Consider the following 59389-nt stretch of genomic DNA (forward strand, 5'->3'; position numbering starts at 1 on the left):
GTGGCAGTGGCAGTGGCAGTCGCTGTGGCACATCGTCTACTATGTACTTCTTGTGGTGGCGGTGGTGGTGGTTGTGGTGGTTTCGTTTTTTCGTTGTTTTTCTGCCCATCCATCCATACATTTTTAGCGTTATCAATGCAAAATAATCTTTCAATCAGCCCTATGCAATGACGTCGCATTGTGTTCTGTGTCGTCTACTAAGGCTCAACGAAGCGTAACGGCAGTTCGTGTTCGTGTCGAAGGAGTCGCAGCCGGAATTGGAGTTGGAGTTGATGTCTGAGTAGGAGTACGGGTAACTGAATGACGGAGGCAGACTAAAGGGAACTAGACTCTCAGGGCAATCGGGTGACAGCATGCCATTGCAACGCCAGGAAGCAACAAATGATAGAACTCTCTAACTGGGCAAATCTTTAACTCTACTTTAACTCTAACATATATTCGACAATCCTACACTATTTACCTATTCAAAAGAGGTTATTCGGGAGGTTATTGTTATGGTTAATGGTGGAATAGAAATATGATTCAAATTTGTATTGAGTCTTCATTCATTCAATTAATTCACCTTCCTGCCTCATGGCTTTCTGTCTAGATTTTAGTTCCTACAACTAGACATAGTTGGCTTTCTATTGTGATAAGACAAGATATCACTCAAAAGAAGTCATCAATTGAGATGATAATTCATCAATTTCAGTGCCTAAACTTCTCTATATTAATTTCTTAATAAAGTCACATCTGACACTCAACTTGTTAGCTTTTCTCTGCGTTTTTCGATTCGATTTCTATCTATGTACATTTGAAGTAAGTTTTTAATGCAATTTATATAATGCTAGGTAATGTGTTATATTCGTTCCCATGCAAATCATTTGACTTTGACTCAGTGTAAGCAGACAAAACTCTTTTACTTTTCTCATTTCAAGTTGGAGTTGGAGTTTGCCTTCATGGGCAAACCAAAAATGAAGACAAAAGAGAAGAGTGGAAGCGAAACTACAAGGGAAACCCAAGAGCCGAGGGCCGAGGGCCGACCTGGACCCCGGAATCATTTAAGCATTGCGGTGTGAAATTTCACACCGATTGCAATAAAAAATTCAAAGCGGCCCAACAATAAAACAACAGCAGCAACAACTATCTGAAAACATTGAAACAAAATCAATCAAACGTAGGAACCGCGTCGGGAGTCGCGGAGTAGGTTGCGCATGCGCCAGAGACAACGCCGGATGTGGATGTGTGTGTGTGCGGATAGGTTTGGGTTTGAGTTTGAGTTTGAGTTTGGGTATTTGGGTCTGAATTTGAGTTTGAGTTCAGTTGGTAGCCCCTATAGTAGCTGGCATCGTTAATGGTGTCACTAAGTACACCACAACTGACGCTTGGCACCACACACCACACCACACACCGCACCGGACGTGCTCTCTGGATGTGTCTGATCATCGAATGGAACCAATAAAAGATCGCCTTCATTGTCTCTCATTCAGTTTATTTGCGGGTCGCGCGTCTGTGCTCAGCCTGCACCCGATACTCAACCATTTTCATTTTCATTTCCATTTCCATTCAATTTGCATATGGTTGAATGGTCTTTGTGTGGGGGAGGGAAGCCTCCGGTCTGCTCTGTCTTTCTGTCTGCTGCCCGTTGTCCGTGTTGTCCAAACCAACAAGCAAAACAATTCAATTGTCTGCCTGGTTGCGTTTCGCTTACTCTTATTGTTGTTACACTCGTTTTTATTGTTGTTGTTGTCGTCATATCACACATAGCACATTAACGCGACCAAAGTCAAATTCCATTCAATGGAATGAAAATCGAATTGTTGTCAGGCTACTGGTCATTCTTCTCGGAGAATGGAACCGAAACGTTTAATATATATCGGAAGCCCAAAAATCTATGGCCTTAATTGAAAATTTCCGCAAGAGTTAACGTAATTAATATACTTACTTCATATTGGTAAATCATCATTATAACCAATATTAGATAAATATTAGATAATGTTGAAAATATATTAATAAAATTAATGAAATTTCTCTCCTCGATAATTTTTATGAGTACGAAAAATCCATCAATTTTTTCAGGGAAATAATATTTCGTCATAGAAGAAAGCTAAATAAGGTGCATATTTAAGGGAAACAGCAAATCAGGTCAATAAATTATATAACTACCATGGAAACTAAGTATATAGATATCTATATGTGTTTATGTAGAGATAAAAGATCGTAATGAATGAAGATTCCATTGGAATATATCTATAACTCATAAACAAGATCAGAATTACAGTGAAATATCAAAGAAGCTAACTTCAGCTGTACCGAAGTTTATATACCCTTGCAGTATTTTTACATGTTTCAAACTCTTTTTCAGTATCATCAATTCATCAATGCACAGGAGAAAACCTTCCAAATATCATTTCCATTTCCATTTCTTTTTCTTCTTCTTCCTCATGCTGCATGCTGCGATTGGCACGCATACATATACAGTTTTCGTAGCGTTGCGTCTGTGTGTGTATGTTCTGTGGATTTTAAGGAATGACGTAGTAGAGCCGATTTATATTGACCGTAACTTGTGTTATATTCATCCGATCTGATTGAAATTTCGGGATCTGATGTTTTATATCTAAAACTATCATATAAGTAAATTCCATAGAGATACTCCAATTTCTTCATCTATGTTTCTTCCGTAACTATATGATATAGTGGTCGGATCCTGACAATTTTCATACTTTATCTGCTCCGGACTATAAGTATATCAAGTTTCATCCCGATAGCTCTTAAGATGGCGGAGTGAAGTAGATTTGCACGGACAGACGGACATGGCTATATCGACTCAGCTTTTCATGCTGATCAAGAATATATATGGGGGTCGGAAACGTCTCCTTCTGTGCATTACAAACATCTGACCAAAAAGTGTCAAATTTGTAAACTATTTTTAAGCTATTTCATAGTTGAAGAAAGTCAAGTCTTGGTCAAGTCTTCGTCTTCTTTGCATGTTTCGATCATTTACATTCAAAGATTGTTTTCTTTGTCGTCAATTACGGATGCGTTTCATTAAAAGTATCTAAAAAAAAATAGTTCGCTTGAAATCATTCGTTAATATTTCGTTCAAATATGTGTAAATGTCTATCTTGGCAAGTATTTTTCCAAGTTCTTATCCGATTCTATCCTCCCCAATTTACCATTACCAATTTCATGACCATTCGCTTATTTCCTTTGCGGCTGTTAAAATGCGGGCTCGGACCGCAAGCGAAGCCAATGTTAATTGTAAAGCACTCTTCATTTAATACTTCTATATATGTATATGTATGTATGTATCTTTTGTTGTGTGTGTGTGTTGTTTTTTTTTTTTCATTTTTTGTTTTTATTTTCCAATGAAACATTTTTATGTTAATTCGAAAAATTGTTTTACAACCAATTAACTTAGCCAATGCACCAAAAAGATCAACGGACAAGATCGTCGCATCAGATCGCCTAGAGGGTGAGGGTGACGGCGAGGTGATGGTAGGAGCTAGGGCAAAACGTGAGGGTGAAAGAGAGATCGCATGCCGGTTGAAATTTTCGAATTTCATTACACAAGAATTGGCCAGCGGGCAGGCAGGTGTGTGTATCTTAGGGGCGACTTTTACCTCTAGGTCTTCCCTCATTCCTGTTGCTGCGGGTCAGAGTTCTACTTGAGTTCGCTCTAAATCAATCAAGCGCAACAAACACCAAAAACCATTTCAATTAAAAGAAAAAGAAAAAAAAATAAACTCCTTGGGGTTGGCGCGCGCGGCAGCTACAGGTGCGCCAGGACAAATGGGACAGACCTGAACCTGAACCTGAACCTGACCCCCATCTGCGGTTGTGTCATGTAATTAGGAAGTTTCCGTTGATCGGTCGCATCGATCCGATCCGGGTGCATTCGATCGATGACATTCAAATGATGAAGTCATTGCAGCTGTTTTGATAGGGTAGCTGCTACCCGTGACACGGCTAAGTGGCCTAGCATGATACTACATAAAAAAATGTTATTAGAAAGAGAGAAAATGGGAAAAACTTTCCCAGGCCTGAGCAGGGCAAGATCTTCATTAGTTTGTTTTGTGTGTTTTTGTGGCTAAAGTTATCTGGCCAAGCCAATCGGAGTTGACGTTTATTTTAAAAGCTGCATCCACACATCCTTTGCCATCATTATGATGATGATGTTGATGATCATGTTGATCTCTCTTGTCCCTTGTGCCCGCCAAAGAAAGAGAGTGAGAAAGAGAGAATTATGATTCCGCCATCTTTCTCGTTTTGATATACGAGACTTCTGCACTCCATCTATCTAATCTCAAACCGAGCATCGAAGTCACGTTGCTTCTGGCTTGCCATTTTCAAGGCGGTGTCTCGCTCTCGTCGTCGTCGTCGTTGTTGTCGTTGTCGACCACGCATCTGGAATCTATGGAAACTAAGCCAAGTTAATTGCCTTGCGTCAACGTATAGGTGAATTATTATATAGAAGCCATAAAAACCAACAACATCAGCCAGCCAACAAACTATGGCAACTCTCTGCCTTCTGCTCTCTGCCTTCTGGCTCTGACTTTGCCACTGCCTTTGCGTCTGATCGCCGCAATGATAATTGTCAGCCAGCAAAAATCAGAGCTCGTTAAAAGTATATATATGTATATAGGTTTGGATATGGGTATGGGTATGGGTAGGGGTATACACAAGAGTTTGAACCAATCAAAAGACGCGCCGCTCCAAACGCTGTAGACAACAAAAAATTATTAAAAAGCATCAAAAGGCAAGACACAAGAAACAGAGAGAAGCACTGAGAAAGACTGAGCAAGCGAGATAGAAAAAGAATTTGAGATACTTATATAAAAATGGGTAACGCATTAAAAAAACGGTGAAAATGTGCGACTTTTTTGTTTTTTTTTGTTGGTTTATATATATATTTTTCGGTTCAACATATTGAAAGTTCATTGTACGAGAACGGATGATGTTGAAGTCGTCATTAAAATTTTGATCTATGACCCATTGTTCTAGAAAAGCCCAAAAAAAAAAAAAAAAACCGAAAAAGAAACAGAACAGAGGTGAGGAAGTTCGCCTTAAAAGTCTTCTAAAAGAGAAAGACTTTTTAAAAAACTTTCTTGGCATAAATAAATAGTCGACAAATTAGTCCATTAAAACCATTTATCCAATATATATATATAAGTTTGAATAAAGAATTATAGTTTACAATTCGAAAGCCAACAGAAAGACTGACAAGTCGACTTTAGTCTCTTGAGGATGGAAATAGATATGGAATAGATAGATATTTATATAAACATTTCGATATTGATCTACATCTAAAAGAGTTAATAAAACTCTGATATAGGCCAAGTATCAAGTATTAAGTGCATTGCAGTTTAGTACTCTCTCTCTCTCTCTCTCTCTCTCTCTCTCTCTCTCTCTCTAAACAATATATATAGTTATGTTAGATCTATAATGAATTTCAACTATCTTAGTGTGTGTATTGTGTTTTTGTTGCTGTTGTTCCCATCGGTGGATTTGCTGGTGGATTAGCAATCCATCAGCATGACTCGTTCGGTTTTGCTTCTTTGTTGTTTGGCTGGTAGTTAGGCCAAGTTAAAGTGAAGTTTTATTACGGCTTTTCTCCCTAAGCGGAGCCATTAAATCAAACCACTCAAGCACATCAACACCCAGGCCATGCGGCTTATTAAGTTGAATCATAATGATATCTATATATGTATGTACCTATATACCTATAAAGAGAGTGTATATAGAGTAGAGTATACTGTTGCAACAGGGGACCCCTAGACCTAGACCTAGACCCCATCCCAGGTCTGTTGGTTGTGGTTGGGGTTTATCAATTATTTTGTAGATAGATTTAGCTCAAACTTCATTTCCTTTCTCTCCGGCTACACCAACAGCTCCAGCTCCAGCTCCAACTCCAGCTCCAACTCCATGCATATTTATATTTTTACCCATATTTTACACGTTCATAATTTTTTTACATTGTTCTATCACGCGAATCGCCGTCGTTCGTTGCGATTCGGAGTACCTTGATGTATGGCCTATAGCGTATAAACTTGGCTTCGAACTTCACCATCGCCATCCATTCCATGTAATACATACTCCATTGCTTTTCAGTCATTATGCCTCCCCCTCTCTCTCTCTCTCTCTCTCTTTCTCTTTGAGTACCCCTGTTTCTCTCTCTTCGCAGGGCATAAATCAGTTGCAAAAAAAGAAACAGAAAAATATGACTTCGACGAAGTGTAAGAAGTAGCTAACTATACCACCTACCTACCTTTCTTCTGCTCTTGCCTTGTAGTGACTTAGAGTCAGTCCCAGCTGAGACGTCGCATGTGTAGCATTTTGAATTATTAGCAATGAATATGGCGGTATTCCATATTCTCTCTCTCTCTCTCTCTCACTCACTCTGTCTTCGACTCTTGTTCTTGTTTGTTTCGGTTCTTTGATTGCTTTTGCCACTTCCACAGCTAGCGCCACAAACGATAGATAGATAGATATATTGTTCCAAGTATATACATATATGGTAGACCTATGAATCGTCGTCAACGCCAAGTTTTCTATATACTTGTTGGTTTGTTCTTATGCTTTTTTTCCATCGTCTAAAGTGTGTGGTAAGTAGAAGGCAGAACCTTCTGTTGAAGTTACAGATTATGAATGATGGGGCAATGATGACAAAACGACTTGCGGATGATCTCTTAGGGGGCAAAATTTTAGGCAAGGCAATAAGATGATCAACATCATCATTTGATATAATAATTTAATTTAATTTAAAAACATACCACATAGAATATTGAATAAATGAACTCAAGGTTATATTTTTAGTCCATTTACTAACTCATTTTCAAACCAATACTAAAAGGGCTAAAGTAGGATTAAGGCTAATTCATAATGTAATGACTTAAAAGGGATTAACTCTTCGTATAGTGAATCATTAATCTAACTGTAGAATAAATTTACAAGCTTTTTCAATCGAAAGTTATTTGCTGTGTTTTTTTTTTCCAAGTGTATTTGTAATGTAAAAAACCGCCACCAAACAAGTCACACTTGACCATGGCCAAAAACACACTCTCTCTCACATACACATTAAATATACTGGTGTGTGTTTGGGTAATATGCCTATATAAAATGCTAATTTATAACTAAAACCGATCTATTAACTTGAATGTCAAAATAAACGCGACCAACCCTAGAACTTAAGGACATTGAGGGGTCACATTGGGCTACTTCGGGGCTCGATATGCCACCATTGGGTGTCATTTGATTAGCATAATGCAACTATAAACGTGCCATAGTCGGACTTACTTACATACAATACGTTTTGTTTTCGCTCTCTCTCTCTACCTCTATCTCTGTCTCTGTCTCTCCTGCTTTAGTGGCTTTTGTATTTGTATTTTACCAATAGTGCGACTCGGACTCGCCTCAGTTGACTGAATTATACCAACATATACATATACATACATACATACCTATATATGCTGATATGTATATGTATGGTGTATAGCATTTTGGGCCAGGTGAAATTTGGAATGGAAATTCGAATGGAAATGGCCGCGAGAACTGTAATTTGAATATTTATTACATTATTACGTTTGCGTTTTTTGCATTTCTTTTCACATCCCCCCACCGAGTTGTGTTTTTTATATTGAGCCGTGTAATTAAGGGCAAAAGGCAAGACCTAACTGACCCCCGACTACCGACTCCCCTCCACGACAACACCACGACTCTTCGTCGTCACTGCCAGTTGACTCTACAACGGCTTGATGCCTTCTTATCGGTTTGCCTGCATCTTATGCTTGGCTCGGCTCAATTGAGGCTCAGAGGCTCAGTTTCTTTAGCACCATTTCTAGGTAAATTTATTGGAGTGAGTTCGCTCTCAACTCACCTCCGCCGGCTACGTGATCACCCATATAAGTGTAATAATTTTTATTAAGTTCAGCTCCCTATACCTCACTCCCTCCCTGCCCCTACCCACCCCTTCGACCATCTCGTACTCATCTTATGACATATGCGTGCATTGGCGACATATCTTGGATCTTTACGCAGAATTCTTCGATAGTTGTGAACGAATAAAAGCTTTGGCAATATAACAGAAAGAAAACATCGAGCACACAAGACCAACAACAAAAGGGGCACGTGTCGGCATTTTACAATCCTATCCTACCCTAAAACTCACTTCAATCTATTCATCCATGTACCGGGTATCTATCGATTTTGTGGGTTAACGCTATAATTGTGATGAGATCAACGTGCGGACCATAAAGATCAGTGTTTGCTACTTCTTCGCTTGATTTTTTAATGGAAAAATATATACTCCACACACACTCTAACCTCCTGGGTCTATGATTCAATTCACAAAAACAAATTGAACAATTCTACATGTAAAAGTTAAGCTGGCAGAAACTAGTCTAGGACTTATTAAATAGCGGAATGATATTCTGCAATGGTTTTTCGAATCATTTTTCTGACGATAATTGAGCTAAGTAGAATTGTTTCCTATTCAATGTCGAATTCCACATTCTACCTGCCCACTCCACGGAGATAATCCAGCTTTATGGATCGGAGCCTTCTATTCTGGAGGCAAACTTTCCTCTAACCTTTTTGATTTCCTTTTCGTTGATCGCATCCTAAACAATCAGTTTTTGCCTTTAGTTTTCATAATTTGGGACACCAATTGGATCGACTTTTTGATCGTAAACTCTATGTTGAACCGATTGTTTGTTTCATTTGAGATTTGATAACTTCAGCCTAAAATAATACATTTTTTAGGAAATTATCTAAATTAATTGGTATTCTATCATGTTTCATTAGTTTATTTCATCACTTACTGATATCTTTGAGAAAAAATTATACTCGACTGAGTTCGAGTAACCGATTGAATGATTCAGGAAAATCATGTAATGAAAATAATGTTAAAGTTATAATTAATTGTTAGTCAAATGTCATTTGTATAGCATATGGCACTATGACCTTATATGGAAAGTAAACCAACTCGATGACCACTTTCACATTATAATCCGACCAAATAGCGAGCATAAAAACAATGGCCAAACACATGCACGCACTGACATATGAATAATTTTAATAAATGAATTGCATGTTAACAATAAAAGTTAAGAGCTCTGGCCAAGAAGAAAGGAGCAAGCAGCAAAACAAATGAAAGAGACGGACAGAAAATGCGGTGGAATGAAAATGAAAAGCAGCTGAAAACTTGTGAAAATGACGGCAGGGAGTTCCTTCTAGTATGTGTGTGTGTGTTTGTATGAGGTCCCTGGTTCCGTTTAGTTTTCAGTTTCGGGTATCAGGTTAAAGCTGCCGCCAGCCAACAACAACATATAGAATAACCGCGTATAGTTGGTAATAATAATGAACGAAACGAATGAAACGTTTTTTGGCTTTTGCCTGTTTGCTGGCGCCTGCCCGAATAAGAAATACAACAACAACAACATTGAAAACCTAAAACACAAAAGTAGATTAATATCTCCCTCGAGTCCTTTTAGTTAAGTTTACCAAATATATATACATACATACATACATACATATATCATAAATGTATGTATCTATGTATGTGTGTGCTTCTATATGTGGCAAGAGCTGCATATGTTGAAGGACAGTTGAAACGAACAACAAAAACAATAATGCAAATGTTCTATATAATTCCAGAATTTTGTCGATGATTACTCTATATGCATACAAACAAGTTATCGTCAAGTTATCGATAACAAATATTCCGCAATCAAATGTAGTCCATCAATAAGACATTAGTCTTGTTTGTTTCTTATCGTACATTGATTGATTTTTTATCAACTTTCATTAGATCATTTCTAAATTTAAAATCGTTTTATTAAGATTTTAACAATTTTCTAAAAAGACACAAAACGGAAAATCAGAAACTGATATCTTAAAAAACATAAGAAATATCTTTTGTATTGATTTTTTGAACACAGCCCACTATGTGAGTCTTAATATTAATTCAATTCCAATTTCTATTCATTTTGATGGTTGCCACTGTATACAGTGAGTGCCAAAATGTTGCCTTATATTATTTCTATAAAGAACCAACAACAAATGAAAAGTTAACGAATGAGTTTTCACATGCAATGTGTGTTGGCTCTTCGTCTTTCGTCATATATTGGCTCCCATATATATATACACACACACAAACACACACACCTCTATATATGTATGTGTGTACCCATTATAGTTTGTATTTCTTGTGGAAAAAAGAAGGAAAAATAGAAATACACCAAGCATAGTTGACTTTATTCGTATTCGTTTTAAATGAAAATTAATTTATGCAAATCGATAAGCCAGTCACACACACCCACAGAATTAGGGGTTAGGGGGGAGAGTGTTAGTATATAATGTCCCCTAGCAGTCACTAGGTGGCTTTTCAACTTCGATCAACCCCTTGAATAGCAGGCAACTGTTTCTTTCTCTCTCTGTCTCTCTCACTGTCTCTCCACCCACTAACCATTATTTTTTGGTTAGTCACTGGTCAGGCAAATGGTTAATTGAAGTCATTTTTCTAGCCCTTGTTGTCCCAAGGACTATAACACCACCAAATTGGTCATGTTGCTTACCTTTTTACGAGTATTTACGGTGTTTTTTATTTTTTCCTCTTTGCCTTATTGAAAGGTGATAACAGCCCTTGGTCAGACAGGGGCCAGAAGGGTGGTCGGTGTTCAGTGTCCTTTGGTCGGGGGCGGTCAGAAAGTGTTAAATGGGGTTAAGTTAAGCCATAAATGTTTGTCCAATTGTGTCCATGTACGCACGGAAAGCGTTAATGATAAATGGAAATGAAATAGACATTACATTAGATGGCTCTGTGGTTACACAAAAAAAAACTCAATGCTCAAAGGAATCAATCAAATAATCATGGGCTATGATGAAAAGTTGAAAATGTTATCAAAGTTTCAGATGAGTTTCTTTTAAGTCTCTTTGAGACTTTCGAATTGATTTCAATCCCAATCATTTACTGAAGTCTATCTGCAAAATGGCTGAGTTTTTGTATATTATAGACACTTTAGTTAGGTTCAAAGCATTTCGTTTCATCATAACAAAATCAAAGTAATCGGGGAATTTTCCTCAAGTAGGCCTTGATATCCAAATGTATCCGCTCTGAAATGATGTGCCGAATTCCAGCCCTAGCAATTTCAGTTCGATACAGACACTGAAAGCGTAAACAACAGTCTAAACAACAAAAACTAAGAATAACTTCCGTTTTTTATATAATTTTAGACACACAAAATGTTTAAAATTTTAGGTAAATTTTGCGCAACTTTCTATTATTGGGTAAGTAGAAAAAAAACGTTCTTAATTTATTATTATATTTATTATTATTTAGATCGTCAATTTTGTAAACATTTTCAATGTTGGTTTCGGCGGCGAAAGTATGTGGACTCTGCCCAAAGTTGAGGAGCCGATTCTAGTAAAGGAAGACAATTTGGTAGACGAACAGGTGACCACGGATGATAGCGTCATTGATTCCGAATCCGTGACCCCTGAACTTAGCTCAATTAATTTGGCTAATGCAAAATCGATGAGTGATCCAAAGGAATGCCCAATATGCCTTAAAAAATCCGCTGTACCCGTTCCAAAAGGACGTAAAATGAACAATGCCTGTTAGAAGATCAAATGGTAAATTTGTGATACGAAAAATCAAAATGAATCACTCGATGATTTGTCTTTTTGTGTTTCAGTATTTGATATCTGGAAACTATCTTGGATATCTTGGTTAATTTCTTAAAGAAATTGTTATTTGTCTAAATCGTAAAATAAAATGTGATTCATAGTGAACTCTTTTCCGTTTGTCCAATCTGTTGCTTCATTTTTCTTTCTTTTTTTCATATCGAAAGTTCTCACAGTAAGTAGCAATTCTATGGAATTGTATAACCATCACTAAAACTAAAATAAAACGAACGAACAGACAAAAAAAATTAGCTCCAACCGCCATATTGCGCGCCATATTAGTAAATCTTTGTCTCTTTCTCTCCGTCAGTCGGACGGACGGTCGTATCTTATGTGTTTTCATATTTTGTAATAAACTTGTATACAGATTTTAATTAACTTCACACGTTATATATGCAATACTACCAGATCCCCCTCCCCCCGTCTCCACAACGCCACACACTAACTCCCCATCTCTCTCCCCCCCCCCCCCCATAGTCCGACAAAACATGACCCTTTTTTTTTTTTACCACTTAACTGATCCATATGAACGGTGCTTTTTCAGGGGAGTGGGGGGTTGGGGGGTCTATATATAGCCATCCCTTTTTAACACACACACACACACTTTTATACGCACAACCATTCATATTTTAACGAGTTTAATTTGAAAAACCTTTAAAGGTAATTAACGTATATTTTTGGCAGTTTTATGGCATGTTTTCTTCTGTCATTGCATTTGCTTGAGTAATAAGACAAAAAGACTAACAACAACAGCAACAAAAGGTAATAACAAGTCAAGAAAGAGACACATGATGAATCAGGTATATAAGTATATACCTGCATACGTATACATAAGTATGGTTGACAAATGGGAGGGAATTCGCGGGGGGTCTGTACATTTAGTATGGCGAAGCAGGCAAGTATTATGGCCAAGAGCCGGAGAGTATTTAAAAAATTACTTAATTGTTGTGATAAAAACCTGGCAACAACAAAGCAGCCGTACCTCTCTCCCCCTTCACCCACCAATATCACTAACACACACACACACACACAACGGCAGAGAGCAAATTGAAGTGATCAGGTTTTTATAATAAGATAAAACCACTAAATAAGTTCATAAACTAAGGGCTGACAATCCTTTCTTCCCAGCACTTCTCGAATATTCTCAGCAGCTAATTTTCAGTTGAAAATAAAAACTATATTCGTCGATATAGGTTGAGTGATCTCCATCTATCATTATAGTTACTTGTCAGTCTAAACAAGTAGTCGGCACGGACCATTCCCTGGACTAGGGCCTAGCTCAGCCGCAGCGCTGCCGTCTCACTTACACTTTATGTGATAGTGTTTCTGCTTGGGCTTTGAGGTGAAGGTCTGAGATTGGATACTGTCAAGGAAGCTTAAATATCATTTTTAATAGCTTGTTTTGGCCTATTTGCAAACTTTTGGTATAATACTCGGCAATATCCGACCACTTTGGAGTTCCGTAACACATAACTGACTGGAACATCGCACTGAATAATTATAATTTGTTTTCAATAGAGGGAAAGTTTAAAAAGGGATATAGAATCCTGGCAAAGGTATTTAATTTTTTTAAGGGAAACCCCTACATGTCTCTTAAAATTAACTTTTGTGTCTAAAATAACAATATTTTTGCTTTGATTGATTGAAATACACATTGCGAATCTGTAACTTTGTCAAATTATAACCGATTTTTAAAAGGAGATAGCTAATTTGAATGCTTTTAAGTTTAATTTTGAAACGGATTGTAATTCACGCTAATTATTTTAAGCAAAACACAAATTTTATTAAACTCTAATTTAGTCAATTTTTTGACTATTCCTAAAACTTATGTCTTAATTTTCAAGTTGGAACAATGTCTTTCGATCTACATTAAAATGTCCATAACTCATTTTTTTTGCCTTTTTCATAAAAAAAAAACTATGATTCTTGTAAAAAATCGAGCTGAAATCAACTTTTTCAGACGAAGAAATTTTGAGTTCTATTTAAATTCTATTTAATTAAACTGAGGTATAACTTTTTAAAATCGGTTAAAATACAGTCTGATAATGGCAGAATATGTTCAAAGAATTCTAGCAAAATCAATATCATCCTTTCAAATAGTTTTTGATCGATTTTCATTTATGTTTTAAGTTTTACAGTGGAAGACCCCAAAAACTTATTTGTATGTTTTATCGATTGAAATTCGATAACTTAGATGTTTTCGAAATCTTTAAAAACTCGACTTAATAATCACAATCGATCGATTGTCTCTGTCTTTGGAAAAGTAAAATATAATTAATTCTTGTTATTTTCAAGTATGAAGATGAAATAAAAACTGAATTGAGTTTTGAATTTAGTTTCCATACCCAGAATTATGCGGGATGCATTCATATTCACTTAGTCATTCGTCGTCATCATCATCAGCATCAGCATCGACGACTCAATGACTTGAAAGAGCTTCGCTTAATTGATATTTTGTGATCTGTATTTTGTTCGTCTGTGTGTGTAGTTTAGCCTCTCTCGGTTCAATTTCTGGTTTTGGTTTTTTTTTAATCAGGAAGTTTTTAATTGCGTCGTATAGCCACCATCCACCTCCCCCACAGCCATTCCTCACCCCACCCCTTTCGCCCCACCAGCCATCACAACATTTACTTAATTGAATTATTTCGAAGCAAAGGCAGCCCAAAAAAAACAACAAAGAAGAAATCGTCGTCAAGAAATCAAACGATTTCTTGTTTTTGTTAATTTTTAATTTGACTTGCTCAAATTGGTTAATAAAAGAAAACAAAAAAAATACATATATATATATAAGTATATGTATATATATATATATATATTTATATTGTAGGTATATACTTTCTGTTCTTTTGTTTGATTTCCCCTTTTTGCACCCTTTTTATACCCCTTACCTGTTGGTTCAACGGGTATATTAGCTGAGATTTCAAAGTTCTACATTCTTTATTCTTTCATCTTGATCATCTTAATCCTGTTTCCCTCTTAAGACTAGAAAACTACAACTCTCTTGTAATGAGATTAACTTATCATGGGTATCTTTGAATCGGCTACTTTATGCTCTGATTTGACTATAAGGTATTTTTTTCCTTTTTTTTTTGTTCGCTTAACTGTTTCGATTTATTTTCCCCATTTTTTGTTGCTTTGCATTATTAAAAGAGTAAACAGGCGACTTGCCTCTGACCCACCGCTAGCCACCCACTCCAAAAGCACCGCAAATTTATTTTTTTTTTCTTCTTACCCCCGTCTTCTCTATAATTTTTTGTTGTAATTTTTAAACAAGGCAACAGCAGGCAGCTGCCTCACGCAAAAATTATTATAATTTCCTTTTGGCTTTCACCCATTTTTTTTCTTCTCTAGCTCTCTCTCTCCCTCTCTCTCTTTCTCTCTGGGTAATCGCCTTCGATATGCCTCCGACTTCGACGGAAACGGAAACGTAGCCAGAAAATGCGACGCCCTGTAGGCCGGCCCCAACCCTTTGACTATCCACAATACCCACCCAACTCCCAACTGCCAACTCCATCTTCCATCTTAACCCGATACCAAGTTGGGTAAGCCCAACCAATACGCCCAACCATTGGCTGTTGTTATTTTTCTGGTGTAACAATAAAATTTTTGTATCCTTTTTTTTTCTTCTGTTGGACTCTGTGTTATTATTTTTTTTTTTGTACTCCTTGTGTTGTTCAACAAAATCAAAGGCTGCAATATACCGCCCAACCATGTCCTCCTAGTCCTTGTCGTCGTCTGTTGCTGTAGTTAAAAAGAGGAGAAAAAAAACACGTTGGGTGAGTGGGGGATGGGGAGAGAAAGGAAACGAAACGAAACGAAAAGAAAGGAAACCAAATGAAAGAAAGAAACCCGCGGCCACAACCAATACCGTCCAACAATTGTTGTTGCTGGTGTTTCATTTGTTCATAAACTTCCAATAACTATACCCTGCAATCTCTAGATGGCAACAATTCGAGCACCACTTCGACTGGTCAAGCCTTTGATCACACTTAGTCAACACTAAACATTTAGCGCGGGACATTTACAACACTTCCTCCAATATCTACTCAATGGATTTGGGCTTTATATATACTTGATCATCTTGATTTCTTTAAGACTACAGAACAATATCTAGTATACGCTGAGGATAAGTCATGGACTTGTCATAATGTAATCGTTGATATATACTTACTTATATTAGAGGATATTTTCATGTCGATTTCTTTTAAAGAATTTTCTTTTTCCCTTTCCCTTTGTCGGTTTTTTGTGTTTTTTTTTTTTCCTCTTGTTCTTCTTTTCGTTTTGCTTACTCCTTATTAATTTTGGTGCAATTTTTCGCCCCTTTCACTGGCGCCTCATACCCCCAATACCCCCCATCCATGCGTCCCTATCATGTGGTAGACGGTTGGGCTTTATCATAATTCATTTGGCGTTGTTGTTATTTTGATACCCTATCCATAGTGAACCCTTAAGCTAAAGTGATGCAAAAGCAACAATTATATTCTCTAATCTCGATTATAATCAAGAACTACTTTTGAATCTTTAGAAATTTGAAGTATCAAATAAAATTGAAATGAATATAATTTTCTGATTATGTGAGAGCATAGAAAGTGCGGTACTTTAAAAGTTTCACCTTTCCCAGTGGCTTCTTGGGAAAGGCGGTTCGGCATTAATTTCTATATTGAATCCTTTTTTTTTTTCTTTCTCGTTTTTCTTTTTGCTTTTTTTTTTTTATTATTTTATAGACTGTCTTCAGACGGTTGCGTGCTGGGCCAGGGCGACGGCTGGCGGCAGTTTCCTTTTGCACATTTAAATTGGGGATCTATTCAACTTACTAACCAATTTTCATCATCCAAAAACCATGAAACAAAACACAACACAAAAACAAGAGAAGAAAAAGAAAGAAAATGTTGTCACGGAAGTTGACATTAAACAAAAATTCAACCGAAAACACACTCACAACAAAGAAAACAACAAAAAACCAAATAAATAAAATTAAATAAAAGTGTGGAAAAGTGTGTGAGGCCAGCAACTGCGGTAGCCACCGCACTAACAGTGGCAATCCCAGAAAAGACATTCACCATACTCAAGAGTGTGGCCAAGAGATACTTGTAGCTATCCCCCCACCCCGCCCTCTTTACCTTCACCTGCCCCACTGTCTCCTGTGTGTGTGTGTGCCGTCACAACCTTTTAATTGTGGTAAAAATGGAGTAATGATGGACTGACTCTTCACGTCGGCTCGACTTTTGGTCTTTCGGAAGTTGGCATTTTTACTTAGTATTATGTACTATTATTGTCTTATTATTTTAGTTGCTCGAGCGGCCTTAAACAAACTGAAAGTTCGGCTCAACTTGAAGACGACAAGTGGGTGGTGTGGGGGGTTACCGAAGTGAAAGAAAGATAGAAAAATATACATATATATATATGAGAGAAGAGAAATGGGGAGGGGGGAAAAACCTTTCTACACAACCACATCCGGCGTTTCATTTTCGGAAGTGTGTGAATAGAGCTCCCACACGTGAGTTTGAAGATTGAGCGACTGAAGGAGATGGAGCTGGAGCTGGAACTGGAACTGGAGATGGAGATGGAGAAAGACACGGCAAGAGCGCGAGAAAGTTCACTGGGTCATCTACAGGCAGTACGAGAAAGGTGACTGCAATAAAAACCAAAAAATTCTTTTAAAAAACTTAAAAAATATATAAAATATAATTATTTAAGAATGCAACTTAAAATGTCAATCAATATTGCTAGAATCCAGTCTTAAGAAGGTTTAGTTCTCACAAAGTTCTCTGATAAAAGAAGTACCAGAGAAGTACTTAAATTTACTCAAGTAGATTGAACTAGTTTGAAATATTCCAAATATTATAAAGATCGCAATGTTGTTCTTTTAGGTTGATTACCTCAAAGAGTTTTTCAAAATGAATTCTTAGCCCCAAGAACTTTTTCAAGGTATTAAATCCATTTGAAATTTAATCATGTTTTGTAAACTTTAGTCACTTATTTATTTAGCTAAAGCTAAGTAAGACCATTATTAATTCTATTTTTGTTGTTTTCTAACCATGTATCTAAGCAAATGTGAATGACATTTCAACAGGGAATGTAAAATAGAAGAATTTTGCGCCTTAAAGTATGCAATATTCTCAAAAAGTATTCATTTAGTTTCACGAATTAATAACATTGCCCGGTAATTTGAAAATTCTTCTATATTTGCTTAAAAATATGTTTTCCTTGATTATTTATGGACGATTGGAATGTAAAATGAGCGAATTTTGCGCCTTAAAGTATGCAATATTCTCAAAAAGTATTCATTTAGTTTCACGAATTGATAACATTACCCGGTAATTTGAAAATTCTTCTTTATTTATTTAAAAATATGTTTTCCTAGATTGCTTATGACTTACCTTAGAGGTTGAAGTTCTCCCATTTCAGAGCCCCAAATCCGCGACTGCATTTACCAATTTCAAAGTTTAATATGAACTAATGTAGGTAAATCGGTTGATAGGTTGGCTCTGCCCTCTCTTAAATATGATTTATCTGAAAATCAATTAATCAAACCAAATCAACTATATATAATGCACATTAGTTTATATTCTTAACTACCTCTGATTAATGCATATTAAAATTAATTTCTTCTTTCAATTTCTACCATTCTGACTTCTAACTTTCGGTCTTTTTTCGAGTTTTTTCCTGTTGTTTATTAAAATTCGCATGTCGTCGAATTTGACATACGCCTGTCAGACCCTGGAAATTACATTTTTTTCTTGTTTTTTTTTTTTTTTGGCAGTTGTATTTTGTTAGCCCTAATAATAGGTAATACAACACATTTTTATTCGCGCTCTTGCATAACTTTTTTTCTTCTGTATTTCCTCCTGGGTTTATTTTTTTTTTTTTTTTGTGTTGAGGGTCGCGCTGGCTGTCCACAGAGGAATATTGTGTGAGGGAGTGGGGGTGGGGTGGTGGGGTTCAATGGGTGGAGGTTAGCTAGTATAGCTTAGTCCATCAATCATCAGTCACATTTTCAGTGGCAGCGGCGCAGTCGTCGTCGCAGTCGCAGTCACAGTCGACGTTGCGCACTCAACGTAACATTCAAATCAATCAAAATTCAAGCCAAGACGACGACGACTTCTAACTGCGAATTCCACCCGAACTCGGCTCGATTTTTTTTTTATGCAAAACAAAAGAAAAACCCGTAAATATAATTTTTCATCGAATATGGGTGTATACATACATATATACCTACAAATATGCATGTCTGTATGAGTATATGTACATATATGTGATGAAGTTGTTCGGCATAATGAATAATGTGCAGAGTTGGTGACCTGAGTAGTGGTGGCACTGGTGGTGGTGGTATGCCCTAGCAGAGACGGTGGTGGGGGAGGTAATGTTCATATGGCGTGCACCCGAGAACAGAAAATAACAAAAATTCAATCCATATGGCACACAAATACAGATATAAAACTTATCGTCATTCAGCCAATAGAATATGTTGAATCCCATGTGATCAAAGCAATCGGGTTTTTTAGGCAAATCCATCAGAGTTGGCCTTGACATCGAACTTTTTGGCCTAAAAATCAACGTACCAAATGCCGACACGAGTATTATTCAGTTTGTTTTTAGGACTTCAACCAGAAACATTATATAAAGAATTAAATTTTTATAAATTTTTAGTATTAGTACTGCAAACCTGAAAAAAGTAAAAAAAACAAATAACATTTTGTAAATTCTTGATAAAAATTTTTCCGTAAGTCGATGGTCAAAAGTAAATTCGGTAAATTCGGGTTAACAAAAAATCCTTATTCCAGAAACAATCCCTTCTCCACGAGATCCTGCACGAAGTCTGAAGTCGGAAATATCATGTCGCCGTCAAAGATTCTTGGCACACGTCAACTCCTTGGCACGATGGCCAATACCATGATGACTGGACCCTGCCTCCGATACTGCCAACTATCGGCCACACACCGGCTAGTCCATGCCTCACGGGCTTTCGCCGCCACCCGGGATGGCATCGAGAAGTTGGAAGTGCCAGCGACCACGCCCATGTCTTTTGGGCGTGCTCAGTGTTTGCCCTTAAAACGAAGCGAACAGGAGCATCGAAGGTTGGGAAACGCGCAAAATACGGAGAATGTAAAAAGGTTGCAGACCGAGAAGTGTCAGCACCCAAAGATTGCCCGTCTACCATTCAAACGGCCAACTAAAACGGCCCGTTCTTTTCCGGATCGCCGTTATAACTCTGTGCAGGACTTACTGAAGACCATGAGTCAACCGCATCAGTTGGCCAGCAAGTTGGTGAGCTTGTCCCAGGAATTATCATCCGAAAAGGAAAAGAATAAAAGGCTTCTGGAGAACTATCACGATCTGCTGGAGAAAGTAACGCTGGAGGATAGATAAAACAAAATGAAAAAAAAAAGATTTTGCCATGGAAATTTTACATTTTGGCTTACAGCAGGATATTGCTTAAATTTATTCTAAATTTTTTACTTATGTCACGTTTTTGACAATATACTGACTGGTAATGTGATTCTCGTCTATTTGTACGGCTTTTTCTTTTTCTTCTACGGGTTCAAGAGCGTAAATGTGCATTCTGCATTCAATTGCATCGCAGGTGTTTAGTCTCGAAGATTTATGGCAGGACAACTTGAAATTACAAGGAATACGAATAGATTTACCCCGAGTCAACAACTCTCAAAAGCTTGAGTAATTACGAGGAGTCTTCTAAGTTTTCCATTACAAATTTTAGGGTGTTTAGATGAATTTGAGCTTTGCATGTTGGTATTACCAACTCGAAAAGATGTCCTAATATTCGGTCAGGACCTAGTATTAGTAGGTTAGGTCCTTTCGTTTCTAAGGTGAACTCACTCATTTGTTGTAGGCGTCCTGAGAATTCATATTATTCATAGCGATAAACAACAAAGATTTTATTTACTAGTTTTTGTCTAAAAATACCAAGATGATCGCATATAAATTATAATTGAAAATATCCATACACTTGTCTGCCTGGATGGCTGTGTGCAATCTGCTGATAAAAAAACACAAAAAAAAAAACAAAAGTATCTATGTATATGACGATGACAGCAGCCGCCTCAGAGAAAGACCAGAGGGGAACGGAGACAGAGAAAGAGTGTGTGTGAAAGAGAGAGAAATGCTGATGATGACTTGATTTGAAATTTGAAATGATATTTTAAGAATCATATGCCCCGCCGCTAGCTCCTGTATGCCTCTCCGTATGGATGCCATGCCATACGACGAGTGTGTACACTGAGATACTTGTCCAAGTGCCTCGATTTGCACATTCCCGGCACTCCGCATCGCTCCTCCGGTTCGCTCCTCTTATCGCCTGTTTGCCTCGTGGGCATGTTAAATGTCATTTAATAGTTGACAGTTGCACTTGCTGTTGCTGTTGTGATTATTGCAGTTTATTTGGTTGTTGTTTTGTCCATCTCCTCCTCCTCAGCCTCCTCGTTTACGTTTTGTTGTTGTGGTTTTTTTTGTTTTTTTGCATTTACGAAAAAATGTATGTGTAGGTGGTTATAAATTTATGTGGTTCGTCGTTCATGTGCTCAGCGCGTATAAATTCTTTTGAATTTGGATTCGTTTTCCTTTAATAAAAGTAAATTTTATTGCTTACACTAAAATTTGTGCAATGATGCAGATCATTTGCTATATATACAGATATATGCCAGCATATATATGTCTATCTATTGGAAAGCATCCTGTTTTCTATTCAATATCCATATATGTATAGATCTATTGAGGTTAGCAGAGTTTTTTTTCCCAGTTTCTTTTACATACGTTCGTATATTATAATATATGCCACCTTAAAGCGATCTTTGACTTGGAAAGTTTCGCTTTTGGCAAATCATAAATGCGACCATCAAAAATGGCGCCCTGCCGGTGGTCATGGATCACAGAGCACCACTGCGATGACTTCCCCCCCAAAAAAACTCAAAAAAATAATAACAAAACCTAACCAAATTTCACATAGATTGAAGCCAAGAGTAACGACTTAAAAATACTCTAAAAATGCAATCAAAAACTATAACAAAAGAACCTAATACAAAGATATAAATGTCTATTGAGGGCTTACACTATTGAAATTGGCCCTTCAGGTGAGAGATTCCATTTCCTCTCTTGCCCTTGGATCAACTAGTAGGTATATACTCTTCTTACTCTAGGGTATAAAAAAAAAAACCAAAAATTTAAATACTGTCTAGGTACAGTTGACTCGGATAAGCTGACTCAGTCAGTCAGCGAAGCGTAGGGCCTTCCCTTGCCTGCCCCGCCATCGCACCAAACTAAAACTCCACCTCCACCTCCATCTCCACCATCCCTCCTCACCCACAATTCCCCGCCTTCCACTATGAATTAAATAAACGCTGAGTCTTGAGTTCAAAAGTCTTATCTATAGGTGCTGCTCAAGTGGCTGCTCAAATTCCACCTGCTTGCTGGTCTTTTTTGTGTTTTTTTTTTTTTTGTTTTTTTAGCCATTTTGGAATTTCGTTTTCTGGACGAATGCGTCTAATATGAGCTAACACAAAAACAAAAAAAATAAAACATAACTAAAGGAAAAATGGTAATAGAAAATAGAAATAAAAGAATTACAAATTTTATGCTCATTTTGAGGTTTTCTAGCTAATTAGCTTGGACCATGGGAAAACATATGCCCAAAAAATCTGCTCCGAATCGAACAAATCTCACATGATCATAGCAAGCGGGTTTTTTGGGCAAATCCATCAGAGTTGGCCTTGACATCGAATCTTTTCCCCAAAAAATCAACGTACCAAATGCCGACTCAAGCATTATTCAGTTTGTTTTTACGACTTCAGGCAGTAACATATAAAAGTCTTACATTTTGTAAACTCTTCAAATAAAAAGTTTTCCGTAAGTGACTGGGTCGATAGAAAAAGGTAAATTCAGGATAACAAACAATTATTTCAGAACTACTTCCAAGGATATTTTATTCTCGGAACTGAACTGGGACACTCTTCTCCGCGAGATCCTCCACGAAGTCTGAAGTCGGGCAAGATGTCAACCTCAAAGTTTCTTGGCACACGTCAACTCCTGGGCTCGATGACCAGGAACTCGTCGTCGAAGAAATTATCAGCCGCTTACCGTGTCGTCGATGCCAAACGGGTCTCCGCCGCCACCCGAAATGGCGTCGAGGAGGTGGAATCGCCTGTAACCCAACCGACGAAATTTAAGATAGGAAAGTTTGGACAAGCCCGGAATAAGAAGGCTTTGAAGAATGTTAAAGAGCTGTCGGTCTACGAGTTGTTGACCTTGACCGACGAAATGGCATCGAAGGAAGGAAGGAAGATTATCAGGAACTATGAAGATCTGCTGGAGCTAGTGAAAAAAAGGGAGCAAAATGCAAAATGAACTATAGATTTTGGCACGAACAATTTATAATTTGGAACTCCTTTAGATATTTGTAAATTTGTAATGAAATTTTAAAAATTCTACAAGTAGCTAAAACTTTGAAATATATATTGATGCATTACGATAATTGGTGTTCGGCTCAATCTGTATCGGACTTACTGGAAATCAGAAGTCGGTCGTGAAAATATGTTCATCGGGTTTGAGTTCTTCGGGTTTTTAGTGTAGGTTGGAACTGTTCATAGCACTATATTATAGATTGGACAGGATACACATTTGATTTAATCCTAAAAGTACGATGCTTTCCAATCAATTGCAGTCCATTAAAAATTGAAGAAACATATAGAATTTAGTTCATAAAGTATTAAGCAAGAATAGTAGAATTGTTAATCGAAATATTCAAACTCCAGCAACCCTCAACTCCCCTCCCCCCTTACTCTCTTATCTGCTCTGGAAATCCACCTGCTTGCCTGGTTTGGTTATTTAGCCATTTTTGAATTTCGTTTTCTGGACGAATGCCTCTAATATGAGTTAACAAAAACAAAAAAAGATTAAACACAAATGGAAATAGAAAATAGAAATAAAAGAATATCAAATTTTATGCTCATTGTTAGAGGGTTTTTTTTTTTTTTTTTTCGTTTTTTGGCTAATTAGCGTGAGCCATGGGAAATTATGTGAATGCCCTAACAGTCGCGCTCCTCAAGCGCCCCCATTTCCACCCGCAGCATATGAACTGAATTTCTTTTGATATGCATATATAATGCCAAGTCCATGTTGGACTTCGCTTGGTCGGTTATAGTCGGGTTAATGTTTGTTGCTCTTTTGCATAAATTACGAATATTTACGTGATGTCGACCAACAAATGGGCCCACTATGTATATATAGCGATCGTGGTTTCTCTTCATAAGTTGAAAATTTGTTTCGAAACTCAAGAGCTATTGATAAATACTACAATAAACTATTTTAGACTTTTGATGGCAGATCCAGCTCATAATTTTTAAGGGGACATTTGGTTCTTATATTAATCTTATGTCGATCAAAAGGTAAAATTTCGCCTTTTGGAAGGGAAACAAAGTTGTCCTAAAGTATATTATACTTACATCTTGTCTATAGATGAAATAAGAGAGAAAGAGAGAGATATATAGAGAGAGAGAAAGAGAAAGAAAATGTGTTAATGTTGCCTTTTCTAAGCATAGACATATGCCCCATTCAATGTTTTGCAGGGCATTAGCAAAGTTTTCTTTTTTTTTCTTTGTGGCGGAGGGGCAGAGTTTTTGGCGAGTTATTAAAGCGTAGATTTGACTACCTACTATTATTATGCGTATATTGTTTTAAACTTTAGCGTTAGAGATTCACACTAAAAACAAAAACACAACCAACAACAGCAACAAAAATTAGTTATGCCTGGCATTTAGTTTATTATTATTACCATTTGTTAGCTTCTTTTTTTGTGTGTGTTTATACCATGAGTTGCTCTCGCCTTTGAGTTCAATGACTAATTTATGAAAGTTGCCAAAGATTTGTAGTTACTTTCACCGACAAAGTCAACGCAATGGGCTGGGGCAGGGATTAAACAGAGGACCTGTTCCAGGAAGCAACAGTTCAGTGATTAGATTTTTTGCCGATCCAGAAAGAAGACCAATAGAATTTTCATATTTGCTTGTGAAATTATTTGTGCCGCAATTTCTTGGTACTTGTTTTATCAATTTAAAGTCCTTTTTCCATCTCCCTCTCTCTCTCTCTCTCTATCTATCTTTCTCGCTCGGTGGTACCTGCGGTTAACCTCGTACTGCTAATGAGAGCGGAGCAAATAAATAGCAGGAGGTCGGTCGGTCGGTCGGTCTGTCGGTCGGTTGGTCGGTTTAGGCGTGTGCCGACAAAAGGATCAAAGTATAGTAAATAACGCACAGATCAGAGATCACAGGTCACAGGTCATATATATACATATATATGTTGATTACAAATTACAGAGGATATCCGTTGCTGTTCCTCTGTTTCCTATTCACCTGCCAACCTCCATGACAACTCTCCATCGCATTTCTTGATGATTGCGGCGCAATTTAACGCCCTCTAATTGAGCCATACCAACTGCCAATACTTATGTGGCCCATTTGCTTTGCAGTTTGCCGACCAGCCATCCAGCCGTTAAGACTAAATCAATTTTTATGTCGCACTTTGCAGTTAAACTTGGAGGAGAGTCTCCTCTTTACATTAAATATGCATCAAACCAGAGACACACACACACACACACACACAGTCCAGAGTCAAAAGGAAGATGAAATGGAAAAAAAAAAAAAATTGTTGATGATGATGCATTTTTAACGATTCGAGACGACGAGAGAGAAGATTTTTATGTTATGTGCCATGCCGTTCATTGCATTTGACAAGATTCGACAGCGCGTCGACTGATGTATTGCCCCGTGATGTGTTCCTTATTAACTTGTTTGTTGTTGTGGTTGTTGCTGTTGTTTGTCTTGTCTGCTGGCCCCTCAATTTGATTTTAATGGAGTTTTGATAAAAATTCCCTCGTTTTCGATGGAACTTTTATTCGATTGCGTTAAGATTTACGTGACTTTGTCAATGGCTTGTCATGGCTTGTGTATCCCCCCACACACACTTCCACACATCCCCCTTCATTCCCCTAGCCACCTGCGAAATGAGCGGCGCCTCAGACTAAGCCAGATCGTAATATTCACCATTTATTTGGTTTTTTCCAAGTGATTGAATCATCAGATGTTGCCGTGTACTCTTTCCATTTTGCTCTGATAAGCCATCATGAAAGCACTCACAAGTTCGATTGTTCCTAACACAAGTCATCGATATCATGATATCGAACTATGCCAATATACGAAACCCTATTCAATCACAGCAAGCGGGTTTTTTAGGCAAATCCATCAGAGTTGGCCTTGACATCGAACTTTTTGGCCTAAAAATCAACGTACCAAATGCCGACCCGAGTATTATTCAGTTTGTTTTGAAACTTCAACCAGAAACATTATATAAAGAACTAAATTTTTATAAATTTTTAGTATTAGTACTGCAAACCTGAAAAAAGTAAAAAAAAAAAAAAAAACATTTTGTAAACTCTTGATATAAAAATTTTTCCGTAAGTCGATGGTCAAAAGTAAAGGTAAATTCAGGATAACAAACAATTCTTATTTCAGAACTACTTCCAAGGATATTTTATTCTCGGGACTGAACTGGGACACTCTTCTCCACGAGATCCTCCACGAAGTCTGAAGTCGGGAAAGATGTCAACCCCAAAGGTGCTTGGCACACGGCGTCTCCTGGGGTCGATGACCACCTCTGCAATCCACAGCATATGCCGGAACGCATCGTCGAATAAATCATCAGCCGTTTACCGTCTAGTCCATGCCAAACGGGTCTCCGCCGCCACCCGGAATGGCGTCGATGAGGTGGAAAAGCCAGTGCCCACGCCCATGTCTTTTGGGCGTGCTCAGTGTTTGCCCTTAAAACGAAGCGAACAGGAACAAAGGAGGTTGAGAAAGGCGCAAGTTACGGAGAATGTAAAAAGGTTGCAGACCGAGAAGTGTCAGCACCCAAAGATTGCCCGTCTGCCGTTCAGGCGGCCTGAATCGGCCCGTCCTATTCCGAATCGCCGTTATAACTCTGTGAAGGACTTACTGAAGACCATGAGTCAACCGCATCAGTTGGCCAGCGAGTTAGTGAACTTGTCCCAGGAATTATCCGCTACAAAGGAGAAGAATAAAAGGCTTCTGGAGAACTATCACGATCTGCTGGAGAAAGTTACACTGAAGGGAAAATAGAGACAACAAAGTGAAAAAAAGGTTTTGCCATGGAAATTTTACATTTTGGCTTACAGCAGGATATTGCTTAAATTTATTCTAAATTTTTACTAATGTAAAACGTTTTTGACAAATATATACTGGCTGAAAAGATGTTTGGTTCTCTTTTTTATTATAGATTTCAAATGATTGTCGTCGTCGCTCGTTTTTCTCATGGCTAATGTCAGCCACATAAGAACGCGAGTGATCAACGAACTTTTCGGCCACAGTTGAGTGATTCTTGGGTGTCGCAGTCGCCGTCGCAGTTGGCGTCGTTGTCATCTTCCTCTTTTTCTTTGTGGCTCTTGTGGCTGTGGCTGCTCATCGTCACTAGCCGGTGACGCTGCTTGCACCTGTATTTACTACTTATACCTGTGTTCCTGTACATAGGCGTAGACCGACCAACTCGAAGTGGTTGTCTATAGCGTCGCTTGTGTGCTCAGAGTCCACACCATCCACCCATTCACCCATTCGTGGCCACTGTCACTGTCAAGCGTAATCATAATTTATTGTCATTATTTTGTATTATTTTTTAAAATTGTTTTAATGAGTCGGAGACGGAGACGATGACGAAGGTGTCGGGAGACGGAGACAGAGACGTAAATGTAGACGAAGACGACAAAGTCGTCAGAGTTGGATTTGGAGTTGGAGTTTGTTGTCTGATCATTTTCATGTTTGTTTCACTTGATGCGACTTGGGACCGATGTTCAGTTAGAGTTAGTTAATTTTTCCTCGCAGTCACCGCGATCTGCTCGTAATTACATTATAGATATTTTCCCTGTTATGATTACCGTTGCCCACAAAAAACGAACCAACACCAACAATAATTTGTCAAATGAAAATTTCATAATCGGAAGTGTTAGGTGGGTTGTGTTTCTTGTTTTTTCTACTTTTTTTTTTTGTTTTTTTGGTTTTTTGTTTTCGTTGTATTCAACTGCCATTACCTGAACACTTTTAATGAGCCTTAATTATTGAAATTTCTCAAATGCAACGGGCCATAGGAGGCGGCAATAAGAGTTACTCTAAGCGTTGACTTTAAAAGCGATGGAGAAGAAGAGAGGAAAGTGTCAAGGGGTGTTGCTTTGTTGTTGTTTCTGTGAGAAATTATCTTCCTCAAAAAATTGCTGGAATTTAGTTTTTTGAATATCTTTTCTGTTGCAACCTGTTGAATTTATTTCTCAATTGGCCATGTGAGACGAACAATTTTCAATTTCATACACTAAAATTCTTATTTAAATATTGTCTATATAAGCAGTTGATTTCAGTAAAGTTTTATGTGATAATTGATTGATCTATTTGAAATTAGGTAACATTTGAATAAAGATAAAGTAGCTATAAGAAGAAAACCGGGAACTTATTATTACTATGGCGGCGTGTTCGTACAAGAACAAGTGAGGCTAATCATGTGCTTCTGCGGATGCTCTGATATGACAGCAGAAGAAGAGCATCGCAGTTACACACTCACAAATAGTGTTCATGAAACTTTATTGGATGCACCGGCAAGCAAATTGTTGGAGCTTCAGCGGTCCGGCGATAAAAACGAAGCTGAAATGTATTTGGAAATATATGAGAAATACGCAGAATTTCTAATGGAGGAGCAACGCACCTTTACCCAGGATGAGGTTGACAAGTTGGTCGATTTGGGCCTACCGTATGACTTGGAGCAGGATTTGTCGCGTCAGAAATCAGTTTGGGGCTTTATCGGATCCAGGGCAAGTGCCGTAATGAGATCGAGGCTAGCAATGATTTCCGAGACCTTCGGAATGCCATTTTGTTGAAAATGCGGCGTGTACCTAAATGATCAATAGATTTAATAGTAGATTTTAGCCATATCCGACCGATCGGTGCTTTTTGTGTTTACATTGTATACCAAAGTGACAAATTGGTAATCCTCACACGATTAGATTGTAGTAGTTACCAGTGCCTTCAACGCATTACCTATTTAAGTCTTAAATACAACGAAACCGACCTTTGTAATAATGGGACTATCCATAGACATTGGTTAAGTTCTCGTATATCTCACCCATTTTTGAACAACTTGAAAAATCAAATGTGTCTCTCCTCTTCTTAGATGTAAATTTTAATGTATAATAAATATTATACATACAAAAATTTGACATTTGGCTGAATCAGGTCATCAATAGATTCCTTGAAATAGATTTCCTGGCTGAATCAATTTCTGGCATGTTGAAATTTTAATACCCTTACAAGTTTTTCTTTTACTCTTAGTTACATGCATCAAATTGGAAATAATTAGGATTTCTTCTTACTTCTTAACATTCCTTTTACGTCTATGTGATATAGTAGTTTGATCTTACGAATCACTAGACTATAAACCCTTGCAATATCCCCAGATGAAAAGCATAAGCCTAAACACAGTTTCTCTACTTAAAACTTATAGCTTTAAATGTGAAATAAAATTCGAATTGAATCGAATTGAAAAGTAGTTTGATCGTGATTTAATCTCAAACAGTTAAACCAAAAAGTATACCCACAGTGTAAAATGATGTATGTAAGTTCTTCGTAGAGTAAGTCGATGAAGTCGTGTGTGTGTTATCTCTCGGTTGAAAATGTCGCAATTGCAATGCAATGCAGTTAAGTTTTTTCTAGGACGGGGTGGGGGGTGGGGGGGATGCTGAGACAGCTTGATGACGACTCGGCGGACTTGTCGTTTGCCACCTGTTGATCGTCTTGGGCAAATATCAAATAGTTTTAAACTGAACAATCAACAATACACAGTACAAAAATATCACTGACAAAGCAGACACACACACACACACACACACATGCTCTGCTCCTGATAAGAGCATTTTCTTTATTTAATGTTGTTTTTTTTTCTCTCTTTTGTCGAATTTATTTCTGTTTGAACTTCATCAGCGAGGGTTTGCGTGCATTTACGGGGGTGTTGTATTTGGGTTTTTTTTTGTGTTCGTCTCTCGTCTTTTTGTTAAAGATTTTGGGCTGGTTGTTGATAAGATAGGAGGAGGCAGCAGCAGCAGCAACCGCAGCAGCAGCAACAACATGCCAAAGCCATGAGGTTGATTTCCAAGAATAATTTGTGATTTCGTTTGTTGTCGTTTGGTCGTTTTTTCCTCTATGTTTTTTTTTTTTTTTGACTAAATACTTGAAGGGAAGTTAGTAAGTAAATAGGAAAAATAATCACAATCAAAAGTCTTTGTTTGCAGGCTGATAACTAGTACTTGTCTAACAGCAATAGAATAAATAAAGAAAAAATAAAGTAAATCTCACTTGACAAGCTACCCAAAAGTCAATAAAAGAGACAGAGAGAGAGATAGAGAGAGAGAGAGAGAAAAGATTGCAAGAGCATCATTTAAAGTCAAAGTATTCTTATTCTCCTCAAACAATTGTAATGATCCACTACAATGTGTATGTATATGTATGTGGGTTGGATATATGTACATATTCAAACTCCAAGAAAGCCAACAACTTCATCTGCAACATTTCCACATGATTGTCGCCATCGTCGTGCCGAGCTCATTATTATTTTTACGAGTCTTTTCTCCAGACTATGTATTCTGCCTTCTTCTCCTTCTTCTTATGGTCCAACCAAAAAGTGATCTAAATCTATTGAAGCCACCTGAGAACCACAAAGCGAATGGATTGTTATAATTATACCCTTCTACTTCTTTGTGGGCAAGGCATATTAGGCAAGTCGATAAGCTTGAATTGTAGCGATTCGAGGAACCTCTATTACATTAGTTTATAGATTATGAAAACAGAACACAAAAAGTCGATAAGTCAAAACTAAGCAAAGGTAATCAACCGATTGAATCAAACATTCGATAGATTTTATTTGCTCTTATCGAAATAGTTGCATCCCAGGTAGGTATTATCGATTGTCGCTACCTTTATGATGGTGAATTTTTGCTTTTGCTACTTATAATTTTATTGTTATTCATGCATAATGTCAAAGAGATAAATAACAAATAAATTTCCTACTACTACTACAACTACAGACTTACATACCTAATGTATGGCTATAGCTTTTTACCAACTATATTCTCCCCCTCCTCCTCTTTCTCTGCACTTCCCATCGCTCTGTGTGGTAATTATTAATAAATGTTGCTGCTGCTGCTGTTGTTGCTGTTGCTCTCTAATAATATTCACGCTTCGCTTAACATTGAAGAAAACTAGAAGAAGTCTAAAAGACAACTTTGGCTCTGCCACCGTATGAGATTGGGGCAAATCGTCGACTCATTGCTGCCACTGCCACGACCAGCCCTAGGAGTTCGCTTGGTTATACCCAACCCAGCCCAAAACTTCAACTTAAACTCAAACCCAAACTCGAAACCGACAACCAATTGTCTTTTGGCATATTTTCAAGTTGAACGCTCGGCAGGTTTTTTTTTTCGTTTGTTTGTTTATTTTTTGTTTCCCTATTCGCTTCTCTTTCCTTCCACCTCGACTTCTGCTTTATAGCCATTTCTAGAGATTTTTCTAGTGCGATTAAGCGAAAAACGAAACAGTCTCATAAAAAATATTGCTATATGTATCTGTATGTTTTTGTATTGGTGCCTTTGGGGTAACTAGCAAAGCATAAATATTAAGAATAAGCAAATAACACAAAAAAAAAAAACAAGTTAAAATGGTGGCTCTGGAAGTCAAGTTGATGGAATTCAATTGAATTATGACAACGAGGGTCGATCAACAAGTTGCTAAAGGACGTTAAGGCACTTATCGATAGGGACCTTAAGGCACTTATTGATAGGCTTAAAATTAAGTTCTCATTCTAATTCGAATTACTTTTTCTTACAACTGAGATTTGCCTTGCAGGTTATGGACTGTTTAATTGTTATCGATTATTTGCTTCCATCGATTAATCAGTGTGTTCGGCACTTATCGATAAGTTTAAAATTAAGTTCTCGTGAGTTGTTAATCGATTGTCATTAAATATAACAAACAATGAAAACTAATACTGTTTGGAAAATTTTTAAAAATTTATTTAAGTTAGGAATAAACAAATTAATCTTTTTAACATTAAATAATTGCCCAAATGATTTCAAAAATGGTCAATATTAATGTTTTTATTAATTATCGATATGCGTGCCTTCAGGCACTCTTAAGTCTTACAAGGGGTATACGAATCACCGATTTGAATAAATTTTGGATATGTTGTAGAATAGAATAACCCGTCATTTGAAACTGTGTGAAATAGTTTCAGCCAGGGGTTGAACCAGAGATTTGTCAATTTTAGGCAGGACCTCTATAAGTCTATAAGTCACCAAAGCTATAACTTTAAAGCCGATTTATTAGGAAAATATAGAATACTGCGCCGAAATAATTCACACAGTTTTCAAATAAAGGGGTATTCTACAACATATCCAAAATTGATCCTAATCGGTGATTCGCATACTTGAAGTTCCCCTTGTTAGAGGGTTAATTATTATCGATTATTTGCATGTTCCCATCGTTTACTCATTTGATTGAATTATCGATTAATCAATGCATTTGTCATCACTATGTTTCAGGAAACTTTTACTTAGTGGTCTAAAATTGCTTGATGAAAGCGACCAAGTGTTGTTGTTGGCCTTCATTTCAATGCTTTGTGGCTTGATATGTTATACCAGTTGATCAATCCTGATCATACCAATGTATGTATGTATGTATGAGGGGAAATGAAACTCTTTTGTGGACCATTTTTTTTTTTGTTTTGTATTTTTGCATATTTTTCTTTTCTTGTTTTTTTGCAAAGTCGAAAGCTGCCTGTCAAATTCCAGCCATGCTTCAATAACTCACATATCCACAATGCTTTCGTTCCACATATGCCGCCACCGCCGCCACTGGCTCACTCGGAGTGCTTTTGGCATCGCCCTCCAGTATTGGGCAAAACTGCTTTGCATATTGACATCATCATTTTTACCGAGACGACAAACTGTCAAACAAAACAATTGCTGTCAAATTTACTACAATGAGCGGACGAATGTTGACGCAAAAAAAAAAACAAAAAAATGGAAAGAAAAAAATAAAATTGAGCTGTCAAGGTTTGTGCCCCAAGAAGCAATTTCAACATATCAATAAATTTTTGACAATTCCTAAAGACACACACAGAGCATTGAGAAAGGGGATGAGAGGACAAGAAAACGAAAAAAAACGCCAAAGTGGAAAATGAAACAAATACCAGGGAACACCTTTTCAATAAATTTGCTACAACTGTCAGCGAAACAATGTCATTGTCACGCCGTTGTCTCCCTTCGTTGCTGTTCACTCCCGCACAAGGAAGGAAGCGATGACGACGACGTCGACGACGACCTATAAACCTGTCACAGGACCCAAGACCAAAAACCAAGCTAGGCCAGGCCAGCTCAGGCCGCATTCAATTGAAGGCAAACAAGAAAGGGAGAAAAAAAAACAGAAACAACAACAACAACAACGACGACATTATTGTCGCTAAACAAACGATCAAATGGCAATTTAAAAGTTTTTATTTAACACTAAATCACCCATTCCCCGCAAACGTTTTTGCCCCCTCCCCCACCATGCCCAGCGCCACCTGACATTCGCTTTCTTTTTCAATTTCGAACCCTTTCCTTTGGCTTGGTGTCTGTGTGTGAGTGTAGGGGGGGGGGGGGGGGGGGGGGGGGGGTATATTGGGGGGAAGGTACTCTCTGCTGGCAACCCTTGCGCGATTTTCAATAACTTGTGTAGTGAAAGGCGAAAGCCGAACAAAAGGCGCAAAAGTTTACCGAGTTAAATTATGAGCTTGTTTTTTTTCTACGTTTATTTTTTTCGGTTTTTTTTTTTGCCCTGGCTTTTGACTCCCCATGGAATTTAATGCTGTTGTTTCGCTGCTGTTGCATGCATGGAAAAATTTTTGACAGCAAACGATGAGCTCTGCGCTAGTCGATTGGTTGGGGGGAAGGATAAAGAAATCGGTACAAATATATTGATACGGTTAGTGAGTACTTTAAATTTAAAGCTAACAACAAACAAGATGACTTTCTCAGGACTTTCTCGTCAAGACACACAGAATGGATACCGATAGTTGAGGGAGATGTTTGGATTTCAATTGTCGCAGGTTATGAGAGTTTTTCCAGGCTTGGAACTACTTGAAAAGAGTGGCTCAAATTCTTAACCCTTTAGGGACCCACTTTACATAGGGAAACTACAAATTTTTCCCTTTTATTCATTTTCTCATGAGCCTGTAGCTTGGCCACAATTGGACAACCTTGGTGGCCGCTTTTGAATGATTCGAAAACGTGACAAAAATCAACCCAACTTGACAATTTATTGAGCTGTATATAAACTCATATATATATCCTTATTTTTTATACCCTTGCTCCACCGGGCCCCAGTCAGTAATTGAGGCCGCTTTATTGTTGTATACTTTCATATTCAAAGAGATATAGAACAGAAATTACAATAACTTTTCATGAATGACTAATCCCATCATCGACAGATTGAGTCGAACAATTATCAGACAAAAACCAACAAATCGTAATGCATCCATATATATTTCGAAGTTTTAGCTACTTGTAGAATTTTTAAAATTTCATTACAAATTTACAAATATCTAAAGGAGTTCCAAATTATAAATTGTTCGTGCCAAAATCTATAGTTCATTTTGCATTTTGCTCCCTTTTTTTCACTTCCTCCAGCATATCTTTATACTTCTTGATAAGCTCTTCCTTCGATGCCATTTCGTCGGACAAGGTCGACTCGTAGACAAACAGCTCATTAAGATTCTTCAAAGCCTTCTTATCCCGGGCTTGTCCAAACTTTCCTGTCTTAAATTTCGTCGGTTGGGTTACAGGCGATTCCACCTCATCGACGCCATTCCGGGTAGCGGCGGAGACCCGTTTGGCATCGACCAGACGGTAAGCAGCTGATAATTTCTTCGACGACGAGTTCCTGGTCATCGAGCCCAGGAGTTGACGTGTGCCAAGAAACTTTGAGGTTGACATCTTGCCCGACTTCAGACTTCGTGGAGGATCTCGCGGAGAAGAGTGTCCCAGTTCAGTTCCGAGAATAAAATATCCTTGGAAGTAGTTCTGAAATAAGAATTGTTTGTTATCCTGAATTTACCTTTTTCTTTCGACCCAGTCACTTACGGAAAACTTTTTATTTGAAGAGTTTACAAAATGTAAGACTTTTATATGTTACTGCCTGAAGTCCTAAAAACAAACTGAATAATGCTTGAGTCGGCATTTGGTACGTTGATTTTTTGGGGAAAAGATTCGATGTCAAGGCCAACTCTGATGGATTTGCCCAAAAAACCCGCTTGCTATGATCATGTGAGATTTGTTCGATTCGGAGCGGATTTTTTGGGCATATGTTTTCACATGGTCCAAGCTAATTAGCCAGAAAACCTCAAAATGAGCATAAAATTTGTAATTCTTTCATTTCTATTTTCCATTTCCATTTTTCCTTAGTTATGTTTTACTTTTATACCCTTGCAAAAAGGGTATATTAATTTTGGTCAGAAGTGTGCAACGCATAGAAGGAAGCATTTCCGACCATATAAAGTATACATATATATTCTTGATCAGCACGACGAGACGAGTTCAAATAGCCATGTCCGTCCGTCTGATTCAGCGCAAACTCCTCCTAGACCGTTGGAACTACAGAATTTTGCATGTAGGCTCGTATGTACTGCAGGGGTTGTATATCTCGGACTCAGCCGGGTCCGATCCGGCTATATATCATATAGCTTCCATACAAACGGCAAAGTCACGAACAGTGACTTTTCTCAATAACTTCGTTATTTTCTGAGCTTTTGTTGTGAAATTTTATATTGGTTAGTTTATTACACCTATAAACGAGTGTGCCAAATTTAATGAAGATCAGGCGACTATATCACATAGCTCCCATAGGAACGATCTTTCGAAAACAGTGACTTTTGTCAATAACTTCGTTACTTTTAAGGCGATTGCTTTCAAATTAAATATATGTTAGTTTAATATATCTATTAATGACTGTGCCGAATTTTATAAGTATTGGGTAACTATATCATATAGCTTCCATAGGAACGATCGGTCGAAAACAGTGACTTTGATCAATATCTTCGTTATTTAAGGATAGGGATTATCCTTTTTAGGCTAAGGATTAACATTTTTCCACATTGATGGCTATGGCTAAGGAAAGAGTTAACGAAACAGTTGCAAGGGTATACAAAGTTTGACGCAGTCGAAGTTAGCCCCGGCCCTCTGGTTTAAACTGGGTTTTAGCCGGCTTGAGGTCAATAAATCTTACTAATTTATAAGATTTTTAATCGCAGGTGGGCAGGTTGTCTGTATGGCCATTTCAAGAACCACCAAGTTCTATCATCAGCAGACTTTGCTAATGGCCATACCATATCTTCAAGGCTAAAAGTGGTTGGGAATTCTAACTACATATATATATGTTCTTTTTATTTAATCTATACATACATATGTGAATATGCAATGTTGGCCATTTTTGAATTAAATCATCATTTATAAGGCTTTGCATATATATGCATATTGAATTATTTGAGTGAACTATGCCAAAACAAAGAAAAATAAATTAAGTAAATCTTAACATAAAGACTTGAAACGAATGGAGATTATGATAGCCACAGCCCCCGGTTCGTCCCATCGATTACAAAGATAGATTAGTCGTCCTATTTCCAGGGAACCAACACTTGATTGCGTTGATGGCGCTCCTCCAGGCGTTTATTCATAAACGCAATGGTTAGATTTCGCTTGGCCGGCGTCAAAATTGAGGTAGAGGTGCCACCACCAGCACCACTAGCAGCAGCAGCAGCACCACCACCACCACCACCACCATTTTTCTTATTCCACCGCAAATTTCCGATGCTACCCAGACTACTGGCCACTGGAACGCGACGGGTGCGCAACAGATACCTTGGTTTTGGGTGTGGATTGATCGGCTTGGTGGATGGATGATTTTGTGGGGAAGCCAGAGCAAATGTGGCCTTTGGACTGGCAGCCTTTGGACTGGCAGCCTTTGAATTGGCAGCCTTTGAATTGGCAGCCTTTGAATTGGCAGCCTTTGGACTGGAATCCTTTGGGCTCGAATTAGCCACCTTGGGTATACGTTTGAAGCGTGAATTTTTGGGTGCCGGCTTGTCCTTTGGTTTCACTTTCAACTTGGTTTTGCTTGCTTTCGATGGTTTTGCTTGCTGTTGCATTGCCTTATCGGCACATACCTCAATAACAGTCGCTGCCGCATCTGCATCCTCCTCCTCCTCCTGTTGCTGATGGGCATCCATTTTCGGTTTCTTCTCGCGTCGCTTCTTGCCGCCACGTGTGGGGCGACGAATGGAGCCTGCTTCTAGACGCTCAGGTTCATCGATTGCTTCCTCGCGCAGCATATCCTTGATTAGACGAGCCTGGAAAACCTTATTAGCCCGACTGCCACGATTTTGGGGTGTCGTGGTGTTGGTCTCTTTGCGACTTCCCTGAGATGTTGAGACTGCTTGGGACTGTTGCTTGACCTGCTTTGTCTTTGATTTGCCACCTTTTGGCTTGGGATTGGCCCGACTAGAAATAGCAGTCTTGGATACGTTAAATTTGCTAGGAGCTTCTTTCAGCTTTTGGTTAGTGGCACCAGCACCACCCGCAGACTGATGACTGACGCGAGTCCGTGGACGTTTGAGTGCTGGGCTTGGCAATTTTCTTCCGGAACTTTTATCTAGGCCCTCAGCATCACCGCCAGCACCCACAGCAGCAGCCGCAGGAGCACCACCGCCACCACCACCTTCAGTCTTGTGGCGATTGTGACGCTTGTGGCGTCCTACCAGCCAGGGTTTGTCGTAGTTGCGCTGACGCTGGACAGTTTGTTTTTGATTGATTGAAATCTTACTCTTGGATCGAGCCGACGGCTTCTTGGTGTCACTCTCGATGGGATTAGCAGGCAGTGGATGAAACGAGGACCCAGCTGGCAGGCGATACGCTTCATCTTTGAGCGGCGACGGCGGCAAATCCACCACCTTGGGTACTATTGGATTGGCGGCTCCCTTGGCCGGAATCTTCCTAACTGAAGCTTTCTTAACGACAACTGGCGGCCGTGTCGTCGACGACGATGACGATGACGACGTCTTCTTCATGGCTGATGTGGGTTTTAACTTTCTTGGTAGCTTCTTAACTGGCACAGCTGAAGGCATCTTAGTCTTCTTTTTCTTTTTATTGGAACCAGGATCCATGGCAACCATGCGACGATTGACTGCCAACAATATCTCCTTACCTCCACGGGGCAAATGAGTTTCATCGATAATCACGCCATTAAGACTCTTGTGGCCCCAATTCTGTAATTGAAAAACAGCCGTAGAACTTTTTCTGCTCACCGCTTTCTTCTTGCTGGGCCCACCAACACCGCCGCCGCCGCCGCCGCTTTGGGACCTGCGGTTTCCTTCGGTCATCTTGCCCAGTGCCTTCCGCTGCTGCTGCTGCTGCCCGTTCTGCTTCTGCTGCTGTAGATTCTCCCGATGTCGCTGCTGTTGCATCATCTCGTCAAAGGCCACTTTCGATTGCGCTATCAATTGATTCATATTAATGCGATCCGGTTTCGCATAATACATATAGCCCTTGTAATCGCCCACATCGCCAAGACCATGACGTTCTGCCACCACTTTGGCCACCACCCGCTTCATTTCCGGACGATTCAGCTTCATGTGGTTGGCCACGTTCTTGGCCAGCGCCTTTAATGCTCCATTCGATCCGTCAAGGTCCGGCACAGAGTTCCAAATGCCAGCGGTCTTATTGGTATTGGTATTATTTTCCATAATTTCTCCAAAGGTTTGCGTTTACATTAGGGAAACAAAAATTTTGCAAAAATTTGCCAAAACGAATAACGAAAACAATTTAATTTTTTTTATTTCTTTTTTTTTTTTGGTAAATTTTCTGTCTGAATTTTGTTGGTTTACTGGTTTTCTGTTCTGTTCTTTCTGTATTATTATTTGAAATTTTTGTTATGCTTCTTTTATTGTTACATTTACTTTTCTAGCGGCTTTATACATTTATATTTTTTCTGTTTTCCCGTATGACAAAAGTAGAAAAAAAAGAGAAAAATTCGGCTTGCGTTATTTGTTTGAAAAGATGCGAACTGTAGGAATGCTGAAGCGGTAATACATAAACTAAATGCCAGATACTAGAGTCTACAAAATCAAAGCTTGCTTGAAATTCGAAAAATTTCGATTTCTTAAAATGGTAAATTGATCGAGTTGAAGTTGCTTAGAACTTAAACTTATCGAAAGTTTTGCACATCTTCATGAAACTCTTAGTCATCATGGTTTAGTAATCTATTAACTAATTTACATAGTGAAAATAAAGATGGATGGAGAGTTAGTAGATGGAGAGTTATATTAGCAAATCGCAGAATATTGTGGCAGCAAAACCCACAAAAGTCACGAATGCACGAAGGATTTGCAACGTTCTCATAATTAGAGGAAGCTTATGCGCAGAACAGCAAAAGATTCAAAGGATTCGAATTGAAATCGTCCTGTTCACAAAGAACATCTGGCAAAAATCCTCACCTGTCCTGAATGTTGCAGTAAATAAGCATCTTTTAGGGTGCTTTAGGGTAACATCACGAAGATCTTTACAAATATTTTAAGCTCTATCAATGATTCAAGTTAAGAAACTGAAGAAATCTTAGCAACATCAATGAAAAGTCCTTCACAGATAAGACTTGATTGAGGAATTCTCCCATCCCCTCAAGTGATCACAATTAATTTTGGTTAATTGTATATGTTTAAGCAATGTTTTGGATACAATTTGAATACTCATCGAAACGCCCATTGTGTAGTTCAGCTGTCTGTGTATAAAAAACCAGCTGAAGAAATTGAACAGAATGAAAATATCGATCAAAATGGTATGCAAATTATGAGAGCCAAAAGTAGAGAGACATTCCAATCCATTCCATCCATCTATCAATCCATCCATCCGATCATCGTCCTTTCCATCTGCTGTCAGTGCGTTTTTGGTTACCATTCTGTGATTTCTGAAACTTTGAACTCAATCGGTGGAATGCCTCAGCCTTAGCATCATCCTCATCCTCATCCTCATGCTCAGAATGCCTTTAGAGAGCCTATCTGCATTTATAATTATGAGAAAAATGTGGCCAAAGGCCTGAGCAATGGAATTGAACAGAATATAGGATACACACACACATCTGCACCCATTAGACTGAGGCTAGGAAATAGAGAAAGAGAACGAAAGAGAGAGAGAGACAGAATGCAATGGCAGCTTTGCATAAAAAATTGTTGTTTCATTTGAAATGAAAATAAATAATATCCGTTGCATTGATATGCAAATTTTACCAAAGACGCAAACACGGAAGTGTATTGAAAGCAGCAAACGAAAAAAAAAGGAAGAAGGAAGAAGGAAATCAACCCCTCGTCCTCGGAGACGGCGCGTCATTACCTTCAAGATTATGATTATGCAAATGTTTCAAACGGCTGCAAGATCATCTATGTATATACAACACAGAAACCTAGGGAAAATGGGCAAAAAGGTAAAGAAGAATGGGTTTTTGGTTGGGTTTGAGCCTTGAGATTGTTGGTGGTGCTGATCGATCGCAGTGCTGGTGGTGGTGAGGGGAGAGATCAAGGTTTTCTGCCAAATTTGCCAAAATCGAATTGATTGTTCGCTTTATGCGTTCCCCGACATTTGAAGTGGCATTTTGTGGTAATTGATATGAGTTAGGTAGGTGAAAGGGTTTTTCTTTTACCTTTTTATTTTTCGCATCATCCCTTTTGTCCTGGCACTTGATTTGTGCGAAAAATCCTTGAGAGAGAATGGCAAGTTGGCAAAACATTAGAACAAATCTAATGCAATTTTGTCAGTGAAAGGTTGGCCATCTGGGTGAAAGGGGTGAAAGTGAGCCGGATATCATCATCATCATCATCATCAGTATCAACTAAACTCAACGGGGTGAAAAAGTAATAAAGATTAGGTTCCCTTGTTTTCCATTGTTGAGCGCGTGCTTGAATAGAGATTAACTTTTGTCTACTTACATAATTTTTGCAATATATCGGTTAGATAACAGATACATATGTCATATCATTGTGGGATCCTCGAAAAGGCAAGATTTTACCTTTAAAAGAAACTTATGAAAACGTCATGATCTTCTAAATTTGTTTTTCTTATTTCAAGTTTCTCTCTTTAGATTTCTTTTGAATTCTTTCCAAAATCTGCTAATTTCTTTGCTCCTTTTATTCACTTTTCACCTTGATATCATCTGCTGTCCAATGTTTTGCCATGTTGTCCCTTTCTGACCTTTCCTTTCGTTTCTAAATTTCCTTGGTTTTTTTCCTTAGAGAAGTGAGAAAATTCATTTTTATCAACTTAATTATTTTTCTTTTGATTTTTATACCATACACCCACAGGGTGAAATGGTATATTAAAGTCGGCAAAGTGTATGCAACAGGCAGAAGGAAGCTTTTCCGACCCCATAAAGTATATATATTCTTGATCACCCGAGTCGATCTAGCCATGTCCATGTAGTTTCTGTGTAGTATGTACAGTTATCGAGTTTGTTTCCAATGTTTGCCACGCCCCCTATCGCACCCGAAACGTAAATAAAACCGACTTTCTCAAACTTTATATTAACTAGATACACCAAATTTGATCAGTATATGTGGTTAGTAAATGCGCACATTTTGTATGTATAACGATTTTGCCACGCCCCTTTTTGCCCCCGTAATTTGAAAAAACTCGATTATCTCTCGTAATTTTCTACCGTGTGTAATTAAATTTGGCACACTTAGATTGGATACTAATATGCAGCAAAATACCAAATTTCATCGAAATCGGATTAAAACTAGCCAAGTTATCCATATAAACGTTTTTCCATTAGGCCCGAGATGGCCGTTGGCTGGTGGCGGCGCTAGTGTGCTCATATGCTTGGGTGAGCGAGACAGTGAGCAGAATTTTCTGTTATAAATTTAAAATATTTTTGTTTTTACTGGTGTATGGTATACCCAAGTCGGTGAGACGACTTACTTACTTCATTTCTAATTGCTTTTTACTTTCCATTTAATCTAATACTTTTCTCTATCAAATTTATTCACTCTTGTCTAGTTTTTTTTATTAGTTGCTGTTCTTTTTTGGCAATATTATCTGCCTTATTCTTAATTTCTATTATTTTACTCTCTTTCTGCCATATTTATATAAGTTATTTATCTGGTTAGATTACGACCTATTTACAATCAAACCGTGCAATTTAGCTGGCTCGAGATCAATCTTCCAAAATATTGTTATTACAGTCGACTCTCATTAATTCAAACCTGCGATAATTCGAACCTCTCTGTAATTCGAAGTTATCACGAGTCCCCTACAAAATCTCCTTATATTTCGAATTTTGTCCATACATTTTTATACACTCGGTAATTCGAACGAAAAAATCATTGCTACGTCGCGGTAATTCGAACTCATATGGTCAAACACTCGATAATTCGGAGAGCTGTAACACCCCAAACGATTCTCAACTGCTTTGGAAAATTGGGGTTTGTAAAAGAAGATCAGGACAATTCGCAAATGAATATTGAAGAACCAACTATTGTACCAGTAGTTGACCTCAGCGGTGTGAGTTTTTCTGAGTATGTTGAAGTGGATGAAGATTTTGCTGTCTCAGGATCACTAACCGATGGCGAAATTTTATCTCTGACCGATACAAATGAAGCGAGCAACGATGAAGGCGCAGACGACATATCAGAACCTTTAGAAGAACTATCTGTTAAGGTAGCAAGAGCCTCATTTGAGAATTTACATAGCTTTTGCCTACAAAACGAAACTGATGAAACATAATATCAGGCACTTTTTGTACTTAAAAAATGATTGATAATTCTGAGCACCAGCAATGTACTCCAAAACAAACACTTATTCATAAGTTCTTTTCAAAGATTATAAATATGTAAAACATTAGTAGTTAAATAAAAACTTGATAATTCAAAGTTTTATTTATTTTCACACAAAAATTCGAACCATTTAATATTTCGAACTCTCGACAATTCGAAATATTTTAAAAGTCCCTTGAATTTCGAATTAACGAGAGTCGACTGTATATAAGTTATTTAAGTTATGTTTTAATCCATCATTACCAATCTTCTCTTTCATCTTGAGTTTATATTGTTCTTTAGGTGATCAGTTTAAAGTTAATTCCTTCTCTACCTTTTCCTTTTTAACACTATAGAATCGCTAATTAATGTTTTTGCTTTATTAATTTCAGAATCAAATTCAATGAATCTCCATTTGATTTAAAAATTGTCAGTAGTTCGTTAGAGTGAAGAAGATCCGAGGCCGTTAGCTGTCAATTTTGTTTGAAAAAGTTCCCAAAGGTCTTAACGATATCTTTTTGTTTCTATTTTCCTCCCACTCCCTCTCTCGCTCTCTCCCTCTTTCTCTCTTTCTCTCTCTGGTTTCACAAAAACAATACAAAAAAAAACACAAAAACGATGTGTGTGAATTTTTGCATTTTTTCTTTATTGAGGGTATCTACAAGTACGTCCCAAAAACAAACCAAAAACCAGGCATACGTTGGGGATTAAGAAGCAGCAGCAGCAACAGCAACAACAAGTGGATACGGCAAGCAGATGGGGCATGTGGGGCATGTGGCATGGGAATGGGCAGTGAGTGTGAGGTAAGCTTCGTGGTCGCGGTTGTATTTAGTCTATTGTTCTAGACTCTGACTCTGTTGCACGAAAATTAATTTCCAACGGCAAGTGCAACACACGAGAGAGGGAGAGAGAGACAGAGAGGGAGTGTTTGTGTGTGAGAGAGAGAGGGACAGAGAGCTGGGTAGGTGGCAATGCTGATTTGTGCCGATAAAAACCCGGCACTTCGGCTTGAAAAGGTCGTCCATGTTGCTGTTGTAAAAACTTTTGCGGGGGCCACATAGCTAAATGCACCGTTATACGTGGTAAGCTGGAACTGCAAACTGCAAAACTGCACACAACTAGCTATGTAGCTGCATTTCGGCCTGCGTATCTATGAGATACAAATGTACCAGCATGCATATGCACACACTGGCAATGTTATTTAGTGGTTAATAATGAGCATGTTGCCGCTGTCATTGCCACTGGCGTTGTTTGTTTCTGTTGCTGCTGCTGCTGCCTGGCATCTAGGGTAGCATATGGCATACCGATCTTGTGAGTATATAGCCGTGTTATGACATGAAATGTATTAGAACTTTACTTTAGATAGTCGTGGAATTTGCACTGCTTGCTTTTACTTTCAATCCTCAGTTGGTTTTTCAGTAAGGACACACAATTCTAAGCACTTTCTTGTCCATCATTCAACAATTCTCAGTTGGTTTCCTTGGGGTTCATGGACACTTGATTCTCTCTCTCAACTCTTTTTGAACTCAAAGATTTCAACTTCTAGGGTATTTCTCGATTCGAGTTAAGGGTTTTTGAGATTGGCATGGCTTTCTAAGCGGATGTTGCTTATTGCCATACGTACTTGTTGCCCTACCTAGCCACCTATCGATGGCCAACTATGCGTATACTCTCTCTGTCCTTGCTACCGTCCGTCCTCCCACCACCACCATCCCTCTCTCGCAGCCCCTACCTTGTTTATATGTTTCTTGAAAATGCAGAGCCGTGCATAATGCGATAACGCATTGAATGTGGAGGACTCAAGGACACAAGAAAAACGCGGACATGGATATAGGTATACGGCACTTTTCATTCTCACGTTAACTAAGGAGGGCAGGGAGTAGATCTATGGAGGAGCAGGAAGGGTGGTAGGGAGGGAGGGAGGTAGGTAGATATATGCAAATGTGAATCGGTATCGGAATAATCATCAAATGCCATTGACTGTTGCGTGAGAAAATATATACAAATAGTTGGATATGCGTGTGTGTGTGTGTGTGTGTGAGTGTATATATATGTGTGTGTGTATATGTTGTTGAATGTGGAAATGTTAACTAGATGGGCAGATGGCAGATCCTACACCTTTTGATTGGCTCACGCACTTGTTGGCCTCGCACAGCTCCATTAATCAATATTACAAATGGTATAAGTATATGTGTGTGTGTGTGTGGGTGAGTGTGTGTGTGTGAGCAAAAATGTAATGAAATGACTTGGGTTTCGGTTATGGCTTTGCTTTGCTATGCAAATGTCAGAGGGAAATGAGAACCTTCGCTAAATGCTAGAAATGCCAATAAATCACATACGTCTATCCGCATTTGCGGTCTCGTTTTCTCTCTCTCTCTGTCTCTCTCTCTCTCCTTCTCTATCTCAGCTTCAGTTTCAGTCTAGTTTCGACTTTGCCACTTCACTTGTCAGCAGCATCATTAATAATCCTTTGCTTTGCACTCCTTTTCCCCCTCCCCGCCCTTTAGTCACTTTCTTTTGCTCCTTTTTTCGCATAGTCTACTTCACAGCGTTGAGAAGGTAAATGATGCAAATAAACAAATGTCATATGCGTTTTTTACCAAAAAAAAGAAAACCGGAAAGGAAAGGAAAAGAAAGCAAACCAAAGGACAACAAAAAAAAAAACCCTTTGCTGTCAACCTCAAAAATGTCATTAGGCAAAAGACGTGCTCTCACTATGCGCCTTAGCCTGCCTGACTGACTGACTAACTGACTGAATGCCTGACTGAGTCACACATATGCTCGATTGTGTGTTGTAATTCGATTCAAAAGCCTTGCGCACATTTCTTGATTTGGAATTAATGCAAATTAATGATGGAGGAGAGCTCTCGGTCACAAGACAAAAACACACCAAAATATGAATAGTTTTTTAATGTCAACTCAACCCAAAATCCTTTTCTTTTTTATACCCTTGCAAAAAGGGTATATTAATTTTGGTCAAAAGTGTGCAACGCATAGAAGGAAGCATTTCCGACCATATAAAGTATATATATTCTTGATCAGCACGACGAGACGAGTTCAAATAGCCATGTCCGTCCGTCCGTCCGTCCGTCCGTCCGTCCGTCCGTCTGGATCAACGCAAACTCCTCCTAGACCGTAAGAGCTACAGAGCTGAAATTTTGCATGTAGGCTTGTATATACTGCGTTGTATATCTCGGATTCAGCCGGATCGGATCACTATATCATATAGCTCCCATACAAATGGCAAAGTCACGAACAGTGACTTTTCTTAATAACTTCGTTATTTTCTGAGCTATTGTCGTGAATTTTAATATTGGTAAGTTAATTACACATATCAACGACTATGCCAAATTTGATCAAGATCGGGTGACTACATCATATAGCTCCCATAGGAACGATCTTTCGAAAACGGTGACTTTGGTGAATAACTTCGTTACTTTTGACGCGATTGCTTTTAAATTAAACATTTGTTAGTTTAATATATCTGTTAATGACTGTGCCAAATTTGATAAGGATCGGGTAGCTATATCATATAGCTCCCATAGGAACGATCGGTGGAAAACAGTGACTTTGATCAATATCTCCGGCCGTTCTTTAGCAAACATTAGCCTTTTTAGCTTAAACGTTTTTCCACTTTGATGGCTATAGGTAAGGAAACAGTTACCAAAAAAGTTGCAAGGGTATACAAACTTTGACGCGGTCGAAGTTAGCCCCGGCCCTCTGGTTTTTTTTTTTTTTGAGGGAATGACAAAACTAATCAAACTGGAGAGCTCCATATTCAAACTTAAGTTGAGATCTTAAAGTTTAAATGATTTTTACTTATTTTCTTCTTGATATTTTGCAAGTAAAAAACCCCTAACCCTTTTTATGAATTTTTTTTTATATTTTTTTCTGAATGCACAACATTTTGAAGAATACTGTGTTTTAGATCGATCCGAGTAAAACTTCTGAAGTTATGGGCTTAACTGCGCAGGTTGACTGACCGTTTTATATTAGATTTTTGGGTGTCTAAAACTTAAAAACTCTTTCCTGAAAAGTTGCCATTTTCAAAGTCTGGACGAATCGTTTTTAAATTTTGCACAGTATTTCTTCACTAAATTCTTTAGGTAACGCTGTCGAGTTTTTTTTTTTTAATTTATTATTTTTACAACAACAAATAACTCGGTTTTTCGGGGCGAAAATCGGGGTTTTTGACTTTAAAGTGCCTTAAAAAATAGAAGAAAAAAATAAAAAAACTCGACAGCGTTACCTAGAGAATTTTGTCCTTTAACTAATGCAATTTGATTTTTTCGTTTCCGATAATTCTGTGACGAGTTACAATGTTTACCGCAAACCACTTTTCTTCGAGGTCCCGCCGGAGATAGCCTATATCTCACTCAATTTTCAATATTTTTAGATGAAAATATTCACACATATTGTTTTAATGTTGTTTTATCACACGGGCAAACAAAAATTGAACTGAGATTAACCGTATCGCCAATAAAAATTCTTAAAAAAAACCGATTTTTGCACGAATTAACGTTTTTTGACGGGCAACGAACTCTCTCTAATTTTAATCTAAGATTGGTGAACAATATCTCATTCGACGGGAAATTTAATTCACTATCTTTCATGGTTCAAGTGTAGTTATACTTTAGTGTGAGTTAGTGGCGTAAAGTGACGCCAAACAGGAAGACCAAAAGAAATACATACAAAATTGAATTTTTTAATTGGCTCCAAATTGGAGCCTGGGGCCAAATTAACAATTTGTGGTATGCAGTTTATCTTAGTTTTACTAGACCTACAATTTTTTCTGAGGGTCCAAAGGCGTACAATCAATTTTACAAGTTTTGAAAATGTCGGGTCCGAATTTTGGGGCTTTTTATCAAAATTTATTTTTAAAAAAACCGTTAGGGATACTCCCACGACATTTACAGAACATCATCTCAATAGAATGACCAATTGAACGCTATAAATTAACATATCAAAACTTTTCACTAACATTAAATAACAATCGAATGAAATCAGAATTTGAATCAGTTGCCGCCACAACTAGTCCTTGATTGCCTAAGATTCCCTTTCTTTTGAAGGACTATTGCACTTATTTCCATATATGTATTTAATGTGATGAGAGCAAAATTTAGTTTGTATATTTTTTATTCGATTTTGGGGTCACAACAAATTATATAAATTATATTTTCATTACTTAGCACTTGGATATTTAATACAAAATAAAAGATACATAGATGAGAGAGCGAGAGACTATATAGATATATGTGAGATCATATAACAAAACTTGGCTCGAACCCGGTCTCGAACGATTTCAAGAAGCCCCATTAACCTCAATTAGTGACTTGGCAACAACACCAGCAACAATAGCAGCAACAATAGCAACAACAACAACAACAACAACTGCTAACTGCTAATTAAAATAATGTCAATAAAATTGTGGTCCATTATAAGCTACCGAAAATTGCAGCTAAAACAAACAACAACAACAACAAAAACAACGACAAGCGATTGCCAAACGTGTAATTTAATAGAGAGATATAGCCAAAAAAAAAAACGCAAAAAGCGGGGCAGCAATGCAGGCTGATAGAGGACGAGGGGGGCAGAGCGGGCGGACCCTGAGAGTTCAGGCCAAAAGTTGAGAAAAAAAAACACATACACACACACACACACACACACACACACAAAAAACACAAAATAATATAATCACAAGCAGGCAATAAATGGCAAACAAAACTCAAAGTACAAAGCAACCATAAACGCAAAAAAGAAAAAAAACGAAAACAATAAGTTTGAAAGTTGCCAAACAATAAATGGAGGGGGGCACACACACACACACACACACACACACACATAGAGACAGAGAGAACTGAGGAGTGAGAGAGGAAGAGAGACTTATATATAAATTTATATGGCCAACAATCGAATTCAATGCAAAATTTCCCACACATTTCGTAAGTTGCAGTCAGCAATTTTTAGTCGCAGCGAGCTAATTATTAGTTAACTAGTATCTTTAAGATACTAGTCGACAATTCGAGCCATGTCAAAGCTGTAGCCTAGGCCAGAGCATTGCTTAATAGACCAGAACAGACAAAGAATTTACCATCCTCCATCCGCCCCTTCCTTCTAACCATCATCATAGCCACTCCACTTTGCACTAGACTCCGCTCTACTCCACCTTCAGTTGATTGTTGGGTTTGTTTGATGATGATAATGATGATGATGATGATGATGGGCTCCCTCTATTGTCATAACACGTTTCCGTGCTGCTGAAGCCGAGTACCTCGACTCTAATCTGCTGCCGCTGCTGCTGCTCTTCCTTAGCTCACATCCAATAGCACAATTCATTGGCTTTCCCAGCGGCTTGTCAAATGCATGATTTTCACATGTATCTATTAGATACGCGTTTGTCTCTCTACGGAACGTATGTCTCCTGCATTTTGGCGTCAATGCGTAGCAAAGCGACACAGATAACAACTATCTTTGTGTGTGTGTGTGTGCCCCCCCACCCCCTTTCTAGACTCTTCTCTTCTCTTTTTCGTCATCGTCTTCTTGGCCCGCCCACATTTGTTGAAATTATATAGCTTCTTCATCTAACTAGTTAGTATGTAATTTATAAATGTTTTCTCTTTTCTTTTTTTTTTTTGTGTGTGTGTGGGAACAATTTTCCCAAGCAACTAGAAAAGTTTCAATATGAAACATATGACAGGGAGTGGTGAGGGGAGGGGAGGGAAGAAAAAAAAAGCTAACAGCTTGCCAAAAATCAAAGCATTATCATTATACAATATATATCTATATGTATGTATATGTAGAAATATCTCAAAATTTGCATATGGCACAGTGGTTCAATGTTCAATTGTTTTCCCATTCAAAAAAGTTTTCCCATTCAATGTTTCTTCTGAAATTCTAAAACTTTTTCATTTAATCCTTAAAAATGAAGTCTATGTTATGAAGGGATACGACTAGGATGACCTAACCTTACTTTATTTACGGGTAACTAGACTAGATGACCTAACCTTACTTTATTTACGAGTAACTTTAACAATAACTTGGAATATCATAATAATTTTATACAAAAACCAAAAAACTTCTTTAGGCGGTTAAATACCTTTTTTGTCGAAGAAAAAGAGGAAAGTTTGGACTTTTTTTTAGGTATGTAGCAATTATTTCATTAGACGAACGTTTTTATTTTTTGATAGTACACTTTATTAACAATGCTTGTGCAAAATTTCGTGAATAGTTTTTAAGGAGTGTCTGTTTCGGTTAAAGGCCTTTTTTTTGGAAGAGCCTTGCGGTGATAATTCCCCAGGTCGAACAGGTCAACCGAAACCATAAAAGTAAACAAATTTCATTCGTTTTGTGTAATTCCTTGATCGATTGTTTTTATGATTTTTTTCTTCTTTGTGTATACGGGAACGTTTTATGCTAAAAATGAACTTTTTGATCGCTAGAAATTTCTCTAATAAATTCATTACGGCGAAAAAAAAGTTTGTGCGTGAAAATTCGATCGTTCAAGCACAGAAAAAATTTCATTACGAACATTAAAAAAAAAATTTAAATAAAATCGGTTCGGTAGTTTTCCGCCAATCCATATTACCGCAAAACACCATTTCGAGATATTCGCGTTTAAGGTTTCAAGCTCGGGTTCTGGGCCGCGACAAGGCGCGCGTTTAGGATGGCTGTAACTTTTTTTTCTACTGGTCAAATCTTTATGAAAATTTGGGTAAGTGTTCTCAAGAAGTTGTTCTTTAAGATAAAACAATAAAAATAAATTTCGATTTTTTAAAAAAAAAGGTATATAAACCCCTTAATCCACAATCATTTTCATTATCCCCGTTGGATTATTGCCTTATCGTGTGAGTAGGCGGCCAACTGAGAGTTAACCCTATCTAAGATCCATCCATAGCCAACCTAAGAGAAAAGGATCTGTGATTTGGAAAATGTTTGATCTTGTAACACTGTACACACTTTATTTTTGTGTATTTCTTTCAAGGGGTTGGAGGTTTGTGTAGGGTTGATATTGTCAGTCAGTGGGTTGGTCGATGGGTCGGTTTTGGTCGCATCATCATCATCGTCATTAGGCAAAAGGTCAGAGTTGGAATAGAAAAAAAAAAGTCAGGCATTTGTTACGTTGGTCCCGCAGGACACCTTTGCCAATGTATCTGTTATTGGTAATTGTATCTTTTGGTCTGTGTGCGGCATATGCAAAGCCCATAAATCTAACGAAAAAACGAACCGAACGAACCACGGCTGAACCACCGTCGCTTCAGTTCAGTTGAATTTGGCATCTAAAACTGCATTCGACACTTTCGGGCAATGGGCAATGATCATCATAATCATCATCATCATTGCGAGGATGATGATGAGCTATGCGTTTTCTATGCAAATCGCTGAGCTGGATGTATTTTAATTGAAATGCAAATGCGAAAATGGAAGCGAGAAGATGATGATAAAAAGATGATGAAGAAGAAGAAGTGAAGGTAAAAAACCGAATATGTCTGTTGGGTTTTTAGCTTCAGTTTCGCTTGACTCTGCTTTTGCTTTGCCTTTGTTTGACCATTGTCCATTAGATCACGCTCTTTGATCGTATTACAATTCCTAAACACGATCAAACGAAATGGGAAACTCCACACCAAATATATATATATAAAGCTATAGCTGACGTCGGTTCTATTTGTTATTTGGTTGCCTTTTGTTTAGGATAAAGCCACTTCTGTTGCATTGTTGCTGGCCCCAGGTATAGGATGGGTATCGGTGTCCATTTTTATAAGCGTAATTAGAACGAAAACCGCAATGCAACTGAAATGCATCTGCTAAATTCCAATTAAACACAAGACACACAAAAAACAACAACAACAAGAATAGACGATAAAACGATGAAAACGGCGCTTACCGAGGCGTTGAAGGATGTTTACCAAAGCGAAATGTGACCCCCTAACCACATCTGTCTCTCTCCCTCTGTCGCTGTCCCTTTCACCCCCGCAAGTCTATAAGTGATCAGTACTCAGTATATTCAAAAACGTATTCCCACTTTTTGTCAAGAGCAACGTTGCCAATTTTCAGGGTAATCGAAACTTGAGGCCCAGCTGCCTCTACCACCCGGCCAAAAAACTTCTTCTTCATCTTCATCTTTGCCTCGGACTTAATTATAATAATTTTGAAGAAAATTTACTCAATGTGTGTGTGTGTGTGTGTGTGTGTGTGTGGAAGTGGGATGAACGTCACCCAAGTCCTTCGTTTTTTTTTTTTTCTTATATATGCAATATGCAAATCAAGTTACCTACAACCCCTCAAAAGACCAAGTTGAGTAATGAGCAAAGGTGTTTAATTGTCAGAATTCAAATTGGGTGTAAGCAATTTTTGTAGCAGCTGGAAAAATACTGAAGACTGAAAATCAAAATTCAAGTCAAGAAGGAAACCAAAAAAAGAGAAAAAAGTAGAGCGATCTACTTGAAGTAACTAACTTGACAAAGAAATCTCCTTTTAATGTAAGTAAGGACACCTCTGTTTCAAAGGATGTCGAAAGCTATAAGTAACTTGTTAGAGAGAGGTAAATCACTTATATCTGGCTAGGTTTATGACCTTTACCAGTTCGGAAGAAGATTACTTCAAAAGGCAGCATAAAAAAAAGTTCTGTAAAGCAAAATCCACCAAGTTCCAACATTAGTTAAAACTAGTTGGGAAACACAACCAAATTAAGTGGACAAATACTTCCAAAACAAAGAAAATCGGGAATATTCGCTTGTATTTTTATTATTAGCTAACACTATTTGGGAATTACAATCAAATTAGGTGGACAAATGCTTCTAACGAATAGAAAATCGGGAATATTCACTTGTATTTCTATTATTAGCTAAAACTAGTTGGGAACTACAACCAAATGAAGTCTCAAATACTTCCAAAACATGGAAAATCAGAAATATTCACTTCTATTTCATATTGAATATGTAGAAATTTATAGAATATGTCATGCGTATACAGTAGAATCCGGTTAAGATGACTCCGCTTATAACGTCCGTCCGGTTATAGCGACTAAAGTTCGATGAGTGATTGGTTTCTCCCAATTCTTCGGAAGAAGATTACTTCAAAAGGCAGCACATTTAAAATGCCAACCAGGTCGCTTGTACTAGAACATCCACCAAAATTTATCATTAGCTAAAACTAGTTGGGAATTATAACCAAATTAAGTGGACAAATACTTCCAAAGCATACAAAATGAAGAATATTCACTTCTATTTCATGTTAAATGTGTAGAAATTTATAGAATATATCCTGCTAATATTATATAGCTTCTCATAATTTTGAGAATTTCGGAATCTCAGTAGTTTTCAGGATCTGCCATTGATATAGCAAATTGGGCTCACAGCTCCTTTATACGTCTCTTTCCACTTGCTCATCCATCATCCACTTCAACTCATATGGACTTAACCTTGTTGATATTGCCCCTTGGGCTTTGGCAACCCTTTTTTGTGTTGTTGTTTGTTGTTGTTTTTCTTTTCTTTTTTGCAATTGCAAAATTGCATTTTGTTGTGCCTAATCATTTATCAATTACCCAATTACAACAACAATAATAATGGGCACAAAACGCCTGTTGCTTGAGCATTTATCCTCTGTCTATTCTGTGTATTTTTTTTTACCCTCTTTCACTCATTCCCTTTCCATTTTCCTGACTCTTTATCATTGCGAAAACCCAAAACAATCAACCACTGAAAAATTTTCTACTTTTTTGTTTTTGTTGTGCAAAAATCACGCAATGCGTGTGTGTGAGTGTGTTTACCTACCCCTCCCCCTGCACCATGCACCTCTATTCTATTTTTCCGTTTGGCCTTACGCCTCGTCCTTGTCGTCTGTGTTACATATCATCAACCAAAGCAACCAACCAACTTTGACATGAGCGCAGCGAGAGGGGGTTTTACTTTTACTTTTGGAACACACCTCGCATTGTCTCTAGCCATCGAATTAGGGTTTTCCCTTGTGATGATCCCCTAAAACACAATTTGAGCTACGCCTATGCCAGCAACCCTTTCCCTGCTTAATTTCGCAGAGGATTTTTTTGTTTTTTGCCCTGCTTCTTGGTTTTCCATGCACTTGGGTTTTGGCATTTGCAAACACCTTTGTGTGTGTGTGTGTGTGTGTGTGTGCAATTATCACGCGTTTATTGCAAAACAATGCAAATATTGTTGCTCTTGATTCTCTGTTATGCAATGTTGCCATTTTTCGGTAAAAGGTCAAAGGGCTTCTCTCCCGTTTCCCTTTTCTCTTTGTGTGTGTGTGTAGTGGTTGTTGTTGTTGTTGTTGCTGATGTCCTGCGGCGCCTGGCCAACTCCCTGTAATTGCTGTCAATCTGTTTTTTTTTTTGTACTTCTCTTCTCTTTTTTTTGGCACATTTTTTTTTTGAAAAGGGAAAGCATTTTTTGGACTGCAATTTTTGTATCTTTTTTTTTTGCTTTATGTTTACGTCTAATTAACAGTAATTAACGCATTAAATGGGCGTGTGTGCCGGTAGTAAAAAACAAAAAAATGGAAAGAAAACCAAACAAAAGTGAAAGTGCCGAATGAAAAATTGGCAAGAAAATTTAACTAAACATTGGAAAAGCACCATATCAGGCATCTAATAGTCCTTATTTCGATCGTGTAGGTATTGTATACATATATTCATTCCAGGTGTTTTTCAGATTTCGAAATATATCCAGGCTGGCTTAAAAGGGAAAAACTATTCTAAAATATGAAATAAAATGCATATTAAAGTTTTTATAGGAGCAAATTACAAATAAATTATGAATCAACTGTTAGAATTTAATTAAAAAATTTAATACTTAAAAAATCGGATATTAATTATCATTATACCTATACATTTATTTAAAAGTTGAAACATTGGATTAACCATTTTATGAGCTGACTGATATTCCTCTTCATTTTGTTAGGGAAAATTGTGTATTTGGTAAGAAATCTAGTACAGTAGAATCCGGTTATAACGATGCTCAAGGGACAGACGATGTTTGTGGTTATATCCGAAAGACGTACTAACCGGAGGCCCCTTCATATAAGTTTTCCATTGGGACCAACCAATCACTCATCGAACTTTAGCCGCAATAACCGGACGGACGTTATAAGCGGAGTCGCTACAACCGGACGGATGTTAAAAGCGGATTCTACTGTATTTTGGTGGGAAACTTCACAAGTTTCAGAGGCAAAATCCCTGAATTGAATTGAACTGAATTGAATTTAATAAAAGGAAATGCACGGATTTTGAAAAATACTCAAAAATATATGTTTTTTAAGAATTTTAAAGAAATTTTTCCTCAATCTGACCTATTATCCTTTCAGTTTATCCTAATTTATAAACAATTTAAATAAAACAAATTAGATTTCACTTTAATAACAATTCACCAAATCTGAAAATAATATCAAACACTTAAAAATTTTTAAAATATATATTTTGACCCGATTTTTAGCAAAGATTCATTTGGGGTTTTAATGCCAATTGAGAGATTGCATTTCAATAGGATTAAGTATCATAAAAATTGAAAATCCTTCAAAAATTTTATCAATTTTTAAAGTAAGCAGTTTTTAGGAATTTTGTAAAATGAAATTTCTGTTCAAACTCATTTTTAAAATATATAAATCTACAGACTAAGTACATATTCATGTTTGTATGTGTGTGTGTGTGTTCATTTATTAAACACACATATTTATCTCAATAGGCAGCACTGCTTCATTAGGCGTTCGTTTATTTTCCATTTTTTTGTTTCTTTTTGTCAAAAGCAGAACAAATCAAATCAATTTGCTGCACACACACACTGAAAGAAGCATTGCCTACTTGCCGTGTGTGTGTTTGTGTGTGTGAGTATGAGTTGTCGAATCAACCAACCAAAAACAACGCTAATATGACACTTTAACAGTTAGGCCAACACACACTCACACTCTCACACACACACACACGCACACCACTAATAATAAAAAATCATAATTTCAATCAGCAACAACAACAGCAAAGACTACGCAACGCATCATCATTGTCGTCGTCGCCGCCGCCGTCGTAGTCGTCGTCGTCGCTGTCGTCGGCACCTGCATAGCTCGCACTCTTTTACACCTATGGCGGGAAGGGGGCAACGATATATGTACGTACGAAAAAAAAAAAAATTAAATGATATAAAAACTGAGCCAAAATCAAGCGCCACACTCGAAAAATAAGAAACAACAACAGCAAACCGGCCGAGGCGACTTCGCTCAGAGGAAAGCCGACGAATTGAAAGAAAACGAAGCGCGTGCGCAGCGAAGAGACACAGTGATGGAGCGAGAGAGAGAGAAAAAGAGCGCCCTCAGAGAGCACCGCATAAAAAAAAAAAAGAAAAAAAGAAAATAAAACAAAAAGAAAAAAACTTGTAAGCAAAAGAAATCAAAGCCCCAACACACACACACACACATATAGCGCTCGCACACACACACACCTAGTCACAGAGCATGAGTATGTAAGCTCAATTCAATGGCGTTTGGTGCGAGCGAGCGAGCGCGCCATAAAATAAAATGCCACTGCTGCTGCTGTTGTTGCTGGTGCCCTGCCTCCCCCTTCCACTTACACACACACACTCAAGCTTTTTTCTTAACTTATTACAACAACAGCAGCAGCAGCAATAGCTAGAAGAAGTAGAAAAATTTGTTGCGATGCTGCTTCGCTGCTGCTACTACTACATCGTCGTTGTCGTCGACGTCGTCATCGTCGTCGTTTTCTTTAGATGAATGATGTTGAACGGCTGTTTGGGGCTGTGCTCCTCTGCTACCTGCGCAGCTCACAGACACACACACACACACATACACATATGTATGTCCCATCATCGTATGTGTTGTCCATTGACGTCGTCGTCGTCGTCTGCTTGCCTTTGCTCGCCAATCAAATGGGGCGGGCTGGCTTTTTCTTCTGCTACCGCCGCCGCCGCCGCCGTCGCCGCTGCCTCTGTGACACTTGTACTAGTGTATCGGTGTATGCGTGTATACGATTTGGTTTTGATGATTATATGTGTGTGAAGGTTTGTTGTGGTGGAGTGGGGTAGGGAACGAATGGGGGTTGGGGTTATGGGAATTATCGAAAATTGAGCGAACATCTCTCCGTGTGTGCTCGTGTCTGTGTGTGTGTAAATGCAAGTGTGAGTGAGTTGCGGCCGAGTGAGTGAGTTTTTATATCAAGCAGGTGTAGTTAGTAGAGGAAGGAAGGAAATAAAAGTCGTTCGAATTTGCGGTTCGGCGATAATACAGATACAAATACCGATGTATCTGTCATTCCTGAATTCTAAGTATCTTAAAAAAAGAATTAAAAATAAATCAAAGTATTTCTAATTATTAATATTAAAGTTAGAGAGTAATTGCAATAAATTTTACTAAAAAAACTTGCCTTTGGTTTGTATTTATAACTTTCTTAATCTTTAGGAATTAAATTAAAATAAGTTTAGCATAAAAAATTTATTTAATAACTATTATTAAAGAAATTTTTTACATTTTTAACAATTATAAATAAATTAACATTTCTATGAAACCTTAAACTTAGTTAATAGTTTTTAATAAACTGTTTGAAGTCATCTTTAGGGACTTAAACAGGTTACAAAAATTCCCCTCGAAGGGGAAATAACTAAAGTCACACAATTTTAGAACCCGGAAGTGGCAAAAATCCATGAAAGCTTCTTAAAATGATGACAGAATTACTTTAAAACTTACATATTTCATATGTAGAAGGGATTTTTGTTTTCTACTTTCTTTCTATCTTTTCCTATTTGCAATATAGAATAGAATAGAAAAACAAACTGTCTACAAAATAATTGGCATTATCTTTTAAGCGATAAAGCGTAACTTAACATATAACGCCCGGCTTACTTTGGTTCACAGTGAGTTCGAAAGAAGGGCAAAGGCAACAGCAACATCTTTCGAACTTCTTTTCGATATTCAGGCACAACTCCTGAGTTCAATTGCAACTGCAACTCAAACCAACAAACCACTGCGCGAGAGATTAACTCAGACGGCGAGAGAGAGAAAGAGCGAGCACTCACTCGCTCGCAAGAGCGGAGGATGAGCACGCTGTCATTGAGTGAGAATTGAAACAGTCTCAGAGTTTGAGTGCTTTCTAGTTGGATATTCGGCCTCGAAGAACAAGTGGGTTTTTATTCAAAGTGTGTGTGTGTTTGTTGCACTTTTAGCCATTTCCCCGCTTTGTCAGGTTCGAAAGGAATGGTGGAAAGGGAAGGGAAGGGAAGAGAAGAGTAACCGTAACCCATCCATTGATTGTCAATCATATAAAACTCTCATGTGTATAAATGAGAAAGAAAGAAAGCTTACACACACACACACACATGCGAGTGCCACCAACAAGAAATGGTTGGCTGAAAGAAAAAATCTCTAAGCCATTGCCCACCCCCTTCCCCCCGCAACGACAGCAACGCCAACGACATTAGAGAAGAGACCGCGTCGAGTCGTCGTTGCTGTTGTCGTCGTCGTCGTCGTCGTTTTGTCGAGCCGAGAGAAAGGGCAACCACCTACTACTAATACTACTACTGCTACTACAACAACAACAACAACAAGACGATGACTGCGACTAAGAGAGTCTCCTTGCATTCTATCTGCCTGAGTGTGTGGGTTAAGGTTGCCCGCCTTCCTGCCCGCCTCCTCCTTCTGCTCCTCCCAGAGTGCACTTCGATACAATTTGAACTCTTCTTTTTGCGATGGGTTAGTTGGGTGTGGATGGGGGGTATAGAGGAGTGGTGTGGGTGTAGGGGGGGAGGAAAGTTGGGATGGTTTGTCGAGTTATTATGCTTCGGGAATGAACAAAAAGAAATAAATTCCTTCAATAGGATAAATGTAAACATCTGAGTACATAGGCACATAGATATCCTTGCACATAAGAATCCTTGCAAAATTTTAATGCAACACAATAAAATTTTAATTTAAATTTAAAACTCTATAAAAAAATCATTTTTAAATGCAATTTAGGCCCCTTAAAAAAGATAATTCTAAAACGAAGAAAATGATTTTCGATAAATTTTCGAATTCTAATAAGACAAAATAATTAATAACTAATAAATAATCTATAAACTTTGAATGACGAGAAATTTGTAATAGTTCATAATAATTTAAGCCATCAAAATAGAAAATTCTTATCCTGAACCCTTTTATAATTTTTAACTTAACTTAAGACTTTTGATAAATTTTTGATTACGCTTATCAATAATTACAGTAAAAATTTAAATTTATAATTTTTAACTTAACTTTAAGTCTTTTGATAAATTTTGATTACGCTTATCAATAATTACAGTTAGAGTCCAAGGATGCAATTTTGAAGGACTTTACGTTAAGAACACTCTGAGAACTTAACTACCAACTAATTGAATTATTTTGTCCCTGACCTTTGTGTGTGGCTTAAAGCCAAGCTTGCAAGTGCAAGTACTGAGACTTTAAGTCTCTTTAAGGGGGGTACCCCTCCCCCCCTCACAAAGCCAGGCCAACCACATTCCCTTGGCCACTTGAACAAAAAAGCAAAACACAAAAACAAAACCCAGACACAATAATAATTTCAACTTATCCACGAAAAAAACCAAATCCATCCGGAAAAAAAAACCGAAAAAATTTACCACTAGCAGCTCTCAATTCACGAAAAAAAAAAACAAAAAAATTAAATGTATGGAAAAAAAAAAAAATATATATAACGTCCCACCAAAGCGAATGTTGCGCATCTTTTTCTTTCGCTTCCCCTTCAAGGCATTTTGCACTCAATCTGCAGCTCAATAAGGGAAAAGGCAGAGAAGAAAGGGGCAGCAGCGCA

General features: G+C 37.8%; 4 protein-coding genes, 2 long non-coding RNA genes and 1 pseudogene across 8 annotated transcripts; 5 read left to right on the plus strand and 2 right to left on the minus strand.

The window, feature by feature from the left end:
- Positions 1 to 11110: 11110 nt before the first annotated feature.
- On the plus strand, positions 11111 to 11769 carry LOC111518895. Its single transcript, XR_002724139.2, has 3 exons — positions 11111 to 11265; positions 11318 to 11610; positions 11673 to 11769. It is a non-coding gene; the product is annotated as an uncharacterized LOC111518895 (long non-coding RNA).
- A 7591-nt stretch (positions 11770 to 19360) lies between these two features.
- Positions 19361 to 20161, plus strand: LOC26530071. Its single transcript, XM_015177981.3, has 2 exons — positions 19361 to 19384; positions 19446 to 20161. The coding sequence occupies exon 2, from the start codon at positions 19498 to 19500 to the stop codon at positions 20029 to 20031; it is 534 nt and encodes a 177-aa protein (XP_015033467.1). The 5' UTR covers positions 19361 to 19384; positions 19446 to 19497; the 3' UTR covers positions 20032 to 20161.
- A 2279-nt stretch (positions 20162 to 22440) lies between these two features.
- LOC6644510 lies at positions 22441 to 26938 on the plus strand. 3 transcript variants are annotated; one of them, XM_015177978.3, is made up of 2 exons: positions 22441 to 22521; positions 22579 to 23108. In XM_015177978.3, the coding sequence occupies exon 2, from the start codon at positions 22666 to 22668 to the stop codon at positions 23017 to 23019; it is 354 nt and encodes a 117-aa protein (XP_015033464.1). In that variant the 5' UTR covers positions 22441 to 22521; positions 22579 to 22665; the 3' UTR covers positions 23020 to 23108. The 3 variants fall into 3 exon arrangements, with proteins under 3 accessions (XP_015033464.1, XP_046867528.1, XP_015033390.1); XM_047011572.1 differs by lacking the exon at positions 22579 to 23108 and adding an exon at positions 26181 to 26938 and having other exon boundaries at positions 22447 to 22521; XM_015177904.2 differs by lacking the exons at positions 22441 to 22521; positions 22579 to 23108 and adding exons at positions 26095 to 26122; positions 26181 to 26938.
- A 450-nt stretch (positions 26939 to 27388) lies between these two features.
- LOC26529481 lies at positions 27389 to 28623 on the plus strand (annotated as a pseudogene).
- A 3718-nt stretch (positions 28624 to 32341) lies between these two features.
- LOC124460571 lies at positions 32342 to 32958 on the plus strand. Its single transcript, XR_006954473.1, has 3 exons — positions 32342 to 32442; positions 32536 to 32824; positions 32882 to 32958. It is a non-coding gene; the product is annotated as an uncharacterized LOC124460571 (long non-coding RNA).
- A 1317-nt stretch (positions 32959 to 34275) lies between these two features.
- LOC6644509 lies at positions 34276 to 34972 on the minus strand. The gene is made up of 2 exons (XM_015177943.3): positions 34892 to 34972; positions 34276 to 34831 (listed from the first exon to the last, which is right to left on the minus strand). Exon 2 carries the CDS (start codon positions 34742 to 34744, stop codon positions 34400 to 34402), a length of 345 nt encoding a protein of 114 aa, XP_015033429.1. The 5' UTR covers positions 34745 to 34831; positions 34892 to 34972; the 3' UTR covers positions 34276 to 34399.
- A 1280-nt stretch (positions 34973 to 36252) lies between these two features.
- Positions 36253 to 38901, minus strand: LOC26529775 (nucleolar protein dao-5). The gene has a single exon (XM_023176962.2). It carries the CDS (start codon positions 38542 to 38544, stop codon positions 36421 to 36423), a length of 2124 nt encoding a protein of 707 aa, XP_023032730.1. The 5' UTR covers positions 38545 to 38901; the 3' UTR covers positions 36253 to 36420.
- Between the last annotated feature and the right edge of the window lie 20488 nt (positions 38902 to 59389).

The sequence above is a fragment of the Drosophila willistoni genome (assembly GCF_018902025.1).
Source record: "Drosophila willistoni isolate 14030-0811.24 chromosome XL unlocalized genomic scaffold, UCI_dwil_1.1 Seg142, whole genome shotgun sequence".
Taxonomy (NCBI): Eukaryota; Metazoa; Arthropoda; class Insecta; order Diptera; family Drosophilidae; genus Drosophila; species Drosophila willistoni.

Bases quoted from the DNA above. Each gene is read 5' to 3' on its own strand.
- LOC26530071 (XM_015177981.3), top strand. From the start codon at position 19,498: ATGTCGCCGTCAAAGATTCTTGGCACACGTCAACTCCTTGGCACGATG.
- LOC6644510 (XM_047011572.1), top strand. From the start codon at position 26,268: ATGTCAACCCCAAAGGTGCTTGGCACACGGCGTCTCCTGGGGTCGATG.
- LOC6644509 (XM_015177943.3), bottom strand. From the start codon at position 34,744: ATGTCAACCTCAAAGTTTCTTGGCACACGTCAACTCCTGGGCTCGATG.
- LOC26529775 (XM_023176962.2), bottom strand. From the start codon at position 38,544: ATGGAAAATAATACCAATACCAATAAGACCGCTGGCATTTGGAACTCT.